The 71574-nt window shown below is 47.1% G+C and overlaps 2 protein-coding genes and 1 pseudogene across 11 annotated transcripts in view; 1 reads left to right on the forward strand and 2 right to left on the reverse strand.

Moving 5' to 3' along the window:
• The first annotated feature begins 717 nt into the window (after positions 1-717).
• On the forward strand, positions 718-24193 carry LOC146197183 (uncharacterized). The gene is made up of 14 exons (XM_084597135.1): positions 718-751; positions 2511-2613; positions 3651-3862; positions 6026-6079; positions 7378-7464; positions 8389-8463; positions 9377-9529; positions 9946-10187; positions 10876-10991; positions 12868-12985; positions 14547-14711; positions 18078-18209; positions 20380-20502; positions 24158-24193. Exons 1-14 carry the CDS (start codon positions 718-720, stop codon positions 24191-24193), a joined length of 1650 nt encoding a protein of 549 aa, XP_084453261.1.
• Positions 24194-36841: 12648 nt separating this feature from the next.
• On the reverse strand, positions 36842-38171 carry LOC146197184 (uncharacterized; annotated as a pseudogene).
• Positions 38172-51009: 12838 nt separating this feature from the next.
• LOC146197185 (homeobox protein cut-like) overlaps positions 51010-71574 on the reverse strand; it is a 725401-nt gene continuing 704836 nt past the window's right edge. For 7 of the 10 annotated variants that reach the window (XM_084598962.1, XM_084598969.1, XM_084598966.1 and 4 more), the window contains 12 exons: positions 62262-62420; positions 61638-61712; positions 61370-61476; positions 60919-61079; positions 59531-60109; positions 58813-59129; positions 57761-58214; positions 56809-57113; positions 55897-56164; positions 54862-55361; positions 53282-53462; positions 51010-52946 (listed from right to left, as the gene is read on the reverse strand). In XM_084598962.1, the coding sequence (XP_084455088.1) occupies positions 51721-52946; positions 53282-53462; positions 54862-55361; positions 55897-56164; positions 56809-57113; positions 57761-58214; positions 58813-59129; positions 59531-60109; positions 60919-61079; positions 61370-61476; positions 61638-61712; positions 62262-62420 (4332 nt within the window). In that variant the 3' untranslated portion in view covers positions 51010-51720. The remainder of the gene's footprint in view (positions 52947-53281; positions 53463-54861; positions 55362-55896; positions 56165-56808; positions 57114-57760; positions 58215-58812; positions 59130-59530; positions 60110-60918; positions 61080-61369; positions 61477-61637; positions 61713-62261; positions 62421-71574) is intronic. The other 3 variants (XM_084598965.1, XM_084598963.1, XM_084598964.1) reach the window with 3 other exon arrangements.

The raw sequence follows: 71574 nt of genomic DNA on the forward strand, positions 1-71574 counted from the left end.
TCCTTTGTATTTGGTGTGTAGTGCACGTGCGCGTGCTAGTCGCCTGTCTTCGTGGTAGATGGGGTGCATATATTCTTACGGAGGGGCTTGATTACAACTTTTACAAGCTCCTTCCTGATAGCTGTGGATGTTTGCCTGGTATTGTCCGCCATGGTTTCGGTATTGATGCCTATAGCTTTAGCAAGGCAAACCTCCCTGCTTCGGTGCGCTCTTCTGCAGTACTGCGATATAAAGTGTGCTACTCGGACAAAAACAGTGCTTTGTGCATTCTAAGCGATAGGAGCCTATCAGTTGAGGTGTTCCTCGATAATCCTAGTGCTGTCTTGTACGGAACCTGTACGGCTTCATTCTTTGCAAAACACGTATTTTCGCCGCAACTCAGATTTCTGGGGCGTTTTGAGACCATTGTTTTGCCTGAAATTCAAGAAAGTTCAGGTTTTACTTTTTAGTAAAGCACAGCCCTATGCACTGTAATGCACTGTGTGCATTAAATACATTAACCAGTGACTCATTTTTTTATGAAATCTTTTTGCGCCTAGCAGACCAGTTCCGCTGGCGCGTGGTGTAACTTCTTTATTTAACGGTGCGCTCATAATCACCACCATCATCGCCATAAGAAAAATGAAGTTGAGACCAGGAGGGCACGTTCCTCGAAACAAAGACACCGTCTTCCGTGACACGTCGTTCGACATTCACGAAGAAATGGCAAATCGGATGATGTCCCCGACTACGACGACCGACGAAAGTGGTGGTGAGTGAGAGCTAAAGCCGCGTGTGCGGGAGGATCGAAACATGCATGCAGTGAAGATCGGAGTGGCGCTTCACCACATGTCAGCTTTCTAAGCACACCAGGCGTTCTGGTCTCGCTCTCTCACCTCTTAGCAAAATTGTCGGAGCGAAGCACTAGGAAATTGGTGACGCCTGCAATTTGCAAAAAGCCGCAACAAACTGGACAATTGCCGAGTTTAGTACCGACTATATGCGGCAGCAGTATATATGTAAAAGTTGTCACGATAAGACTGCTGGCAACTGTATCTGGTTGCCAGCAACGCTGTGCTTATGCTACGGCTTACAGATTAGATGGCGAGACGGCGTCTCGGTGAATAACGATAGCCCATTTCGTAAGCTAAATTCCCTCAGTTGTACCCAGAATTCCCAATTTAAAGCCCCTTTCCCTGCATCTTGAAATCTCAGTTAATCAGAAAAAAAAAGTAAGGATTGCGATTCTTAAATTTTCATAAAGCTCCATAAAAGTCCCTTTTCGCCACATTTTACTGCTCAAATTTCTTGAAAAGGATCAAATTCTTCGAATTGATCATCACTGTCAGTGGTTCACTTGTAGTTTTGGTGACAAGGATCGAGAGAGAGACTGCTTATATCAACAGGTTTACATAAAACCGGCGTCATGAGCTAATTTCTCCTTCCTTTTCTGTGACGTCATCCGGCGTCGTCGTTGTGGCAGGTCGCACTCGGCAGGTGGCATAGGTCGTGCAAAGATTGGTGGTCGGGCTGTGTGACGTCACGAGGCCACGTGACATGTCTGAGACTGAGAGGGTGGGGTGAGATGGGAATCAAACGTACGACCCTTGGATTCCAAGTCACACACAGGCACGTTCCTACGACTCGGTTAAAGCGGGATGTTATGTATATGTTAGGTGGTTTCTCATATAATGCGCTAGCTCATGACTTTATGCTAGCAAGAATGTATAAAATAATAGAGGTATAAATAAATTACGGATGTAGTCATTAAGCGAGTAGCAAAGTATCTGTACGCGCACGAGGATTCTTAAGAAAAGCCACGGACGGGCGACATTAATAGAGAGATTTAGCACACCGTGATCCGCGATCCGCTACCATGATCTGTTACCGCGCGTTCCATTGCGCATGCCCAGATCACTTTGATGCCGATAGATGGCGCCACATGCTTGATGTCGGCACACTGACCTGCCGCATCGGAACCAATCAGCTTGTGCACCCAACCCACGAGCGGTAGAGGGTCACGGTGGCGGATCGCGGATCACGGTATGCTAAATCTCTCTAATGTTGTCGCCTACGTGATACCTTTAAAGGCGGAGCTGAAGTGTTGCTACAATTCTGCCATGGAAGATCGCGCCTGTCATTAGCTTATGTCACATGACAGATTTTTCCAGTGACTCTAGCGGCCACTGCCTTCATATGGAATCTGTCGATGTCACGTGAAAGCATGTACGACCGCAGAGAGAAAGGGATGAAGCTACGGTAAGAAATGGAGAACTTGTTTGCACTCCTGCAGGAACAAAGCGCTGCGCTTTAAAAAAAAAAATTGCATTTTGACTGCAGTGTTCACAGTGACGTACTTCAGTAAAGTTTTATGAGGAATACATGAGCCAAAAATTCCTTTCGTGCTGATGCCAATAAGCGATAATATTTACAGCGGCACGTCCTGATGCCTGAAAAACAGCGGGTTGTATTACTTTGGATAACCCTCCTTAAGCGCATAAGCGGGCACTCTTCACACTATTGCTTCACAGAATTCGGAGACAACACGTCAGCGTTCGGCACGTCGGCGTTCGGCATATTCGATGGAGACAGCAGCATCGCCAGTTTTTGCTTGGACGACACGGCCATCAACATGTGAGTTCGCCATGCAGATGACCGTACTACTAGCCCTGCATCAGCGTGACAGTTCGAAATGCTATAATACGTGTAAGCGGAATATCAGGCTGGTGGCATGGTGTTGTCCAGGGGGTATATCTACCTCTGATTTCCGCTATCTTCTCTTCCGTTTCAGTATATTCGTTGTTTCTATATGCGCATAAATAAAAATTATTTGACGCAAGCTGCATAAATTACATTCGTCGTCAAAAGTTTACGAACTGCGAATTTGTAAAATAAATTTAATGATCTGTGTACTGGATACTTTCTTATAATGTGCCGTGTAATTTGAACACTCATATGAACGCTGCATATATACATATCCGTCTCAAGACGTGTATGAAGACAGGAGATAAATTAAAATGTTAGTTAATTGATATTATATTGCGTACATACGCATGTGCCAGTGTTACTGCTGGGTTCAAGCAAAGCTCTGCTAGCGAAATACTGGGTGAAAATGCCTTCCAAACGTCTAACCCGGTTGTGACGAAAAGTCTCAGTATTGATTCAATGTTCCCATCAGCGATGCCCGAAAACAGATTATGATCGTTTGAGGGGTTTCGATTGTCGTGTATGATGCCCTAGCCTCAGCCTCTGGCCAAGCGCTTGATGAGACCACCGACGCACTCTAGCAAGCGAGGTTTCTCAGCGACATATCCTTGCATATGTCGAAGGAGTCAGAAGATAATTGAAAACATGGATTGGATGGGTGTAATGTCTGGCTTGGGCTATAAAATTGTATTTCTGCGTTTGCAGGCTGTGGGTGTCTTGAAAGAAAATAAACCAAAATGCAGCATGGCACAATTTATGAATAGTGCACGCCGAACCTCGAATATCACGTGTGGTGGCTCAAGGAGTACCAGCTTCTGCTTTAGTTCTCCAATGTACAACCTAATCACGAGGACGGTAGCCATCCTCTCAATTCTGTCCTGATCTTCGCTCATCCGCAGTGACTGATACACATGATCGCATTCTCTGATGAAATGGTCCTGCGAATCTCCCGCCCTCACCCACAGGGAATCGGAGAGCGCTCCAATGACGACGACGACGACGTATGGGGCCGCGAGCAGCTCGGAGGACGAGGACACGCGAGTGAGACGGCGGCGCTCTTCGTTCTCGTGTCCCTGCAGCGGCAACCAGGTGCTGGTGGCCCTGGCCGCCGTATTCCAGGGGTTGCTCATCCTCGTCACGCTCACGGCCATCAACAAGTACGGCATCTTCGCCGCCGGTGAGTGCAAAAATGAGGGCGGTTCTTGAACACCGGTTCTTGCATGACGTCGATGCGCTGTCACTGCTGTGTGCCATTCAAAAGATGTCCGCATATTCCCACCCTTCTGAGGCGCTTTGTCTTGGCTAGAGGGTTGCTTGGAGAAGTAAGCGAGATATGAACCAATAACTCGAATATATTTGCTTACACAGTAGCAGCTGAATTGAGCGATTCCACGCGAAATTAGATTATCACGTAATTGAAGATTATATAGAAGCGAACTTGTATACTTACAGTGGCCAAACGCAAATGGGTGTTGGCTGGAGGACACTGGCCTCACTGGCACCACGCAATCGCTCAGCAGGCGCAATGTCGGACGGTGGATGTGAGACACTAAGCGATTGGTCAGGAGACTATCTACAACGTGCGCTCGGTGCACACGTTCCATAGTCGTCGTTAGATGTATCTGACACACCCGGATAGACGATGAGCAGTGGGCAAGGCGGCACAACAAAGAAAACTATATATAGCTGTCCAAAATGTATGCGGCAGTAGAGCGTCAATTCAAGCAGCTAGAGCCTCACTACAATGTAAAGTGGGCGCTGGTTGTTTAAACTGCGCCGTGCGCAATGTTATCAAGTGACTGCTTTTTCACTGTGGCTGCGTGGTAGCTGAGAAACCACCTTCCTTGCACGGCGTGAAGCGAGTAGTGTAACGTTCCTGCGTCGAAGGAAACGAGTGTGTGCATATATGCGCTAATTTCGACGTCAGTGACGGGTCGAAGCATTTCCTTACATGCTTCCGTGACATCGTTTTTTTTTTTTTTTTTTTTTTTCGCGCTAGTAAAACAGACCAAATTGAATAAAGTGATAAGTTTAGGGTGCAGCTCTGCCCTTTGCGGTGCTATAAACTGGCGAGAAGTGTACCCCTCCTGAAATCATTAAATAACAAAAAAGAACAAACAGGACTATGATAATATAATAAAATATAATGCACGCAGGCCCAGTGTATAGCTGTCGTCAGCGGTTAGAATTGTCGGCGCCAGCATGATAAAGATATACCGAAAGATATACCGCTTTAAAGAGTCACTGGTGATTGGAGGCAGCAATTTCGAGGGTAGAATACCGATGAAAACCGCCTGGTGCAGTATAAAGACGAAGACAAAACTTATGAATGCATGAAGAATAGCCGAAAATAAAAAAAAAGTGAATAAACGCACTGGCGTGCATATAATGAAAGTAACGATTTACTATTTTTACACAAGCCGCTTTTGGTCAGACGATATGCCGCTCGGCTGTTGAGCAAGTCGTCACAGATTTAATTGCGGTCACGGAGGCAACCGCAGTCAAATCAATTTTCCAACGAGTGGATGGTCGCCTGGGCTAAAATCTGTACAAACAACTTGACGAAGGCCCAGGAAACCCGTGCACAACATAGCAGGAGCAAACAGCAAATAACAGAAGTTCATTAACAATATGACCATGGCTTCCAAAAGTGTTATACAGTGCATACGTCACTGCAGCACGATATGAAAACAAAACAAGAAAGTTGATTAGTAATAAAATCAATGGAAAAAGCTCAACAAGGCAGAGAGTTCGTAATGCGAAAGGTAAGGAAGGAAGAATTGTGTCGACAGTTTGTATGCGTTAAAAAACACTAGGCTGCTGAAAAAATTTGATCGTTCAAGTGTAGCGGGCTTGTTAGTTCTAATAGTTAGTTCTAAAAGCCTAATAATGAGTCACCACTAATTACAATTCTTACTTTCCAGGTCCTGGTCCTATTGAAAGTGGTAAGCTATATTTCCCACAACGCGGACACGCTAATATAGCTCGATCCCATTTTTGAAGGCGTCAGTAACAAAACTGGAGACGACCTATACTTGAACTAAGGACCGCTTGATCACAACTGTGGCGAAACTTCTCACATGATTCATGTGTTTCAATATCTTCACTTTGACTTGTACAAAACTCGGAAGTTAAAGGAAAATGGGTTCATGTGTTGTTGGTAATGTGTTCAATGCGTAGTACGGAAGCTTTTGAGTATCCCCTCAAAGTATATATAACTTGTTAAAACAGAATCAATGATTTATCATTAATTTTTTTCGAGCCGTTTTTTTTTTTTTTTTTTTTTTCAATTTACGCACCGATTGTTCAGCATATATTGTGCCGAATCTTTCCTTTCCAGACATCGAACCCGCGAAGTATTACGAGAAGCCCGACATTCTGCAACCGGAGAACTGTGAGTAGAAAGGTTCTGCGTTCTTCAAACAGAGCTGCATTGTGGTTGCCATACCCTGCAACTATGCTTAGGGGTTGGTGCACGTGTACAGTTTAAACCGTAAAAAAAAAGAAAAAAAAAGCGCTATAAACGCACGCATCAGTTATCGCCACAGAGAAAAATTTATCATTGCGCCTTACTTTAGGATCTTTTCACTAACATAACATGAAGCATGCTCTTAACAGGACACGTGGAAATTTTCGAGAGACTTACAACCGGACACTGCGCAGTTTTTAACCGTACTTAAGCCGCGGTCTTTCCATGCAGCGCAATATATGTGATCAAGAGACCCGTACGGGCACTAAAACGTCGTGTTTCTTTTCTTCAAAACATTTTTGGCGAGTGTATGTTTCTGCAATGCTTGCTCCTCACCAGACGGTATTCCGTCAAACCCTATGACTATAAACTTACGCCAAGTGCGTATTTAGAAACTCGGCATTAACCGAAAAAAAGCCAGTATCCTTCACGCGGGCTTGAGGACAATTGAGCACGAGTCACTATTGGTCTCAAGAGAGAAGCTAGGAGCGTGGCGTGACAAGTGACCTTTTAACTGAACACTAAGGAAACACCTCAGCGAGCTCATTATACTACCGCTTAAACTGAGTGCTGTTATAATAATATAGCATATATATAACTCGATCCGCGATCTACTATACCGTGATCCACATTCGAATGGTGGCTGGCACCGCGCATGACCAGGTCGTCTTGAAATGCTTGGTGGCGGCGCGCACGAACACTATAGTGGGGCAATAGCGGAACATGCACGGTAGCGGATCTTCGAGCGCACAGTTCTACAACGCTGTATTTTCCATGGATGCTGCCGTTCCAAGCACCATGAGATCGAAGGCCCGCTGCCTTCTTTTGATTCCTAGCTTCTGGCCGCGTTTACTTTCTTTTAGTCCGAAACTTTGTTCTTATGAAGCGTTAGCTACTCTCTTTTTATTCTGTCACCGAACGGTTGAACATGGTGACGTAAGCAACATATAACGCGAATTTATCACAAAGCTATTCGAACATAAAGCAGCTGGAAATAGAGGCCTGACTCCACTTGACTACGCGAAGCAAAAGTATATGTGCGCCGCTACTCCCTGACCCTTTTTATTGTTCTAGTTCTTGCTTATTTATGTGTTTGCGCCACCCAGTTTTTAGAAATGAACTTGTACTTACGTTTGTCTTACGAACCTATCACTTAATTTCAGGCTGTTACATTAATGCGGTAGTATATACACTTCACGTACATTATACGCTCTTAATTTTAGTGGCCGAAGACTACGGCGGCGCGTTTGAGCACGAAAGGAAAAGTCCGAAGTCGGCCACAACACCTGACTCGACTGCGGGCCCCGCAGGTACGTAAAGCGAGCACGTCACACACACGCAGAGCATTGGTTACGTCACTTTCTAAGGCACATACAAGTATGTAAGCAGCTCAGTCAGGCTTGAATGGGATAATCGATGTTACAAATTTCCTTAAAAAAAAAAGATAGTGTTATCAGTAGTTATACGTAAGGTCATCCAATAAAAATTACGAGACACTTTGGCGACTAAAATGGTGAAAGGCGAAAGCCTGAGTGTCGCATTCTGCTTCGCATTTGTTGCGAATGTGGCGGTGAATGATGCTTCGAGTAAAGAGGGTGACTACTGTTTCACAATCCTCTCTTCTTTTACGGCATGGTACATGTGTACGCTTAGAATTGCGACAGATACTGCGACTTCTCTATCCTGTAAATCAATTTCAAACGCCGCTGATGCCTGCTGTACTAACGCCTTTTATCAGTGTAAGGCCTATCAGTGTAAGGCGCTAACTTATTGTTGACATTTAAGCTCATCCTTTAAAGGTATGACGTGAGAGCGTAAGCTACCAGCCCACATATAAAGTCACGCTTCAATCAAGCCGTATCAACGTGCCTGCGTGCCGTAGGGGTAACGAGAATGCAGATTGTTCTGGCTGGCTGGTTCTGATATCACCCTCTCGTGTGAAAGAAGCGACCCGAGTTGGCAGCTCCTGCTCGTGGCATAGGGGTAACGTGAATTCAAATGTCATGGCAGGCTGATTTGATGGCAAAAGCGGGACACTTCTGCTGAGGACAACGATGAGTCATTAAAGGTTTTCGCCTTAAAATGCAAGACCATCTTGCCGTTAAATTAGCAGACGAGCGCATACGGTCATTGCAAGACTTGTGCAGCGCATATTTCGAGAACCGTGTTGAATGCTGACTCACGCATTTCTCTTACCCAATTGTTTTTTAAACGTTTACTTTTAACACGTGCAGTTCTGGCTGGCCCGGGAGTATCATCTGGCCCTCTGCACGGTGGAGGAGACACCTCGCGCAGTAATCCCTCTCCAGGTAGGCCCAAGCTAGGGGAGTATTCACATGACGTCATGGGCGCCATTTTGGCGTGTGGCGCGCAGCTTCAGTATATAGCTTCAGTAATATGTAGCTTTAGTAGTGTGCGCTGAAGTAGTGGTATGTACACCTATAAAAACGCGCGATGGCCTTTCGCCCTGCTTCGCGGACGTCAAAATTATGGACACTGTGGATTAAATGCACAGGAGAAGATGCTTTCGAAAGAGACTAATTCACTTCAGAAGGTTTGGTTAGGTTTACGGAATTGAAAGTTGAGCTAGTTGGTGCGACATTCTGAACAAGACACAGCGCAACGAACAAAGTGTTGTTTAGAATTGGTTTGTGGGGTTTAGCGTCCCAAAGCGACTCAGGCTATGAGAGACGCCGTAGTGGAGGGCTTTGGAAATTTCGACCATCGCACAGCACACGGGCGCCTTGCCTTTCGCCTCATTCGAAAAGCGACTACCGCGGCCAGGATTCGATCCCGCATCCTTGGGTGCAGTAGTCGAGTGCCCTAATCACCACCACGGCGGGACTTCAGAAGGAGGCAGCAGTCACTTGCCGAGAGTTTAGCTGCCTTGATAAATATGCAGTTGTATAGCTATTGTATAGTTGTATGCAAAAGTATGTGTACAGGGCTGAGATAATCATATACCGGTTTAGAAGACATAGTGTCTCACAGCAGTGATCCAGGAAGTTTAGTAGTAACCTTTTCAGAGCGTTCTCTGGAGGCGGAGGCTGCAGTGATAGCAAAGCGATTTCCGCCTAAATTGTTCCAAATATTTGCCCAATTTCTTATTTATTATAAGTCGGGAAAGATTTATCTTACTAGGAGCGGTGTCGTTCTTGCAGCAAAGACAAAGGGTCCTGCGCTATAGAACAAACAAGCGAACGAATAAATAAATCTGCGCAGACAACAGCAGCCGTGCCCTGCTGTGCCTGTTCTCCGACTCCTACGAGGGAGACTTCCCCGCGCACCTCTGCACGCACCTGGTGTTCATGAACGCCGTCATCGACCTGCAGGCGCAGATCATCCGACCAAACACCGCCGAGCAGGGCCGAGCAGGTACTTTAACATACATGCCTCGCCAATGGGCATGACCCGCGCCTGCACGGGCCTGCGCACTGGTAAAATGCTCAGTTCTAAAACGAGTCCTATTTATGTATAGTACATGCTATGGCACGGACTACAGCCCACGACCTACTGCACCGTAGGTCGTGCTACAGCCCTGTCAGAGCTGCGCAAAAGTTGTTTTTAAGCGTTAATCATGCGAAATTTTTCAAGCCCGGCGCATACTGACTTGGATTAGGCGACGGCTTGAAAATTGGGCACACTAAATTTTGCACCTTTAAATCTTCACGAGAGAACCACTAAGAGGATGTCCACAAGAGTGCGGCAACCATCAGGACGAATCACTGCACTTTCTGCAACATGGCGGAGACTCCTATGCTTCCTAAGTGACCGCGTGTTCACACGCGCAGTGCTGCAGCGGTTCATCAATCAGCGTCGTGAACAGGACGAGGGTCTCAGCCATTTCCTCGTGTCGCTGTGGGAGGCTCGTGTGAGCGACACGTACCGCGACCTTTTCCTGGATTGGTCGCGCGGCACCCGCGCCGCCACTCTAGCCATGGGCTGGCTACAGCGCACGGGGCTGGACGGGCTGGCGATGCTCAACCTGGCCCTCACCTCTGACAGCGCGCCGGACCTGCTCAACATCTTCAAGGTGCGTGCCAGCGTCCTCTGTCGTCCGGAAGCCTGCTTTTCAGTCTTGAGGTGGAAACCGTTTTGGCCTCAGTTTCGTGACACTTACCAGACGAGTTAGAGCAGATATCGCTTTCGTATGCTGCTACCGAAAAACACTTCGTATTGTGGTGGTGGTTTATAGACTCAAGCTACGAGAGACGCTGTGGTGGAGGGCTCCGGAAATTTCGAATATCCGTAGTTCTTTAACCTGCACTGACATCGCACAGCACAAGGGCGTCTTGCTTTTCGCCTCTACCAAAAAGCAGCCACCGCGGCCGGGATTCGGTCTCGTATCCTTGCGCACAGCAGTAGAGCACCCTAACGGTTCATTTTCATATTCAGTTGTTAGTCCAGCCTTGCCTTCTTCTCTTCTTTCCTGTGTCTCGTCTTTTGGCTCTTTAAAATGAACCGTTACCAACTCGCCCAGTCGTCAGCCTTGTTGAGCACCCAAACTACTGCACCACTGCGGCGGTGCTCATCTACGCATGCGCATTGACAGTTGGTGGTGGTAGTTTGTGTTAGCGCTGCGCTAAGCACTTGTTCTAGCATCAGCGTATCGTTGCTATTGCTGCGTATACACTGCCAGCATAGACATGTCCATTTTCTTGCAAGTCAGGTAACGGTCATGCTTGTGCCGTTTGCGCGCATCTCTCGTCGCTTGTATGCAGGTTCTCCGCGCCGTCATGGGCCGGGACATAATCCTGGTGTTCGGTTTCTACCTGCCCGAGAGCTACCAGGGCAAGGAGGAGAAGATGGTCATCCGGACGCTGCACAAGATAGCCATGTAGGGGAGCCGACCACTTAGAGGCTATTCGTTTATAACAGATTATTTGTGGATGGGAGGGAGTAGATCAAACGCCGTGAAGAGAGTGTCGCCCTTAAGACAACGACGGTACGACCGCAGCGGGCATCATCATGCTTTTGGTGCGTCTTTCACCGAGATGGAAGGCGCAGCGTCCATATCTACTACGACAGCACCCGCTGTACGCGCTGCTTGAGAAGTGTGCCGCCCAAGACAGTCGACGTTTCACCGTCCAAGCTACGCGCTAGGCGCATCAGTCTAACATGCGCTTGCCGACAGGCAGATGAGCAACTACGACAACGCGAGTCGGAGGCGATGCTATATACACAAGCGACATCTTCAAAACGTATCTGTTTCTTGACACTGAAGATCTTAACATCTGAGAATGCGCTACTGCAGGACTCTTAATTCGTCTCCTTTCACTGTTGTACACCATGAATCACGCAGACGAACCATGTCGCAGAAAGATATTTAATGGAGGAAACTCGCTCACGCAAAAAAGCAATGCTTTCGTATTCCCACGCGTAAGCAGTCAAGTGGCTCTATCGAATTTTTTTTTGCCTTTTAAAGAGCTATGGTACAGCACGACTGACACGGTTAATCTCTTTCGCAATTAAAAAAAATAAATATGATAAGAAACATCTGAAAGAATCATGCAGTACGACATCATAATTCATGCTATTTCATATAATTCTTGCGAACTTCGGCTCAAGCGATCGTTTTTAGAGCACTCTACTACTCTATGTGCAATGACCTTGAAACCAGTCCAAGGTCAAACGAGCCCACTCCCAAGACTAACAATGCGTGCCTTGTATGGTTGTGTCATGTAACCTTCACGTTTGACCCTTTAGGTGACACAGTGATAGCTGTCGCAATGACGTCACATTGGCGTACGGCGGAAGTTGACCATGTATACACTACTTGTGCGAAACACGGGTATGTGCGGGGGTGCGTTCAGAGTACCCATGCTAAAGAGCGCGCTTGAACGTCGTCGAGACCTCAGTCGTACAGAAGCAAGTGCCGGAAACACTAAACCTGCTTCGATCACCCAGCGGACGTTTTGCGTCGTCCAGCAGCTCTCGCTAAGGATAAGGAACTACTACTGTCTACTGGCCCCGCGGCTATCGGTCCAAATATTCTTTATGTATTTCATTGCATACAAATAAAGATCGCTTTGATTGGTTGATTGATTGAACGTGACAATGCTAGAAATGCTGCTAAAACACCTGAGCAGCACTTTAGCCCGTTATAACCAGGTATAAAAAGGGGTCAAAACTCTGAAATTTTCAATGGCTGCCTTTTTCTGGTATCTTCGGGCTCCTTGGACATTCTATGCACCATACTTATAGCATACTTATATAATACTTAATGCTCTTGCGGCCGGTAACTAATATACAGCTGCAAACCGCCGCGTCAGAAACCATTTTTAAATCTTATATGCATCTAGATATTCGTCACATTTTCGCTGTTTTCTTATGCGCTGTTTTTTTTAAATCCATTCAAGGCTCTAAAACATCTCCCAACATCGCCGTCTCCAGGCATTTTACTAAGCCGTTCTTCGCGCTCGGTTTTTGACGACAGTAACTGCCTTCACTCTCCATCTCCTTCAGCAAAAAAAAAAAAAAAAAAAAAGGAAAAGAAAAAAAAAAGAAAGAAAGAAAGAAAGAAAGAAAGAAAGAAAGAAAGAAAAAAGTGCGTGCGCAACATTTGAGGCATGCAACTGTGAACAACGTTGCCCGAGTTTCACAAACTTTTTTTGTGAGCGCAGGTCGGGTTGCCGCCTCGTCTAGTATCTGTCAGATTCACACTGTCGCTGTTTACTAGTGTGTGTCCTCTTGTCGTATTTCTACGCTTGCAGCCAGGTGAACTTCACGGTGTTCGAGATGCACGACCCACGACCGCTCTCGTGCAAGGTGTTCGTGCCGAACGCCTACAGCAAGCGCAGCGATGACTCCGACACTCCGGACAGCACGATAGTAAGGATTGTGATGAAAGCTGCCGATAAGTGTTCTCGTCCCACAGTTATGCGGTGATAATAGGCACATTAGAGAGCAGTGTGCGGCCATGTCATATGGGGCATGTAGAGCGGGAGGGAGGGAGGTTGCAGAGGGTTGTCGCGTGTAGAGAAAATGCGATAGGTATTTTTCGTAATCACCAGAGTAAAAAAAAAAAAAAAAAAAAAATTAGAGGGGGCACCTTTAGAGGCTGGGAGGCACTGAATACTGTCTTTTTCTTTTTTTTTTAATAGAGTTTAACGTCCTAAAGCGACTGCGTGACTGCAGCGGGGCGAATTCACTAGATACAGCTTTAAAAAAAGAAAGCAGCAATTGGTAACAATTACTGCGATCCATGGCGTCCCGTGGGTGAAGCTTGGGTAAACTACGGCGCTCCTTTGAACTTAAGCTCGCAGCCGTCTTGCCATAAGTGCAAGGACGCCGTTCCCGCACTGAAGAAGCATCGTAGGCTGGCATAACTTCACATTCCTTTCATGTCTGATGTACGGAACAAACTACCTACCGCAAGTCTTTGAAGTTTGTTGTTCATCCATCGCTCGGCAAAGAAGTTCAGCTGAGCATTCTTTCAGAGCCGAAAGCAATTTTCAGTAAAGATGCTCTAGTACTGAAAATCGCCGCGTATTTATTTCGAACTGCAAATGTAGTTTTCTGATATTTGGCCGCTCCTTATTTTCAGATATAGTTGGCTCCTTCAACCCTCCTCTCAATATACAATTTCTTTGGGAGAGGTATCCCCCTTAGAACTTCATTCAATATTGATGCTCCGCAACAGATATGCGAAGGAGTAAATGAGACTCCTGAATGGCACAACAATGAGAAGACTTCCCAGTACAATTTGTGTGCAGGCTAATTGGGAGTGCACTTCACCGGTGTTAAAGTCTTTCTGCGTTCTTTATTGTGCATGTGATGAACTATGCAGCACCAGCTGATGACAGAGAAGACGTCTCTGTTAAGGATAGATGTACGACGTCACAAAGAAGGCGTACCCCGTCCAGCAGGAAGCTCGCTATTTTCGAGCTTATTCACGAACAGATCGAGCCCGGATGTGAATAGCTTTCTTCTCGCTATTCGCAATCAAAGGAATTCTTTCTGTTCACAGTTAACAGGTTCATTCAATGACGCCGAATTTCTTAAAAGATGCTGGTAGAGGAAGGCCCAACTGTTGTCGACTGAAAACAGAACTATATTCTAGCTACTCCTTTTTGCGGCAATGAAGAGCGCATGTTTAATGCTTCCATAAAAACAGAAGGGGACAACGTGAGTATCTCCGCGCAGTAAAAAAAAAAAAAAGAAAAACACACACACCTGCTTAAGAAAGTGCAGCAAGCAGCCTGTTGCCCCGGCCGTGCTCCTTAGCCTTTAGGCTTCAGATGAGCTGAATTCTTTTGTCCGTTTTGCAGCTCATCATGCGACTGCATCAACTTCAGCTCTTTCTCTCAGTGCGCTGCTGTGTCGTTTACCCATGTAACCGCGGATCTCTCTTCGTAACTTCGAATTCCATCTCTTTTTCTTCCCGTCGTAGTTGCAGAGCTTGCAGTGGAGCGCGGGTCCTGCCGAGCTGTACCAGCGCATGCCCGGCCGGCTCTGTGTGTCCTTCACTCTGGCCACGTTCCGCTTCATAGTGCACGTGGCCCCGGGACACTTAGGAGCACGCTGCTACAACTACTACCCGGCGTCGCTCAGACAGGTGTGATGAATATGGGCGCTCTTCCTGTACAGTCGAGCAAAATTTCTCTGAAGTTACAGCGAAGCTTTTAGTGTAGCGCTGTACGTCATAGCCAGTGCGCTCTATTAATCTCGGCCATCGTGACCTTGGCAGGCGTTTCTTTAATCGAATACTGCTTCCCTATAGGTGACGAGTTAAAGGCGAGGATATTGTAAATGTAAGGGCCGTTCCGTCAGTAAAAGAATGTGTAATCGTGAGCAAACGTTCTTCATGAGGATTTATTTATTTATTTATAAGAATTACCTACATCGTGCATAGGGCTTTATCCTAGGGTATTAATTGCAAACTACAAGGTTAAAAAAAAAGCGGAACTAAACAATCAGTTCTACAGCCAAAAAAAAAGAACATTATCCAAACTAATTTTAACAAACAGGACGGAAACACAATCAGTGTCAAGTGTAAAAGACCCACAGAACAAAAAAATTGTTACTCAGTTTCACAATGAAGTACACTGCATGTAAGGCAAAACTGGCTCAGATAATGTTCTCGATGGCATGGTGAGGAACTGGGCGCAGATTCTACCTCATCCGGGAGTAAATTCCAATCTGAAATTGAGTGCGGAAATAATGAAAACTTAAATGCATTTATGCGCTTTGATATGGCCTGATCTATTTTTTTTAATTGTCCCGTCTCTTAGACTGATAACGAAATTGTTTTAAATGTGTGTTCCTATCGATTCAATCTTTAGTTTCCTACAAAACTACTTCACTTTTGTACATAACTGCCGTTCATTTCTAAACTGTTTTCCTCACGTTGCACGCTGTACTAGCCCCTTGAACGCCTCTGCTTAGTAGTTCGCCGCACGGGAACTGAACCCGTTGACAACGGCGGTCCAAGAGTGTTTGTTGTTAAGCAAATCGGCCGTAGCATATAAGCATATTTTAGAAAGACTGTACAGTATACAAACGTGGACGTGAAGGGCACAAGGACAGGTGCAAAAACTCGCGGCTGTGCTTGTCACCCGCAGACGAGTCCACGCCTCTCCTTTTATCCTTGTGCTTGTGCTGAAAAGTCTTTCTGCTTGACAATGGAGGCCTTGAAATCTCGCTGTGTTCAAAAGGCTCTCCTCCAAGCCACGCTGCTGTAAGTGCGCTGTTGTGACGATTATAATAATTTACCCCAACTCCCTCAATGGGATATAGAATGCGTAATAACTTGGTGTAACAAATGTCTAGTGCACTTAAAGACGAAAAAAAAATTATCCTATCTTTTCATCGACGCCACTTTTTACTGTCTTCAAAATACATTCTCTAACTCGGAAATGACTGCTATATCAAGATAGTGATATTTAGACGTTCATCTAACTGACGATTTTAACTGGCCCCATCACGTAACGCAAATTACTAACGAAGTTAATCGTGACCTCGCTTATTTTCGGAGAATCCTGCGCCTAGCATTTCTGTCAGTGAAGTTACTAGTTATTTAACATTTATTCGACCGAACTAAATACGCGAGCGCTAATTGGGACCCTCAATAAAGTAACCTTACTAATACCCTCGATTCAACACAGAACCGCGCGGCAAGATTCACCTACTCGTCCTACTCCTGCCGTATAACTGCCACCGAACTAAAACATTCCCTACCTTACCTCACCTTACAAACTTAGCAGCCCGTCGTATCACCGCAAGACTGTGCCTTTTTCTTTTATTATCATCCCTTGCTTAAGTTTGCTATCAGCCCTACCTATCGCAATTCCAGCCGCATGAATCACGCGAAGAGCGTTTACTATCCCAGTGTCCGGACACCTGTGCATCTCATAATTTTTTGTTCGCACCGCAAAGGAGCTGAATGATTTGGCCAGTACCGTCGTACTTCATGCTGGCCAATCATCCAGGTCATTCATTGAAAGTTTTAAGTGCACCGAAATCCACTTCCTCATGTAATGGACCTTGATTGGGGTCGTTCGAGGTACTAATAAATAAAAAATAAATAATAGCTAGCTGAAAGGTTGATAGCGTAGGGAAGGTGATTAAAAAGTTGCCAACTAAAATCTTCAACATTCTTTTTTTTCGGGCAGCGATGTGAGCTTACGTGCGTTGTCATAGAGGGGGACTATAACAGACGTCCCGACGCGGTTACGCAGTGGTTCAGACGCTCCACTATTGTGGCCAAGAGTGTGCGGGATCGGATCCCGGCCGCGGCGACCGCTTTGAAATGGAGGCGAAAAGCAAGGCACCCGTGTGCTGTGCGATGTCAGTGGACGTTAAAGAACTCCAGGAAGTCGAAATTCCCGGAGCCATCCACATACGGCGTCTCTCATATAGCCTGAGTCAGTTTGGAGAGTTAAACCCCATAATGTTTGATCGCACGTCTCAGTTTGGTGAGAGTTTCACAGTACGCGTCATTCTTGTCCCGCGTTCTGAGAAATCAACCAAAAGAAAGAACGAGTTTACATCCCAGAAAAGAGGAAATTTATCAGCTAGAGCACTAATCGTCAATCGCCGATTAAATCCAAGTTCATGGTCCAGTCTTTGAACGATTTCTGTGGTCTGGATACTGGGCCTGGCACTCCTTTCCTGACTGTGCAGATTTGTGTTTTTTATATCTCAGCACCATTGTCGACCCTTTCATTACTGTAGGTGTGTAAACTAGGTAATGCTGCCGAGTAATCGGGGCAAAATTGGGGAAAATCGAATCCCAGCACGCACTTATTTGTTATTGGTGGCATTGATGATTTTCGCCTACATTGGCATCTTCATTCAAAGACAGACTGACGCCTACAGAGTCTATAAGATAAGCACTGTGGTTACGGAAACAACCGTTAGATGACACTTCATGCGGGCAACCTTGTTCTCAATCGCCAATATTTGAATATAAGCAAACAGTCCTTAATGCTCTGATTCGCCTACATGATTGAAAAATAAATTGGCGTTCCTAAATTCAGGTATGTACGTGACTCGCTCATTCTACTTTTATCGCATCTGAACGTTTGAATGAATCGTATAGGAACAACTAAAATATTCGGTTATCACGTCGAAAATTGGAGCGTGTTTTGCCAAGGCCTTCGGAGGCTCGGTATTAGACTGTCAGACTCAGAGCTACGACAGCCGCACTTTAAAGAAGCTTGCCCGAAATAGATTTACTGGATTTTATTATATTCATTCGGCTTGTTTGTCTCGTCTTTTGGAGGGGGTTTCGAAGAACTACTTTTGTTCGCTGGCCTCCTTCAATTTCGATTGCGTGTCTGCAGATGATTTTGGGTGAGCGCACATTGTGATTTGATCAAGGTGGCAACGAATACAGATCAATTTGATCGCGGCCCCCACAGTGCCACTAGGCTTACTTCCTGTGCTTAGCGAAGCATGGAACTATTTGGTATGTCCGCAGCACTGCCGGGATTCGCGGCCGGTTCACTACGCTGAAGAAGCCATCGGCAACTACGCCGAAGTACCGGCCGGCACGCAGCTCCAGTCAATCCGCCTCGAGGCCTTCGACACGGTCTCCACGCTCAGGAAGAAGGTAAGCAACCCTGTACTCCGAAAAGGCGTTTGCACACTGACTATTCGATCGCGCCTGCGTCCGCGGGTGCTCGACATTGTGCAAGCCTGTAGACAAGGATGCGTCATGACTGTATATTACTAACGAACCAACTTCAAATTGGAACCCTATACCGAACCCCAAAGCGAAATCTGCGCCAAACAACAAAACATTAACTGAATCTCTGAGCATAAGTTTTTCTTGCAACGATAGACAGTAAGACTTAAGCTGAGGTCCGACTGGATGTGAAAAGAAATCGAAAGATTTTTATTTTAAAGTAGATTTGTAAATTCCACAGTGAGGCTATGATGTTGTTGCTATAGGGGCAAATCAACCATAAATATCCTAGAACAGGTTATGAAAGTATGAAACCTCATTATAAAGGAGAAATATTTTTTGCATTGCGACACGTATGAGATAGATAGATGGATTTATTGAAAGGAAAAGGCAGAGAGGTTGGCCCGAATAATTCAAATCTGGCCTGCTACTCTGCACTGGGGAAGGGGAAGGAGAGAAGAAAGAAGGTCATGATGGGTGACGATGTGGGACAAGGCATATGAAATATATATATACAGACACAGCAGCTTGCTTTACAAGCGCGAATCAAGTCCATTGGCGCTCAAATAACGGCAAAGAGCACGCACTGCCTGGACGCCCTTCCCCTTGTCCTGCCAAGCGCCCAGCAGCAGTTCCTCCGACAGAGGCCTCTTGTCCAAATGCTTCAAGGAAGCAGCTAGCACATTTCTTTCGTTCGCATACTCTGGGCACCCCAATAATACATGAGGGTATTATTGACACGTATGAGGGTGCGAGTCGAGAGCGCTACCCTTAGAAATACATGTAAGCAAAACTTACTCTAATATTTTTCTGGTTTCGCAGAGCACAAAGGCCGGTCGTTAAATGTTGGCGAGTGATTTGAATAAATGCGTATCAAAGTATATGCTACGTCATTCCAATGGCAATCTATTTTTAAAACACCGCTATGTGTTATCAATCCAGATATAGCGCCGAAAGGCTGACTATATATCCCCAGAGTTTTTTGGAATCGTGCAAGCTTCTCGTGTAGTAAGACATGCTGCCGTGCAGGCTACGCTTTCTAGTAATTATTGCTGTTAAAACGATGCAAAACTTTTGCACTGAAGACAGCCTTCACACACTATGTGTGCGTGTCTGCCAGGAAGTCGACCGAGGCGCTCTCAATCGAATCGCAAGAGACTCGTTCGACATGTGTGCATCTTTGATATGCCCGCTTAATGCATTTACTCAATCTGCAAGTCGTGCAGCTTCAACCGGGGCCGTGCATAAGGATCCTTTTCCACTGCTTGAAGGAGATCCACTCCGGCACATTGATGTTAAACATGGCCGTTCTTTGCAGGGCCCCTTTACCTTGACATTGTTGTGATGCAGCATTCTGATGAGTAATCAGTCACAAATGAACCCACATTACATAAGACACGCACCAGAGAAATGACATGCACCAATGAATTTACCCACTCATGTACACGGCAACGCCAGCTGCACGAGCGATATCGTCTGCTAAGAGAAAGTATCTGCTAAACGAAATCGCCTGCCTTGGGCTGACGCTGATACTATGGCCATTCCTTTTTATAGCGAGAAATCATAAAGTTCTAAATTTAAGCAATGGAAAAAAAATAGAAAAATGAAATTTAAAGCCTTTTATATCAAATATGTTTTGATTTACAATGATGATAATGACGCCTCAGCGCACGCAGTTCCCTAATTGAGGACTGGTGGCATTGCAAACGGCGCCACCCCTTTCTATGGGGAGCTGCCGCCGCACGGCACTCTAGTCAGTATATATATATATATATATATATATATATATATATATATATATATATATATATATATATATATATATATATATATATATTCTAGGCACTACCCCGGATCTGCTGCGGTGACCGCAAGCGCCCCCTTTCTTTGTAAACACGGCGTTGTTCTATTTAGGGCCAATGTGCAGCGCACACTTATTACTTGCATCATCATCAGTAGCAAAAGCCTTCTACTACAAGACATGCGTTACACCCGAAGTGGAATGGAGGGAGGAACAATGTGTTTTCATCACTTTGTAGTTTTGACTTGGAATACCAAGAATTAAAGCGTGTCCTCGCGATGCGCACCTGTCCAGCTGTCGCTGATCCTGGACGAGTACCCGGCCGTGTGCGTGGCGCTGTACCACGCGGACCTCGAGGACTACCGCGGCGTCTGTGACAATGGAGAACCCTTCGCTCGCATCACTGCCGTAAAGCAGGTGAGCGAACCGGCCTTGTGAAAGTTCCGAGCTATCGGAACGAGGATCGAATCGTTTCGGAACGAGGTTCGTTTACAGACCTTGTCAGTATGCGTATTAACCAAGGATCCACTAAACGATCACCTCGGGTTATCGTGGCATATCCATTCAATCTCATCTGTAAACAGTTTTGGGGCGAATTTCGTCGGGCACAAGGACATTCTGTCTCTTCCATGTAACATTTTCGTGTACTCAATTTATACCCCTTGTAGCGTCCGCGCAGCAAAGCTGTGGTGTTCAGATATGAATTCTGTCCATGCCTTTAAAGTAAACCTCAGCTTCTCGAGCTTTCAAAAATTTATTCCCTCTCTCTTTTATGTTATGCGTATGCGTAGAAGAATAGGTAATGCCTGTTATCCAGGCGATCTTAAAAGAACCGGAAGATGAAGACAACTATATATAGCCTTGATGTACTTCTATGAGCAATCTTGACAAGGCGCCGATTGCACCTTGTGTTTCGCAGGTGTATATGCATTTGTATGGCACGATAGCATTACTATTAGAGTTCTCGTGAGCAGAAGTTTCCTCGTTCGATTAGAGTCACGAAGTTCCCTTACTGGCCGAGAGGTTGATGAAGACCAAAGTTATTTGGCTGCGGTGGGGTGTGTAACGCCATTAGACAACGTGACGTGATTGATTGGTCGGCGGGGTCTAACGTCACAAGACCTGGTGACATGGCCAAACGATGATTGGTCGCCAAGGTGTGTGACGTCGTGAGACTATGTAATCACGTGACATGACCGAGCACTGATTGACCGGCGGGTGTATGACATCAGGCTAATGATGATGATGTATGACGTCATGGGACATGGTCAAGCGATGATTGATCGACGGAATGCGCGACGCCATGAGACCAGTGACATGGTCAAGTTTGCCAGGTGCGCTGTTCACTTAACATTGGCGAGAGCGGTGTTGGTAGATTGCATCCGACGCCTACTATAAGTGCTAAATAGTTATAGATCAATAAAAAAGCGAGAACGGGCCCGATGGTCTACAGTGACATCTGTAGCAGCATGTTGTCGAATTTCACTTTAAAGGAGAGTATAGCTTCTCCCTGATTTTTTATTTTTTTTTATTTAAGCCATGTATGCCAAGTTCGCAATTTTCGAACGCTCGGTTGCAATGCTGACGCGCATAGTTGGCGATCTCGTAACCGTTCATAGATGTCACAGTCAAGGTACCAGCAGAAACGTACGAAACAACCTGCCTCACCTGGCTAAACTTTTACGTGTACTGTGTCAAATACTTCATTTTTATTGTATTTTGTCTCTCATTGCGACAAAACATGCTTTTTTTTTTTCGACATAAAAGCGCCTGCTGGTGACAGTAGGCGTTGTTTTGTATTCTAAAATCGTCTTCTATTGCAGGCTTCTCTCATAGCCTGAGTGAGTCGCTTTGGGACGTTAAGACCCATAAACCAACCAAACCATCTTCTATTACCCCTTTTAAGCTTGGGTCCCGAAATGCTACTAAATTTTGTGTTGTAAGGAGAATAAATTTTTTGTTCAGACACCTATTCCCTGTAAAGCACCGAACAATTTCTGTTTAGCGAATATACACGGTAGATATAGTTATCGGATAATACTTGTCAGAGAAGGGTGAGTGAAATCGAGTTAAGTGTACTGCTACTCCGTTCATCTTCCGAGTGGAGTCTTTTTCTGTTCGTTTATTGCCTCATAAAGGGGGATATACACATGACGGAACGAGCTGCGGTTTTAAGATATACAAAAAAGGCACTTGTTTAATACCATTTTTTCCTATGTCATTGCTGGACTCTGCGTACTGATTTATTTTCCGAGACGGAGCGATGCTTCTGTTCATCTAAATATGTCTTTTTGTATATAAAAAATGAAAAGGCTTCAACGCTGCTGAATCGAATGTGGAGCGAAAGCATTAGTTATCTTCTTCTTATTTGTTTTCTTCGTCTCCTTCTTGTAAAGCCATTATGGCTATGCGCAAAAAGGACAACACAAAAAGCAGAGGCAACGACAAGACGAGCGCAAACTAACAACTTGTTTATTCAGAAGTTTAACCCCTAAATATAAAACATATAGGCGCATGCGCACTGGAAAGACCCACAACATGCCTGATAAACGCGAACCACCGCCATACCCTACAAAACAGAATTCAACAAGGCAGTCTCGCTTCCGTATAAGGCGATAGACGTATACGCTGACACAATTGAGCGCTTTGTTTATCAAAAAAGACTCAAATATTTCGTGCACTACTGCGTTGCTGCCCCGGCCAAGAATCTTAATCTCATTCAGTCGCGGCCGGCACTTGCAATCTCGGCAATGTTCGGTCAAGTTTGCACTACATTCCTTATCCCCTAACGTGCGCACATGCTCCACGCGTTTATCAGGCATGTTGTGGGTCTTGACACTGCGCATGCGCCAATATGTTTTATATTTAGAGGTTGAACTTCTGAATAAACTAGTTGTTAGTTTGCGCTCGTCTTGTCGTTGCCTTTGTTTTTTGTGTTGTCCTGTTTGCGCATAGCCATGGTGGATTTAGATGATCCTAGCCAACTAACCCGACAACTCTTGTTGAGGTTCTTCTTCTTCGTCGTAGTCTGCTTCTCCTTTTTCGTCGTAGTCGTCTCCTTCTTCCTCTTTTTCGTCTTCTTCTTCTTCGTCGTCGTCTTCTTATTCTTCTCGTAGCTACGCCTCTTCACGACGTAGCTGCGGCCACCCGAGATCTCGAAAACATACCGAAGTGTAGCTTTCGCTACAAAATAAACTGTTGAGCAATGACAAAATACGGTATTTTACACTGCACACCACAATGTCCGCCAATTTCGTAGGTGCTATATTGCCTTTATGGATACTTTGCATCTTGAGGACTCATTTTCAGTGGATCGGCATTACTGGTGTCTCGTAATTACTATTGTTGCTTTCGTACCCACAAAAAGCGCGCTCAAACGTGGCTTTCCTTGCGTCACTCAGTATCGTCATCACTGCCAAGTAGGATATTCATCATTCCGTATTTAAAAACGCATTTGCTTCCTTCTACAACTGTATGGTTATGTTTTAATGATACAACCAATTAAGACAAACAGCATCAAAAGAAACATTTCAAGAAAATCGCAAGCACTGCTGCTAGCTATCATAAGAACTAGCCAACAACCGTCCAACAGTTAGTCATAAATTAACATACCAGGATGGCTATAAAAAATGTTAAAAGCCGTAAGCCATTCTTTTGAACGCTTTGGAAGCCTCTGGACAATGGGCCACTTTGAAGGAACAGGACATGAATATTAAGCGGTTATCACAGCCGATGAGCCAGTCCTCTCACCGGGACCTCTCTCACTCTCTCACCGGGACAGACCTCTCACTGGGAAGTTCTTGAACAACTGTTCCTCGTTGACGAGTGTTTCAACACAATTCGGACAATTCGAGGAACTAAGATGACGCTTAGTACATACCTTCGATGAAACTGCGCGCGCCATGCGCAGACGTCGCGCAGTGCTTAATGACCGCTTGATCGGTTGCGTTGAAGAAGGGACGCACACGGAGCGGATACTGTATACCGTGGAAGGCCGCTTTGGTTAAATTGCGCTTTGCACTTCATGTTTCTCGCTCTTTTTGACACTGATCTTATGTTTTGTCTAACGCAGGTTCTTGACTCTAAGCCTCCTGCAGGAGCCAGATGATGGGACAAGCCGCAAGGGCAGACCCTCGAACCATGCATCCGACATAGCACTTAATCGCAATGCAACGTTTATAAGTCATTTTTAACATTATCGAAATGCAGTTCGCTTGTATATGAACGACAAAGGACGCGTATACGTCGCATAATTCAGTTTTTATTCATTGGTACGCGATTTTGTGTTTTATGTCCTTTGTATTCCTCGACACTGAAGAAACGAGAACACACAGCCAACCGTGTCGAGAAGAACGCTTGATTTGGCATCACGTTGGATTATGATGTGATGTATGTACTGTGCACGCCAGCACTCTTTTAATATACCTGGTGTGTGCAGACACTTGGAATTGTCAGGCTGCGCAAACTAGAGCTAACCTAGGAAGTAATACGACTGCAAAGTAGTTCGGCTTGGTATTCAAAGAACCGAATACACGGGGACCGAACATGCAGTTTTTATAGCGCTATAGCTGCTGTATCTGCTAGTCTGTAGACTGTCCAACAGATGGCATAATTTGATATTAAGAAAGGTGCTGAGATTTGACAACTTTATCCGATACATGCATTTGTGCTAGAGTGCAAGACTGGCTCTCCCATGCTTCTTTTGCATTTCGTTTTTCGTGGTAATGAGGAGCTTGCCCTAATTCCAGCGCGGAAATGGCCGTGTAGTTTTTCCATGGGCCATTTAGGCCTATAATAACTATAATAATATAATAAAGCAAGATGCACTTTTACTATCGTTTACAAAAAAAAGGTGGGGGGGGGGGGGGGGGGGGGGGGGGGAGCGAGGTACAGTTGGCATGTAGCGAAAAATTTTAGTACACTGCAAGATGGGAAATAAAACATTGCCGCAAAAATCCTGGGGCACATGGAATCTCGGTTTCAACACGGAAAAACGTAATTCCGTTCTCTCAACGGTAAGGTCCCGCAACTTCTTTCTCCTCACTGGTTGTCTCTCAGTTAAACGGCGATAGTTGCTGAGCGGTGTTTCTGAACGCAACCTAAAGGTAACATATACTCATTGAAGAGAGGAAATGATTACGGTGAAGGTAATTGCATAGTGTAACCGTTGCCATATCGTCACCTTCTGACTTTATTCAAAGCTGGTTTGGCGGCTATTAAGAATCAGAAACATCACGTAATGCAATCTGAAGGAAAACACCGAAGGAAAGATGTTACTATTTATGGGAATGTTGTGAATTGCAGAAAAAAAAAATTCCATTCAGAGGATTCGAACAGTTCATTCAGTGCTGATAGCAGTGTTAATTAGCGTTAATGTATATTGCACCACAGAAGCTTTTTTTTTTATTGTATGGGAAAACTTACGCACAAAAAGAACTTCATTTACCTAAACATGCATGTCTGAAGTTACCGGTATCCCTAGCCCGATACTGTACCACCATCAAAATATAAAAATTCTGGGAGGCACACACATATCTAGGTACGGCAGCCGGTTTGGAGGTTCTTCGTATGCAGCATATACACTCCTCAGTGCTCACCAAAGCACACTGCTCATGAAACACGGATTTGAACGATCTTGGTGGCTCGGCATGCCTGTCCATCATACGGCTTTTCCAAAGACTGAACAGTCTCATGAACACAAATAGATCATAAGGCACAACAGAGTTTTTGTCAAGAGGCAAAAATCTAGTAGTATATGGTGTAATTTTAATGTCCTCCTTAAGAGTTCGTTGTAATACGTCCCAAAAGAACATAGCATCACGGCACAGAATAAAGCAATGATCAATTGCCACAGGCACGTTATAGAGACGGCAATTCACAGTCCAGGGCACGAACATCTTATGAAGAAATAAGATAGGTAACGTCGCTGTTAGTTTGAGAAACAACGTTTTTGTGGCTGCCTGAATGCACATTCGCCTAACACGCTTTGGAGCAGTGATGTCCAAAAACCCTATAGATAAGGCTGCCGATACAACGGTGTAGGGAACAGACTCGGTGAGAACCTGGTTCATCAGCTTTCTCAAGAGGCTATATAGGTAATCTATACAGAAACGCACAGTGAGAAAATTGAAAGTGTCAGCAACCTCCTTAAGGAATCCCCATAAAGCTCCCTCACGAGCCTGCCCAGTCGGTGCGAATAAGTAAAACAAATGACGCCTAATGAGCACAGCTATAAGAAACGTGGGGTTTGCCGATTAAAAAAAAAAAAAAAAGAAATCGGGAAACAAGTTGATGCGCGAACAAGTTAACAAGGCCTACTCCAACAGACTTTAAGGGAAGGAACAAGTCACGCCGCATGGGTTCCTATTGAGAGCGCCACACAAATGTTGCAGATATATTCTGTGTATTACTTGTGCCTTCCTCCTCGCACAATACATGACTTGAGGGACATACGGAAACTTTGCAAACAAAAATATGTTACAGACCTGTGCCCTAGCAAACATTGAGAGTTCCCTACCCATCTAAGTCTGTGTTTGTCGCTACATATATGTACGATTTGTGAATCCCAGTAGGCTGCACTATTGCGAACTTGGTGCAGCGGAACCCCAGGGTACTGAAGAGGGCTACAGTCCCAGCATATTACCCAAATTGGCTTGGCCTAGTGCCCCAACGGTCCAACCAAAAGCCTTTGGATTTATTGAAATTAAGAGCTGCTCCTTATACATGGCATAACTGTTTAGTCAAGAGTAAGGCCTCAAGTGCATTATTTTTGTCAGAACAAAAGAGGACGATATCATCAGCGTAGACTAAAATCTTAACTGCACATTGAGCCAGAGAGAAACCACGGATAGCTGCGCTGTTAATTATACTGATACAGAGGGGTTCCAGATATAGGGCGAACAACAATGTAGACAATGAACATCCTTGACGAACAGATTATTCCAGTGGTATTGGTTGCGTTAGCTCCTTAATTATTAACAATTAGTCTTGTATACGAGTTCATGTAGCACAGCTTTATGCCTTTGTGCAAAACGTCGCCAATGTTTGCATGCTCCAAGACTGCGAACAAAAAATCGTGCCGAACCTTCGCCGGGTCAATTTGAATTAGAGCTACTTGGCCCGTCTCATCTAATACTGTTTCCATTACTGAACGTGCAATATTGATGTGCTTTTGAATACGGTGCTCTTTGATACCGCATACCTGATGCGAACCTATTAAGTTCATAATGACTAGCTGCAGACGACAACAAAGAACTTGGCAAAATTTTGTAATTAACATTACAGGGGGAAATTGGACGATATCCTTAAAGAGTTTTCAACCGATTAGTATCTTTGCTTTTATTGCGAAAGCAATACTACTCTAGGGTTCGAGCCTTCAGCGTAGCGCGGCCGTAGCCACGACTTACCCACGTGACGCTGTGACGTCACACCCCACGTGACACTAGGGTGAGATCTTGGCTACCAACTCAAGCGGCTGGCAGGAGCTGAACTTGGGTCTCTCGTTTCACAATGAACGGTTATATCAGAATCAGCCTGCTAGGACCCTGGCATTCACGTTATCCCTGTAGGCCACTAAGGCACGTTCATACGGCTTGGTTAAAGCGGGGCTTTATATGTGATCTGAGGAAGAAGAAAAAGAGAAGAAGAACGCTCGGTCATCCGCAGCTAATGCTTTCGCTCAATATTTGGTTCAGCAGCGTTATTTTGGGGAATTAATATTGTGTGCCCGAAATAGAAAGTGGCAGGCAGGAAACCCACATCATAAGATGCATCCAAAACTTCCACCAAGACAGGCGCTAGGCAAGTAGAAAATGTTTTATACAATTCGCTAGTAATACCATCTGGGCCAAGAGATTTCTGACTCTGTAGCCCAGAAATGGCTGATTTAATTTCGTCCAAAGTGATGGGTTCCTCAACTACAGCATACTTCTCATCGTCTAGTCGAAGAAAGTTTTCGAGTATGAAATTTTAATCTGAACCCTGATTTGGATCTTCGCAACTGCCAAAGAGCTTTCGATAATTGTCAAAGAAAGCAGCAAGAATACCAGGAGCATTGCTGTATGTGCAATATCACCATACTGAAGTTCCAATATTTCCTTCGCAAGAGCATTCTCTCTCTCATCACTCGGGGCCTGACGTGAAGGCTGCTCGTCAAGAAACCTTCGGGACCTAGATCTTATCAAGGCCTCCTTGCATCTTTCTGTCGCAAATTGTTGAAGCTCTGCTTACGTTATTAATTTCTTCGGCATAGGCAGCCGGATGTCTACAGAAACGTAAATTCTGTCAAGGCGGGCATTAGAGAAAAACTATCGACCTTTTTCCTGTTCTACACCCGCAATTAGATTTTATTCACAAGCCAAATCGTTGAGTAATGCAACACTAAGGTCATATCACTTACATAACACAGATCGGTACTCATCCCTACAACGCAATTAAAATCACCCAAGAACATAATTTTGCGATCTGTGCGATTACGCCACAGAAGCGACGGGAATGGCGGGCTTTAAATGCACTCTTGTTCGTTTTGGCAACATTTCCGCTATTTGTAGCCAGGTGACGCTGCTCAGAGGACCCTACTAGAGTTACTATATAGGCTTTGTCAGAGTTCCGCGTTGCTTTTCTTTCGCCGCCAAGCAGCTGTGTAGCACCATTTTACCATTTTATTCGCCCCCTCGAACTGAGAAAAAAAAAAACATAAAAAAATTGAGGGGGAGCCTGGACCAGCAAAAGCTTTGCCAGGCTTAAACCAATTAAAAATAAATAAAAACGAGCAGCAGCTCGAGATAAAAAAAAAAAAAAACTTTTTAAAAGCGATAGAAGGTATTAAAAAAAAAAAAAAAAAAAAAAAAAAAAAAAAAAAAAAAAAAAAAGACGAAGTCCATGTCGAAAGGTGGTCCACGCTGGTTTAAGAAGAATAAAAGGAAAACCCCAGAAGGTAGCATCCAGACCTGCAAGTGAAACAAAACACGAACCAGAACCAGAAAGAACAGCAGCAAAACCACCATCACGCAAAATGACAAAACAATACGGGGAGAGAGGCAGACGTACGAAACTCAAAGCATAAAAAAAAAGAGAGACTGGGGTAGAAAAGTAAACAGGACAGTCCCCAACAAAGAAATAAAATCGGGTGAACAATAGAGAATTGCTGTCTCCTACGGCATTGTAATCGTTGGTCCACGAATTAAAGAGAGAAAATACTGATGTTAGGAATAGAAGAATCAAGCAAAAGAAAAAAAAAATTAACTTCCGACACCACAGACAAGAGGTAGGGGATGAGAAAGAATGGCAAAACCTAGATAAAACATTAAGAGAGAGAAAAAAATTATTAAATCTAGTCTGATGCGAAAAGACGTCCGTCACTATGCCAGATTATATCAACCGCAAAATGCACGGGTAAGAGAAACGATGGAGGAAGGTTCATATATAAAAAAAAAATAATAATAAAAAATAATAATAATAATAAAAAAAAAAATTACAGCACCACTATACCGGACTCGTGTGACAACCGCAGCAGAAAAGGCAAAATAAGTAAAATTTCAGATATCACAGAGGAACAAGAGAACAAAAAATAACTCTACTCATTTCATAGCAGTATGCATGCTGCCCATACGGACCTGGCTCTGTAGGCAAGAGTGCCTGCAGTCACGAGCACATCCAGGAAAACTGAAAGGCATGCCTTAAGCACTCTGCTCAACACAGGAGCACGGAGCCCTCCCCTGTGCAGAGCGTGGCAGGGGGTCTTCAGGACCCTCCGACGAGACCCTCGCCCCCACCACCATCAGGCTCAAGCACAGGATCAGCAGGTCATCCGCTGGTGCTTGTAAAAACCAAGATGGAGAGTTGGCGGCATCGAAGGGCACGCCACGACGAAATACCAATGGACACGTAGAAACGTGATCCAGTAGGCATAAGTGACCTGCGCACTACAGCCATAGGCGCCTCCATGCAGGCACGTGGGCGTGTCCGTATCAGACAGGCTGAAAGGAAGAGCAATCTTCCTCCTCTGTACTGAGCGTGGTTGGGGGTCGGCAGGAAACTCCGAGGAGTCCCTCATCCCCAGTCTCAAGTACAGTACGGATCTAACGGAAATCCACTGGTGCTTGTAGAGCCAGAGATGGGCTGTTGGCAGCAGCAGCGTGCACGCCACAACAGGAAACAGGTCAAAATTGCACCCAAGGAATAAGGCAGCCAGTAAAAAAAAAAAAAAAAAAAAAAAAAAAAAAGAAAGAAAGAAATAAAGGGTACCTGAGAAGAAAAACAAAGAATTCAAGGAAAATATTTGAGAGAAGGAAATCAACTCTAAATGATTACGTACATAATTGGAACGCATGTTTTGAAAAGAATATATATATACATATATATATAAATTATTAGGACAGAAATAAAAAGAAAAAGAAAACGCATAGGTAACCTTTCAGAGGAGATACGTAGAAAAATAAACCCTGCGGCATAATAATTTAAAGAATGCGAAATAACAAGCAAATAGTTTACTTAACAGAATGATGTCAGCGACAATAGTCAGGTATAGTGCTGCTTATGTGTTTAACCATTTGAATTAAAATTGCACAAGCGACAGGATTTCGAAGCAACGTCGGGTATTGAGACGTTGTTATATCTGATGAGCAAAAAGACTTCAGGCGAGAAACAAAAGGAGCAGTAAGGGAGCAGTCTTGGAAGTAGTGACGGACGTCATTACACATCTTGCCACAGGAACAAAGTGAAGAGGAGGATAGACGTACTTTTTTAAAATAAAAAGGAAATCTGCCATGCCCTGTAATTAGAGTTGTAATCGCATTACGGGGCGGACAAATGCGTGGTATATTGAGGGTATCGGGTATCCAATTAAATAATTCTGTGCCGCCATTATTTTCGCGCCAATATGTGCTCCACAAAACAAGGGAAGAACGATGTAAGCGTGAACGGACATAACGTTTTGAAAGAGTAGAAGGATGTAAACAGCCGTACTGTCCTGCGGTACCAGCTGCTTGGTCGGCTAACTCATTGCCATAAATGCCGGAGTGGCCCCGGATATGGAATAACATGAATTGAGCGAGAGACGATAAGCGCGACAGGTTCTTTTTAATGGTAAGAATTGTGGGGTTAAACGAATTTACTGAAGAGATGGCAGAGAGCAGAGACAGAGAATCTGTATAGAAATGAATAGGCATAGTGGGAGGGTTGTTAAGAGCATATTCAACCGCAGAATTAAAGGCTACAAGTTCCGCTTCATACGCACTGGAAGGTGGCTGCAAAGAAAGGCGATGAACAAATAGTATGTTTTGGGTTGAGTTAAGTACTACAAAAGCTGCGCCCGCGGAGTGAAGTGTGAAGGACCCATCAGTATAGATATGCAGTGCGCGTTGGGAAGAACAAAACATGGCTTCCTGGTAGGTGAGTTTAATAAAATGAAATTTAAACTTGATTGAGGGATGATCAGCCCAGGGATTGAACAATGGTTGTATTTCAGCAGGGTTGTATGTAACGTTGCCATAAACTATAGGTTGCCGGAGTGTAAAAAGCTTGAACTCGGCACATAACTGGTCTAGATGAATAGGCAACGGAACAACATTTGCTAGCACGCAAAGTGCGGCTGTTCGCGTGGTAGCGTAGGCGCCAGTAAGAGCGAGGAGTGGTATTCGCTGTAGTGATAGGACGCGATCTCTTAGTCTAGAAAGAGGACAGTGATACCACCATGCAGGGGCAGCATACGTAATCGAGGGGAGAATGACTTGGTGATAAAGTTGACGCAAATGAGAAGGTGAAACGCGAAAGTGTAAATTAAACCAATTAAGGAGCTTAGTGGTAGAGGCCAAAGTTTTAATTTGCAAGTGATTTACATGGGGAATAAAGGTAAGGTACGAATCAAAAACGACTCCTAATAATTTGATAGTTGGCTCGCACTTAAGGCTGTGAGTTCCAAGACGGATGGTGGGTTTACGCTTATGTAATGCTGGTACTCCATTATGAAACAAAACATAAGAGCATTTTTGTGCGTTTAACTGAACACGATTTTCGGTGCACCATTGCTGGACTAAAGTCAGAACGCTGGTTGCCCTTGTAGATAACTCGCGACTTGTCTTACCAGGTACAAGGATAATGGTGTCGTCGGCATATGCCTGAATGTGAATTGGGGAAGGGAGAGATATATTTAGGAGGTCATAAAGGACAATGTTCCAAAGTAATGGGGAAAGAGGTGAACCTTGCGGACTACCAAGAGTAGAAGGAGCCGAAATAGAACAAGAAGGAGATTGATATGTTAAATGCCGGTCATCTAAGAAGGAAGCTATAAGGGAATATATATTTTTTGGACATCGATGCTGCCTTAGAAAACGCAAGATTAAAGGGTGCCAAACACTATCAAATGCACCTTTAAAGTCCAGAGAAATTAAAACCACAGGGTGCTTCTGTTGTTTGTAGTCCTGTAATAATTCACGTAATTTATAAATGGCCTGGACAGAATTTCGGCCGTGAGTGAAACCATACTGATTCCTGTGAAGCAAGTTATTATTTGATAAAAAGTAGTACAGTCGACCATAAAGTAAGCGCTCGAGTACTTTACCAAACGAAGAATTAATACAAATCGGGCGGTATGAGCTCGGAAGGTCCGGTGGTCTGTTGGGTTTGGGAATAAAAATAACTCTGCCTATTTTCCATGGTTGTGGGAAGTGACCCAAAAACAGAGAAGAATTGAAAATTGAGGAAAAGAAGAAGGGATGAGCATTAAACAAGGAAACGACAAAACGAGGAGAGATAAGATCGGGGCCAGCAGAAGACGTTAAATCCATTGAAGTTATAACAGCCTCAATTTCTTCGAGAGTGAACGGTGGATCCTGGATCGAGTTATTATAAGGCTGCTTAATATCATCCCTAACGTGAGTATGTAAAGGTAGATCTAAAGAAGAATCGTCCGCAGCGATATGCGTATTCATCAGAAGCTTTATAGTGTCTTGAAACGTCTCTGTATAGGTACCGTCAGGGTATCTCAGCATAGGAATTATTGATGGAGTCCTGAGCTTTCCAAAAGCATACTTGTATGGTTTGCCAAAAAGGAATTTCCTTGTAGCATTTGAGCAAAGTTCCTTTACATAATTGTCGTGTGTACGCCTGATGTTAGCTCTATAGACAGCAAGAGCTTTATAATAAATTGAGCGGTGGTAAATTCTCTGTGTAGGATCGGAAATACGTTGAAAACGACGTCGAAGAGCCCGAACACGTGAGCGCTCCATGCGCAAATCAACCGACCACCAAACAGATCCCTCAGGAAATGTAGATTTAACAGAACGTAGGTTTTCGTTGTAGAGTTTGATAAATATCTGATTAAATTTTGAAAGGACGCTATCTAGGGCAGGCGCTGAATAGATCTGATGATTGTAAAAATGCTGAAACCAATTCAGAGACGCTAACTGGGAAATTAAGCGACATGAGCTGGCTCTAGTAAGCCTCTTAAACTGTGATGAAGGTTGAGAAATGAAAGAAAAAGAAATAAATCTGTGCTCTGAAAGGGATGAATCTGGCAAAACGTCCCAAAAATAAGCCTCGCTTAGTAAGTTTGGGGAAGCCAATGTGATGTCAATCCAACTTGAAGCGTACGGAGTTTCATATGTTGGCAAGGAATTTGGATTATTAATAACAACCAAGTTATTGGATGCAGCAAATGCTTGAACGTGAGTTCCTCTCAGGTCCGTAACACTTCCGCCCCAAAGGATGTTTTTTGCGTTAAAGTCACCACAAATGATAATATTATCTGTAGGTGAAGTCTGTACACAAGTTGCCAGTAAAGCAAGAAAGCTTTCGATATCTGCGCGAGGTGGTATATATACTGCTATGAAAAGAAATTGATAAGTCGATGTCGAACACAAAATGGCAACAAGCTCAGGTGAAATGAAAGTAGGAAAAACATCAAAATTAGGATTGTGGAGCAATACAACGCAGCGGGGATTTTCAGTACAGTAAATTTTATGAAATGAAGGAGGAATTCCTGCAAATTCTTTTTTAGGGGTAATGTATGGATCGCAGACAGCAGTTACTGTGATGTCATTATCTTGAATGCATTTAACCATGGGGGCAGTCGCGCAGCGTGTGTGATCCAAATTTACTTGTAAGAAATTAACATTAAGGTTGGGACGAGGGGTAGCCGTGGTCCTAAAAGCCATAGTTGGTTCTAGCCCGTATTCGAGCCTCTCGATCCTGCAAGATAGTGCAGGTGACGTCACCAGCAGGATGCGCACAAGGGCGACCTGCCGTTGCGCATGGGGCGCATTTTACGTTTGGGTCCTTAATCGATCTGGGACACTGTGCAAGGGGGTGCGAACCGGAGCATCGAGTACAACACGCCTTATCCGGGGAAGTTTTTTGTGTACAAGCTCGAAGGGCATGACCGTACTGTGCACAAAAGGTACACAAAGGCACATGTAGATCCTCTTGGACTTCTACTGAAGTCCAACCGATCGTGACCCTACGTGCGGCGCGAAGTCGGGAGAAGGCGGGAGGGTCGACCTCAATGATGTGCACTCGCTGCCCAGATCGCTGAGTAAAAGAAAGTCTGACCTTGCATGTTTCTGGATCGAGGCATAATCCGGGGTTCCTGCGGTTGACGACCGCCACCAAGTCATCCGGGAGGGGAGGACGTCCGGGTCAACACCTGATAGCCGAACGTGCGGGTTCCTCCTCGCAGGAACCCGGACTTTAATTGAGGCATTGGTGGCCTCAATGCGGGTGATGGCTGCCCTCAAACGCTCAAGATCTCCTGGGTCCTTGGAAGTTACTACCAAGGCACGACGCGTGGGCCGGAGGGTGAGAGCGCCAATCCCCTCGGATTCTGGGTCTATTGATGCCTTGAGCAGAGTTGCAACTTCCTGCCCCACATGATTTGTAGCGGCCGCAGACGTTAAGACCATCTGGTGAGGTTCGACAGTATGATGCTCGTGAGGCCTTATAAAGTCCTGGATACCATTCGTGGATCTGCGAATTGCTTCGCGAGGTGCCACGGAATCTGGAGCGGCCCGCAAAGTTGCTGCGAAGGTCCGAGAAGCATTATGTCCAGTCCTCAGCGGATTAACTTCGCAAGCAGATGTTCTACAAGAAAGCTCCGCGTTGTGGGCCTTAAGAGCTTCTATTTCCCGGTCTCGAGAACAGATTTGGTCATGTAAAGAACGGATACGCTCCCTGTCCCGTACAGCACAACCAAAAAAGTGCATTGCCTGTGCATTAAGAGACGAAGCCAGGGAGACGAGAACAGCGCGAACTCCAGGGCCAATCTTACTTTTGCTGGCGTTGATCGTAGAAATCAGCTGCTCGTGTGCCCTCAAAATGGCAGCGTCGGAACCCAGCGGAAATTCATCAAGATCTGTGGACGGCTCAATGGCCGCAGGATGCTGGGAGAAGCCAGGTAAGGTAGTCAGATGAGTCAAACTCGTCTCCGAAGGCGAATGCGAATGGCAATCAGCATTCACTTCCGGGGCAGAATCTTGCAAGAAAGCAGTAACGTCCGGAAGGTCAGCCTTACTGTCGGAAAAGTCCGCTGTGGCTGGAGGGTTCGCGGTAGAATCAGCAAAGATGCCAGCGTTGCCAGCAACAGCACCCGTGTCAGCCATGGTTGTTCGAGCTACTGTCAGGCCTACCCAGGCTGCCAGCTGAGCCCTGAAGGTTGCAAAGTATCGCTGCAGCGTGGACGGACGCCAGTAGAGGTCCCCGGAGGGTCCCTGGAAGACGACAGGGGCCCTCCGAGCAAACGCACTTGCAAACGAGACCCTGAGGACTCGATAAAACCAAATATTCCGGAGCACCAAAAGCTGCTTCCTTCTTCTTTCGTCTTCGTCTTCCACCACCAGTCTGTGTAGCACCATGAAGCCAACCCGACGAGCACTCTGCGTTGCATCATCCGTCGCGGGGACGGCGTGCCGAGCTGTGTGCGAGCTGTAGCGACAGCGACATTCCAGTGACAGTGAAAGCCTATATAGCAACTCTAGACCCTACCGTTGAAAGAACGAAATTACACCACTAAGAAATGTGCACGGTTCAGAGAGCTTGTTATCTGCGATTAATATTTTTTTCAGAAGAAGTATAATGCTGTCTAAAAAGCACATGACGCATCGTTGCTATGATATACTATTGACCTGAACTGAAATACAGTTACGACCCCCGTTAATATGGACGACTCGAATTATGGACAGTTTTTCTGGGGACCAAACTTTTTTCATGCATTTAAGTCTCGTTAATATGGAAATTCGCTATCCGGACAATTGACAAGGAGAAAATGCACAGATACCATTAGGGTTCGTGCATTTTTATCCCGTTAATATGGGCAGTCATGAAAACCAAATCGTTACATTGCTTTAAAGGTAATATCACTTCTAGATTTTGTTGACCGGCACCACATGAACATAGTGCCAATGAGTGACTGAATTTAAAGATGAAGCTTTCTTGCGCCCATCACATGCCGAACTATCCAGTTTAAACGCGTGATAAAGCGAAAAATCTTCACTCTATCATGCTTTTTGCGTGTACTTTAAAAACAGCAGATGTCCACGGGTACCAATGCAGTTAGTGAAAAATGTACACTGCTGTGCAGGGCGCCCCCTGGCTACGCTTATTTGCCAAAGTCTTGGTGCCAGAAGCTGCTTGGGTCGTTGTGTGAGCATGTGTAGTGAAAACTGTTGCTGACGCAGAGGATGCCGTTCTCTGTGGCGACATTGATCCCCACGAGCTGTTTATTGGCTGTCCGGGCAACAGAACAGGCTTAGCTGTGCTGCAGTCGTTAAGTCCTTGCTGCCAGGTGCGGACGGGCCGCAAAGAACTCGTCCGCAAAGGGATCTTGTTGTCTGCAGCGGCTAAAGATGTTGCTGCTGGACGAGAAAGTGGCCGAAGACGTACCTGTAATGGCGGCATCCATGGGCGGCACAGATGAGGGCACTTGTGACGCGTTGCTTCCGCGGCAGAAGCATGCTTCTAGCGCGGTCAGTGGTGGTGGCGGCGGCGGAAAGTCGGGTGGTTGGGGACAGTCATCCTCTTCCTTCTCCTTGTCCTCAAGTCTCTGCCAGCCTCTGGTCAGCTTGAACAGCTCGGCATGTGGCTTTGGGGAGCTCTTGAATTTTCCAAAACCAGTGCCCCTCTTGCCGCTGTTACCCTCACTCATTGTATCACGGTCGGCAGAAAGATCGGGCAAGGGCTTGGAGGGCAGCAAGGCCTTCATTTGAGACAAGGTGATACACGGCAGGTTCCGTGGCGGCGGCACTGTATCTAGATGTTGCTGATCTGTCCCTCTGAAGGCGAATGATTGTAAAGAAAAACAGGCAACACGAGGCGGCGGTGGCAGCAGAGGACCCACTGCTGTTGCAGGCTGAGACATATAGGCACGGGACCCAGGATGATACTGCTGCCTGGGGTTAAACAACACAAGTGACGTGTCGCACGGGTCGTGTGATGACAGCGGGACCACGGCGGCCATCGCAGTCACCATCTGCTGGATACCTGCCTGCAAGCAGCCCAGCTCCGACAGCAAGTCGAAGTGATCCACCGCGAGGATTGCTTCCGCCGCAGGGGGATCGCCACTTATCGTACCCTGTGGGCTGCAGATCGCCTGCTGTGCGTCTCCGTGCTTGGAGAAGTCGTTTGTAGGCGTCCCGGCCTGCAGCTGCTGCCACTGCCACTGCTTCTGCTGGGCCATGTGCAGCTCGTGCTGCTTCATCTTCTGCACCACCTGTCACGCAGGGTCATCATCGGCTGGAAGGTCGCTTTCTCCGTCTTGATGGCGATGAGGCGATAAAACGCGTCCTGGGTCATGCAGTCGTAGCCGAAGGACCGGACGTCGTCCGCACCTCGGGAAACGAATGAAATGCGATGCACAGGATATGGTGGCACACCAGCACCCCGGTCTTGTGATCGCGTACCTTTACTTCTTGGAGGGAGACGGTAACCTTTACGCGTTTCTTATGCGCCCCGAACGCTCTGACAACCATCTTGAGCCGGGTCATATCCTGGAACATGCGGGTACAACCTCAGGTACCGCTTGGCTGCCGATGAGCTTTTTCCCGGAACATGAGCGCCTCCCCCTCAAACCGACATGGGTCGCCATCCTTGAAGCTGCTGCTGCTGCCACAGCACCCAAGGCTGTGTACGTACTCCTCCTCTTTTTCCTATGGGCGCGTTCTGGTTGGTTGGGTGAACCGGGGCTACACCTGGACGGTGACCGTGATAGGTATAGGTAAGACAAGGTGCCAGTAGATCGATTACGTGCTTTACAGGCTTCATTTGAATATTGCAGGCGCCTACGGCTTTACTATTATTCAGAGCTAAAAATGTCGCTACAACCTCACTATTTGAAACTGGTTCTAAAAATATGGTTGAGTTCATTTCATTTCAGTTCAGTCGTGTCCGACTCTTCGTGACCCTATGGACCATACCACGCCACGCTTTCCGGTCTCTCACTATCTTCATAACATCACATAACTTCATCTGCAGCGCCTCGAGGATGCCATCTAACCATCGCGTTCGCTGCCTACCCCTTCTCCCGTGACCCTCAACCTTTTTAAACATCAAATCTTTCTCCAGCGACTCCTCTCTTCTCATCAGATGACCAAAGTAGCTGAGCTTTAACTTTATAATTTGACCCTCCAATGAGTAGTCAGAGTTTATGGTCGACAATATCGACTGATTTGATCTTCTGGCAGTCCAAGGAACTTTCAAGAGTCTCCGCCAGCACCGCAATTCAAACGCGTCAATTCCTCGGCGGTCAGCCTTCTTCACCGTCCAACTCTCGCATCCATACATCACAACTGGAAATACCATAGCACGAGTTATACGGATCTTGGTTGGCAGACTAATATCTCTGCTCTACTAGGCGGTCAAGGCTAGCCATGGTTCTCTTTCCCAGAAGTAGGCGTCTCCTAATTTCATGGCTGCAGTCTCCTTCCGAGGTAATCTTGGAGCCCAAGAAGAGAAAATCTGTCACAGCTTCCACTTCTTGTCCATTGATGCTCCGGGACTTTATAGGGCAAGACGCCATGATCTTTGTCTTTTTAATGTTCAGTTTAAGCCCAAACTTCTCACTCTCTTCTTGTACGCGCATCAGAAGTCTCTTGAGTTCCACTTCACTTTCTACCATTAAAGTGGTATCGTCCGCATATCTCAGGTTGTTGATACGTTTTCCAGCAATCTTCACTCCAGCTGAAGACTCGTCCAGACCGGCCTTCCTCATGATGCGCTCTGCATATAGGTTAAATAGGCAGGGCGACAGTATGCAGCCTTGCCTCACTCCTTTCTCAATCGGAAACCAATCAGTAAGACCATGCCCAGTTCTGACTGTGGCCTCTAGCCCTCCTACAGGTTCCTGAAGAGACAGATGAGGTGAATTAGAACTCCCATCTCTTTGAGAGCTTGCCACAATCTGCTGTGATCTACACAGCCAAACGCTTTCGCATAATCAATAAAGCAGAAGTAGATGGGTTTCTGGAACTCTCTTGCTTTTTCCATGACCCAGCGAAGGTTGGCAATCTGGTCTTTAGTTCCTCTGCCCTTGCGAAAGACAGTTTGCACGTCCTGAAGCTCCGTATACAAATACTGCTGCAGTCTACCTTGGAGGATTTTCAACATCACCTTGCTAGCATGCGAAATAAGCGCGATCGTGCGGTCATTCATATAATTTAGGTCAGAGCTGTAGGTGGTAGTGTCACCGATTGAAAGAAAGAATTCATTGAATGCGTTGACTAACTTAGCGCCTTGAATTTCTACACTATCTTTAACAATTTTAATTACTGATTCGGATGTACTATTAAATACACTGTTAAGTGCCTTCCAAGCATTGTCAGTGCGTCCCTCTGTAGATTTAAACAGGTTAGATTAATATTGCTTTTTTGTATTACGAAGGTGCTTGGTTACAAAATTTCTGTGTTTTTTTTTTTTTTTTTTTTTTTTTGTACTCTTAACGCTTCGGGGGATTTGCCGACTATAAATGCTTTGAACAGTTGTCCCTCTTTTTTATAAGTTTGAGTCTTTCTTTATTTATCCATTGTTTCCGACTTTTTTTTTTTTTGCATGTTTTAAATGTCTTCAACGGAAAACAAGCAACGTATACTTCAGAGAACTTTTCCATAAATTAGATCATATGCCAAATTGGGGTCGCTCACTGCAAACACAACGGCCCAATTTGCACGGCTTAAGCAGTCTCTAAAAGCAGCGTTTCAGGAGTAATAAGTCTGTATGAATATTACGAACGCAGCTGTTTAGGTGTGTTAATAACTTGATTGAAAAACATAAATATGGGCAGGTGGTCACTAATATTGTTATTTAAGGTTCCAGCACTAACAAGGGAAGAATCTAAGTTGGTTATAAACAGATCTAGAAGTGTTGTTGATTGCGGGGTGATCCGCGTAGGGGACAATATGTAGTTTTGACAGGTTGTTGTTTTGGCTGTAGGAAGAAGAAAAAGAAAATGCACGAGCCTGCTACTGGCTCTGTAGCTGAGCCACCTCCGCTGTCTCGTGCGTACAGAAGAGACAATATAGAAGAAAACGAAGAGGGAGAGAAAGACGCGCGCCGCAACAACAACGGTCGTCCACCACCGAAACGGTGGCGGGTGCAATGACGGCCTACAACAGATAAAAATTCTGTGGCAGGTTAGCCCCCGCCGCAAGCGGTGGTGAACTACCTGTTCCAGCCCCATCAGGGGAGCACCTTAGTTTTGACAGGAATGAGAGTTTAATAGTGCTAGTTCTATCTTAGCCTTGCTACCTGCTAATATGTTAATGCTGAAGTCGCCACCCATAAATAATGCATATTTTCTTTCACTGACGAATTCTAAAAGAGAATCTAAAAAAGAAAAGAACAAACTGACATTAATTGAGGGAGGTCGATAACAAGAACAAAAAATGTATGTACCACATCGTACAGCGAGCGTCTCATATAAAAGGGTGTGATGAATCAGAATTCAGACAATAATTCAGAACCTATTGAGTTTGAGATTGACATTGCTACGCCACCACCTCTCTTTCCTGTGCGATTCATGTAGCAAGACATGTACTACGTTAGAAATGCAAACACATCTTCAGAGGCAAACCACGTTTCTGAAAACATGACATCAAAGCGTACTTGCGCTTCACTAAAAAAATGAGAGTTCATTCTGCTTATTTCTACCTGATCTAAGTTTAAAATGAACACAACTGAGGCATTTTTAGCAATCGGTGTCATACAAGTTTTTAAGGTTCGTGACGTCTACTAGCTCAGTTGAAAAAGGAGACATGATGAAAGGAAACTAAAAGAAAGATCATAAGGCACTGTCAAGTGAAACAGTGTCAGAGCTTATCGAGGTCAGCAGCACAACGAATGTGAACAGCACTATCACCCTCTCTTTTCCTTACAAGAATCTTGCCATTGCAATGCCAGGTAAAACGGTAGTCATTGTTCTCTGCCCATTCTTTACCGCAACGAAGCAGCTCTCTGTTTTGCTGCGTCATGTTCTCAGGAATTGAAACACTCGATGAATTATTTCTGAGAGCTTTCCGCATTTCCAGCCACTTATCCCGAGTTGACTGCTGGGAAAATCGAACAATAATTCCTGGCACTTTGTTTGGCTTTGATAGGAGCCTGTGCATAGCGCTAATGTCATTCCCTGTCAGGTCCGTCAGGTTTACCGCCTTATCCACATCATCAACTTAGCTAGCAAGTCCTCGTTTAGCGAAGCCTGGACGCCATGTACTTCTATGTTTAGCTTCCGGCTATGAAACTCAAGATCGTTAACAGTCGCTTTCAGTTGCTGAATGTCGGAGGAAGCCCATGCCGCCTCTAATTTGCCTACACGGCTGTTCAAACCACTGATGTCTTTTTCCCGTTTAATCTGCCAATTCAAGATGTCATCGTACTTCTGGGAGAATAACTCAATTGAGTCCTTAATCTCGCTAACCTGAGTAGGCAGCCCAGCAAGAGCATCGAGCCTTCGATTCAAAGCTGCCAGAACAACAGCTCAGAATCAGGGTTCGTTTTGTCCCCACATTTGGCTTTTGAACGGCAAGCTGCACATCGCCATGCCCTGCGGCCACTCTTGCCTCTAGTCTTAAATGATGACTCTGACCAGCCAGAACAACTACCGATATGGCAAGAAGACTCACATTCGATGCACTTCAGGAAGCGTCCGTCATCTGGCAGGGGCTCGTCGCAGGACTGGCATGTGTTTGCCATGACAGTTGCTCCAGATACGCCCCGTAGCATTCAGTTAAACAAAACGTACTACATGTAGCAAACAGCACAGAGCAAAATCACGAAACACGGTGGCGACGGCGATAGTAGCGAAGCAGCATTTTATCAGGACAGTAAGTGAGTTTACCAACCTGGATTGGCAAAAACAGAGCAGATAAGGCAAGAGCCCTTCCACCACCGCCGCCGCCGCCCGTGTGCCCAATCGCAATTCCGGCACCAGAAACACGACAATACCTCCACGATTTCCGTGACGTCAAACAGGGAGCAGTTCCGCAGTCACCGCAGCAGATGAAGTCTGGATAGGCAAAAAGAGAGCAGATAAGGCAAGAGCCCTTCCGCCGCCGCCACCCGTAATTCGTGATGACATTGCCTTGTCCTTAAGCGCATACATCTGATTTTTGTTTGTGCCTAATTTTCTCTTCACCTTTTAAAAGCTACCGCTGTTCTTCGGAGCATGCTTGATTTTCACCATGTTATACTTCCTTATGTTAGACACTTTGCAATTATTATCTTTGATAGCTCTGCCAGTTCTATCCTATTTGTTGGGTTGGAAGCTGTCATACTTTGGCGTCTCTTAATCAAATCTTTCGTCTGCTTAGACAATTTACCAGTATCCTAACTATCCTACCACCTACTTCAACCGCGCAACCATCGCTTCTACAATAAGGTCGTCTTCTTCGGTTAAAATCGTAAGCTTCGCTGAATATCTATTCTGTTGCGAGATCCTGAATCCTTCTACATTTCCTCTCGGCATGTTTTTATCGATGAACTTCTTCCTTACTAATCTGTTTCGTTCCCTCTTCAAATTTAGGCTAATTTCAGATCTTCCCATCCCGTGGTCCCTGCATCGCACCTTTCCGATCACCTCTACATCCTACACAATGCCAGGGCTAGAACACAGTATGAAGTATTTTATTTTTAGTCTCCTTGTTAGGGTTTTCCACGTCCTCTTCCGGTTCTTTCGTTTGCTAAAGAAGGTATTCATGATTCGTAAGTTACTCCACTCTGCGAACTCAACTAATAATTCCTCCTGCTATTCCTAGAGCCAATACCATAGTCACCCACTGCCAGGTCTCCAGCCTGCTTTTTGTCTGCCTTCGCATTGAAGCCACCCATCAGTGCAGTATACTGCGTTTTTACTTCCCCCTTTCCCGATTCTACGTTTCATAGAAGCTTTCGACTGCCTGGTCATCATGACTACATGTAGGCGCACAGGCCACTATAGCCTCCAGTTTATGCAGCCCATTAACTTCATTGCGATGCATGCCACCCTCTCATTAATGCTATAGAGTTCATCCATGTTGGCAGCTATATGCTTATTGACACATGGAACCCTACTCCTAATTCTCATCGGTCCGGTAAACCTTGATAACACGATACATCTATGTACGTACAGTATACAATATATGCCTTGTTAAGCCTCCGAAACCTCATTGTGCTTTAGATATACCATTTCATGCCCGCTAGTTCCTCAAAGAGGACTGCTAAACTAGCCCCACTAGATGCGGTTCTAGTGTTAAACGTTGCAAGGCTCTGTTTCCAATGCCTGCCTGTCCGGAGCAAGGCATTCTTAGCATCCTCCGCTGCGTCACAGGTCTGACCGCCGTCGTGGTCAGTTTCTTCGCAGCTGCTGGGGACTGAGGATCGGGGGTTTATAGGAGGATGCGACCAATTACACACCACGGTGGCCAAATACTGTTCTCGTGATGGAATGCGTTTCCGGAAGTGTTCACCGGCATCAAACCCTCAAACCTGTTTATCCAATTCAATCAACACATCTTTTTTTAATCCGGTGAAGACTTGCGCGGCACCAGGATTCGAACCCCGGTCCTCTTGCCCATGAGGCGGATTTTTTTTTACCTCTACGTCACCGCTGCATATTTTTAACTACCGTATTTTAAATTTTGATTTAGCCCCCTTGCTTCCCCGCCCTGCTATTTAGCCACCAATCCTCCGAATGCATCTTGCTAACATCTACTGCAGATGCATTTACGTACCCTTTGTTATATCCAAACCTCAGAGCCTCGGCTAGCGGGTCTGAGTCCGCATCGACATCTGGATGGATCTGGATCTGGCCACACTCCAGCATAAAATGTCCAATTGTTTCTACGCGTCTACCACACATAGCACAAGTTTCATCTTCTTGATTAAACTTCCCTTTGCAGCTTCTCATTCTCAGACATCCTGATCTAGCTTCAAGGAAAAGGCCGCTTCCTCTCTTGTTGTCATATAACGTTTCCTTCTTAATCTGCGCTTTCCATTTTCTACATAGGTCTAGGGTCGGCTTCTTTTCCATTGAGTTATTCCAGTTTGGCCTCTGTGTTCTTTACCTGTCTTTTAATGTTCTTTATTTCCCCATCTTGTCTTCCTAAATACTTACTGACCGGTTTTCTGGTCCTTTTCCGCCACCGTGAGTCAATGCAATTTCCTTATAAGTATTTCAAAACTTTAGCTCCCCACCTATCAACGCGTCATTTTCCTGAGGCGTTCTTCGTACTATTTTGTGCCCTTAGCCTGTGATCGCATCCATCTGAGTAGGGCCACGTTGCTGCGACGAACTGTCATCAGTTGCTACACGATTTCTTTCATTCCCTCTCAGCGGTCTTCCCACGCCATGAACATCCTTTTATGATCAACCGCGCCACACGAGTCACTGCGCAGAGAAGCACTGCTTCACATGCAGCACTGAAATTTTTAAATTTTGATAACCAAAATCATCATTGAGTGGAACCGGTTGCCATCTGATATCGCAACCCAAACGTTTGCAACGATATTCGAAGAAATCTTTCAAAAAATGAAAGCAACCCGTACTTTATCTGCCAGCTGTTTTGCTCATCATATAGTTTATCATTTTTATTTTTCTTAGTTTTCAATATATTGCTTTTTAACGTGTTTATTTCAAGTCTAAGCGGGGCAACATTTTGGTACATACATTTCTTACGACTTTCTAGCTTTGTTTATTTTGTTGGTCATGATGGATGCTCCGTGCTGTACTTCCATGTTGACGTTGCAGTACTACTTCCGTTTTGCCATTCCTCTAATATATATATAGTGTATATCGTAATACACTCGCAGTGAGGGCAAACGGATGAGTGACGGATCTGCACAGTTTGATCCGGATCCTCTAGAACCGAATTGGAAGTGCCCGTTTGGCAGTGTTATAAAAGGCACATCCTCCGCGAGACTATTCGTGTAGAGGCGATTAAGGGACAGAGGCAACTGCACACAGAGACACCGGGGTGCTGAGAGACACAGGCAAAGATCAACTTTATTATTATTTGAAAGTAGAATAAAAATAGTAATATGAATTCTTAATATCAAACTTACACAGCTTTCGCATCATCCTTAGCTGCTTTTCGAGACACACACAAAAAAAAAAACATGGGGTGGTGCGTGCACGCGGGCTGGGGGAGGGGAAGAGCTGCAGGAGGAATGGAGCAATGATCAGCCACCCGACACTGGCACGCGCAAAGAAAAAAAAAATAATAAGGGGGGGGGGGGGGGGAAGGTGAATGACCGCCAAGCTGCCGCTGTCCACACGACGCGTCAGCCAGCGAATGCAAGAATGAAACCTCGCGGCGACAAATGGCCCGCTCTTCGCGACAATGCAGGAAAACTACATACACGCAGGTCGCACGGAGACGCCGCCAAAACGGCATACAAGGAGTCCTTTGGTTCTTGGAACAACGCGGGTGAGCGAGCGATGAATGAACGTACACACACACACAAAAAAAAAGAACGCGGAAAAATGATGTCTCATAAATTACATTGCACGAAATTGTAGTGGGAGAGTGGAAGATGGGGGGCGGGAAGCGGTGGCAAGATAATCGGTGTGCTGTCTTGTGTGGAGTGTGGAGAAAGAGAAAGCACACCACGATGAACGTGGGTGGCATCACAGGGAAAGGCATAAACTGCGCATCGCCGCCATCTTGGTTTAGACGCAGCCCATCGGCGGCGACTTTTAAAAATACATACACTCACGCGCACACACGCACAACAGGAAAACAAAATACGACGGAAAACACGGGGACATGAAAAAACAAAAAACAAAAAGAAGACGGCACAAAAACGAATCAACGCGAACAGGGTGATTTGGTTTCCGCTGCACCTTATATACACGTCGCGGCAATGCGGCCTCGAACGCCGCAATTCCGAAACCTTGTGGGTCAGGACTGGCGGCGATTAGCGGCCGCTTTTCCGTCGGCACTCGACTCATTCATTCACACGGTCGATGGAATCTCATGACTGTGTACGCACTCATGGAAGGCAACAAGCAATGAGATATTATGTATGCATGTAGATTTATGTATATATATATATATATTTATATTTTATATATATATTTATATGTATAATGTACACGCAAAGTGGCAGTTGATGTATCACATATTCCACACGAATGAAATGGGGACTAATAAAAAAAAGCGCGCACGAAAAGAATTAACAGTGACATTTTCTTCAGCATTTGAGGGGTATCACCAGGCTTAAGAGTCCAGACTATGATTCTCCGACTACTGCGCTCTGGCTTTACGTAACAGAACAAGGCGGCATTGTTCAGCACACAATTAATTTCTTTGCACAACTGTACCTAGCAGCTAAGTGAGCAAACAAATGCGAAAAAAAATATAAAGAAAAGGTTTCTGCTCAAGATAAAAGCTTCCTTAATTAGACGAAAGCAGGGAGTGCTAATACCCAAACTCCTACGCAAACTTAGGGGCGAAGGCAGCTCCAGTAATAAAAAAGTCCTAGGCAAACTTAGGGGCTAATAAAAAAAGTATCGATTGTTGCGCGCCGCAGCGGGGAACTTGAGAACTACAGGCGGGGTCCGATTAATGTACGTCGAGGGTATTCGCTCCGCGATAATTCGCAACCCACCCCGTACGTCCCAGCTTAGAAAAGAGATCGCAACAGAGAGAGAGAAAAAAAAATGTGAAAACGAAGCTGCAGGGAGATCGCGATTGCATCTACTCGGCCTGTCTTGAAGTACGAGCTCGCACATAAGCTCTTCCTGTCTGAATAGAAAAGAGGCAATAACGCCACATGCGTGGATGTGAATGCTATGGCAATAAGAGAAACGGGTCTACCTGCTACATGCATGCGGCTGCAAGTGTTCACACCAGTTAATTCGCGTAATCTCTTCTGATATTTAGGCTTGTTCAAAAACTTGAGTGATGCGCGCAGGAGGCGTAGCAAAAACGGGGAGTCGGAGGAGGCAGAGGAGGAGGAGAAGGTTTGAAGATTCGGCAGGTTTCGAAGAAAGAATCCTCACATCTACGCTACATGTATGTGCTACAGTATGTGTATGTATGTATTTATAGTATATTTACTAATGTCAGGGACTGGGGACCTCTATATACAAATAGCCATCTCTGGCGCGTGCGGGGTAAAAATTAAAATTCGTTAAGATGACAAACAGGTGTCGGGAAACAACATTGCTTTCTTTCCTCTAACCCCTTTCTAAAAAGTGCGCGCGGACCCTCAACACCGCTTTTGTTTTCAGCACCAGAATAAGCGGATCCACAATCCGAAGATATTACAAAACACTAAAATAAAAAAAATTAAAGAATTCGGGGGTACCGGGAATTCTACATTGCAACTATGGCGTTTGGCGATGCACATCTGCGCTTCGCCGTTAAATCACCATTCAAACGGTTCGACGTCGGTAATGTGATACGCGCACCGACACACGAGTGCAGATGCACCCATTGCTGCTTGAAGCTTTCAGATTGGGTATGATACACTGCTTGCTCGTAGCGTAGGCATACTTATGTATAATATGTACACACGCCTCTCTTCGGTCATATATATTTATATATAATTATGTATATATTTATATAATATATATGTAACATTTGTCGATCCTTGCACGTGCAAAAAGAACAAGAGAAAACAAAAACAAAAGCAAAGTCGCACTGTCTGAGACCAAACATTCAAAAGAGAGCACAACAGCCACATCATCACACGTACACACGCGCAAGCACACGACTGGGCATTTCAACACGTATATGTACAGACACATGGAGTCAGACTCCCAAAGCTTCGAAGAGGGGGTGGGGAAAAGTCGGTGTGCTCAAAAATGAAGCCCGTCGCAACAAGCGCCGGACCAGGTCGACAGCCAACAGTGACCCGTCCGCGCATGCGCACTCGAGCTTGTGTGCATCTCAACGGTGCATTGAATGCACGCTTTGAGAGTGAGAGACAGAGAGAGAACAATGTCAGCCCCGAATGTATGCGCTTCTTTCGCACTGTGACGCCAAAGAAGGCAGTATAGACTGGAGTAGCCGACAGGTCTGCCAGACTGAAATGAAGGTGGAAACAATGCCGCGACTACTGAGTACTGTGCGTCCGAAGATTCCTCCACGATATTTTTTCACCATTGGCTGTACAGCATAGGTTCAGGGTTGGAACGTGTGTCCTTTTCTACACCCCCTTGGCACTTATCGAGCACAAAATGAGGCTGAGCAAATGAGCGCTCCCCTTTTAAGGGGCTGACAACCTGCTACAGTGAGCGAGCAATCAGAGCTTGATTCATAGAAGGGAATAAAGACAGACAAGGAAGGTAGCTAGACACCCGCAAAGAAACGCCGTTTTTCCCATAATGCAAAGACATAGCAGTTTTTCATGTTTTTCAAGATTTCTATGCCCCTTTTCTTAAACCTGCTTCCTGTCCAGAAAGAATTCAGTGCACTGTGCTGTGATGATTTTCTTGATATATTCTCCTTTTCGGTGATTCCAGAAGGGAAAGAAAGGAAACCGAACTCAGACACATGTGAGTACATACATTGTTCGTTATGTTATCAGGAAAAAAAATTAAGGAAAGTGAGGAAAACCACTTGAGCATCCCCAGGGGACTAAAAGATGCCGACAGTCCTATCTCAATGAGTCATACATTATGTGAGACACAAGAACAAATCAACCTGTCAATGTTTGCATTTGCGAGTGCTTGAAGAAGCCAGCAAAGCAGGCGGATGTGAGCGGCAGGTCTTGAAATCCCTGAAGACACACACCACGCCTGCTGTATCTACAGTGTCACCGGGGTCTATTCGCTAGATCACCAGGGCATATTTGCCGAGGCATTGCCGTCATCAACCGCTTTGTATTATGCTACACGTACAAAGCTTTTATCACATGTTGAAAGAAAAAGACTGTCATCACAAATAGGCTCGAAACCAACGCTAACTGTACAATTACATTGCTGCCGGTACTGGTGCCTACGTCCATAACAGATGTCAACAAAAACTGACACTCACCAAGTGTACAGCTTATTATATTTCAACTAAGTATCTGCAATAATCAGTAAGCCAAAGGTTAATCTCAGCTGTGTGCCAAATAACATACGCTGCTCTTTTAGCACATTTAGATTAATTGTACAATGTAGGCCACAATCAGAGACTGTGAACGGAAATCAGAGAAGCAAATAGCGGATATATGGCCGGGAGCCTATTTTGCTCTAGGTCAGCTATTCCATGACAATGCCGAATTTTCGTGCCAGAAGGATATTTACTAGAATTTCTACTCCATGTGCGATTTAGATGACTGAGCGTAGAACAAAGAAATAAGTCAATGCTGTCTGTTGCATATACGGCTGCAGTGAAAGATGTGTATTCCATGAAGATCCACTTTTTTTAGAAAGTCACGCAAGGAAGAGGCTTAATTCTTTACCAAGAGGCATTCATGGTTGCTTGTTGGGCAAAGGTCGGGACTAGCACGTGTTGACAGCAAACAGAGTACAAATCATAGGGGGACTAGGTGGTAACAAAGGCGTGACTGAGTCCAAAAAAAAAAAAGAAATATATCTGTATATGTGTGTATATAAATACCACTAGCTACGAAACAAATCACGCCAGTTCTGTGTTACATGAAATGAATGCTCTCTGTAAAGAAGGGTCGTCTCCAGATCTTGTGATCGGGAAACACATGCGACAACAGTGCCTGCTACTAAAGCTCTTGTTCACATCTTTGGCTTAATGTACGTCTTCTCTCGCTGACTCTTAGCGGCTGATTGGGCATTGTTCACAAACTTGTGTATGTTTTCCCACCGTAAAAAGCAACAGTTGGTGTTCTATGTGTTAAGTTTCGTCAGTGCAGGTTCTTCAGTTGCAAACGCCCAGTAACGTCCAATGAGTAGCACTAGGAGCAAATACTGGGGCTTAGCTAATTGCAGAGCATCATGGTTTTGAACTGCTGTTAGGCAAATAACTTCATAAAACTAGCCAGTTAATTTTTCTGGCATAATTTCTGCTTAAATAGTTCTCACATTAGACAGAACCTACCATCAGTCAACTCGCAGGCACCAACTTCTAACAATCAAAATTCTTGGCTAGCAAATGCCACCTCTATCTATGTAAAAAGCACCAAATAATATAGGTTTTTCAGTGTACAAAGAGTCATGGCATGTAGCATGAATGTTCTGTGTGAGGCTACAGAGGAAAGATTGTAATTGTTACAATTGGTGGGTTGCATGAGACCTTTGGTCAGCCAAGTTATTCAACAAGTGCTCTCAAAAGACAAAACTTGATGACATTCATTGACGGTAGAGACAATAAAATAAAACTGGCGATTTAGCAGCGGGTACTTTCCACTTGTGTGCCATAATATGTACGAAATGCCTCTCAGCTCACAGAGAACCCTGGGCTCACGCCACGAAGATTAACTCGTTACAGCTTGAAACCCTCGCCAACGCACTTTGTAAGGCTGACGCGGTAACAATAAAGGTCACCGTAAACCGTAAGAGGGAAAAAAAAAGAAACATCACAACGTCTTAAAAACGTACAAACGTAAAAACAAAGAACGTCTCCAGAGCACAGTTCTGCACGCGGACACACAGAGACAGCCTCGCTTCAGCGTTCTGGTCGTTCGAAGTTCTGCTTGCATTCGCGGTAAAAGTTTCGTCGTCGAATACGTCAATGCTTGAAAGGGAAACAACACGACGAACACCAGAAGCGGAGTGTGTGAGAGCTAAGGCCACATTGCACCGGGCTCGAAGAAGGTCTGGTGGCTCCGGGTGGGCAGCGTGCGCGAAAAGTTCCACAGAGTCATCCCGCGGGTCGCGCTCTTTTTCACTGATCGCGGTTAGCGTCTTCGCAGAGGTCGCTGCGAGCAGTCCGCACCACTCACGGACTCCAGCCAGAGTTCAGCTGTCACAGCTGCGAAACTTGTTCTAGGCGATGTGTTCTTGAGAAGCAATGAAATGAAGTGGACCCTGATCGATTGGCCACACAAATCCGGAAACAGCCGGGTGGGGCGCCAATTTCTCGGCGACCCCACACTCAGGCGATGAACCCTTATATCAACACTTGTGGCAGGGACGGGCTCTGTATAAGTCGCCAGTTCCCGAAGCCGACCAAGATTCACGGAGTTGGCATGTTCCCCAAGCGGCGCAGTAGCGGAGGCTCCGAACGGGCCAGGACTGGATTGGGACATCTGAACGCAGTCGAGCGTTCCTTTCTAGAACTCCCAATCCTCGCCGCGTTCCTCACTTCGGTTGTCGAGCCTCTGCTCCAGCTTTCGAATGCCATCGCCACTGCTTCCACTCGACTTCTTTGTGGTAGTGCAGAGTTCCAACGCCGTTTCCTCCTCTTCCTCGTCGTCCTCCAGCTCGTCCCTCTCGGCACTCTTGCGGGCCTCGTCAGATGCCGCCACGGGGTCCACCCGAACCGTCTCGCGGAGCCGCAGGCTGAAGTCTCTGGCGGTGGCGGTCTGGCGCACGCAGACCCCGTTGATGATGGCGCTCTCTGAATCACCTCCCGGCGTGCCGCAATCGTCATCCGCGTTCCCGCCCGCCTCTTCGTCCTCGGCGTCGTCCGAGTCCGGTGACAGGCCAGGGTCCACCCACTTGGGGGCCGCCGGTTTCCGCCGCCGACTGCTGTAGCTGTTGTGCTGACCCAACGCGCCGCCACCGAGGGCGCCGCCTCGCGGCGCAGAAAAGGTGGTTGCCAGGCTCTCTTCCTTGAGCGAGTCGCGGTCGCTTCCGGTCGGCGGTTCTTCTTGTGACAGGTTCGAGTCGTCTAAGTCTTCTGTCGGCGTGCCGCCTCGACCCCACGTCTTGCGACCCGACGACGCCTGGCTCGACATGCTCAGGTCGAGCGTACCTTCGTCATTGCCCTGCTGCGAGGACGGGGAGTAGCTGTTGTAGGCGTTGAGGTTGATGGCGCTGTTGCCGGCTCCGCTGCTGGCGCTGCCGAAAGCGGCCGGTCCGCTTTTGTCGCTTCCCTGCATCTCGGACAGCCTCTGGACGAGGAGTCCACGGAAGAGCGCAGGGTCGAAGGAGCCCGTGCCTTCCCGTGAGCTTTGCGGAGGACCTAGGAGCGACGGTGGCGGCTCGCTGCGCGGCTGGTTGTCGTCTGGTCCGGGGGAGACGACGTGCTGCTTGAGCCGCATGCGGTGGTTGTGGAACCAGTTGGTGATGGTGCGCACGGAGAGGCCCAGCTCAGCAGCCAGGAACTCGATAGTTGCCGTGCTCGGGTATGGGTCCATCGAGAAGGCGAGCCGCAGCGCCTCCTTCTGCTCGTCAGAGAAGAGCACGCGCGGCTTCTTGGCCGCCGGGAACGGTGACGACGGAGCCGCGAACGGGAAGCTCCCGGGACCACCCATAGCCGGCAGCGACGGCGGCTGTGCCTCCATAGGCCTGGGCGCCGCCTCCAGGTCCACGTGCGTCCGGCGCCGCTTATTCGCTGAGGGCGAGACGGAGTGGTTAGTGACGCCTATAACGCGGCTGAACCTCTATAAACTTGGTCTACGCCTATAAGAAAAAGCAGGGCTAAAAAATAGCTTAAAGTCTAGGTGCAAACTAGGCAGCATGCATCATTGATCGACTATCGCATCATTGACCGACTATCGCTGCGCTATTGAGGATTACAGTAACAGTAAGCGAGCATAAATTCGGCCTTGCGCAATCAGTAAACATAATTATATTGCACGCCTATTTAGACTCCTTGATTTCTTAGGGCCGGGAATACTGACAAGCGGCATCTGCACAGGAAAGGTCAAGAATGGTAGATGTGCTCACCTTCCCGGCGCTCATTCTTGATAACCTGCAGCTTCTCCACGTTGTGGGGGTCGTTGAGCCAGAGCTGCATGCGGATGAAAGGCTCCCTGCCCTTGATGCTCAGCATGTGCCATGGCTTGGGCTTGGACAGCAGTTCACTCACAGAGCCCTGAGACAGCCCCAGCACGGCCTCGCCAAAGATCTGTGAACGTCACCAAAAAACAGGCAGAGATTTCTTAGAGAGGGAAGACTAAATTACAAAGAAATTGTAGGCGAAAAAAATCTCCTAACTTCGCACTTTCACTGTGCAAGAAGCTGTTTCGGGCAGTTTTGGATTCTTCGTGGGAAGCTTTGGGAGCTTGTCTCGCGCTTTTCTCAAAGACCTACTACAGTGACAGCAGTGAATCAAGCGGCCATATTTTTTTTCTAGGCCATTCTCTAGTACACAATAGGTCTCCACTTTCTCTCTCTCTCTTTTCTATTGTTTCAGCACTAGTCCCGCAAAGTGGCAGCGCTCATTTTTTCATTCCTGCCGTACTACGCTTATATTTTTCTCTCACTGGCTTCCTTCCCAATGTCCGCACCTAACCCGCTCCTTTTTCTTTTTTTTTCTTTTCTGTTACATGACTTATTTCGCCACCGAGCTAATGCCAGCAACTTTTTTCAACGACTTTGCTCATCCCTGTTTATCTACTGTATCTCGCCCAAGTTCCAGCTCAGTTTCCCCTCCGCCTTTTGCTATCATCATCAGCACCTCTCTCTCTCTCATCTCGAACCCAGACGCATACACTTTCAGTTCGAAATAAACAGTCTGCCCCGAGTTGTCACCTGCACCTGTTCGTTCCTTGCTACGAACACCGAACCCTAAATACCGAACGTCAAACTTTAGGGTAGGCTTCTCCGCAATAAGAAGCTGCTTGCAGTGAAGCACGCTTTAACGAATAACGCTTCGTCTGCTTCGTTTCATCTGCCAAGTGTACAGCGTGTTGCAAGCACAATCTACAACCAACAAGGCCCCGTTCTCGTTCTCTTAAAAGCGCTGATGTTTTCCGGTTGAAGCTCATGCCGAATAAGTTAAAACAGGAAGACATCAACACCTCACGACATGAAAGCTGCATGAACAGATAAGGATCCTCAATATACGCTGACTAGAGCTACTTTAAGGACACTGGCAAACTTTTTTTTTTTTTTTTTTTCAAACTTTCATCATGCTTCAGCAGCATCTGTAGAGGGATAGCCTTGGAAAATCTGAATACGCAGGAACACACACTCTATCATACGATAGTGGCTACTAAGCAATAATCGCCTCAATTATGAAGTGTTTGCAGTGCACCTGTTCCTGGAAATGATGTACATACAGTACATGTGTGTCATATTAATAAGACCTCTGCTCTTTTACTCTCTTTGGCTTTCATATGCCCTGCATGTGTTAGCTACAGCATTCCCCCATTACTTTCTCAGTGAATCCCGAGACCAAAAGTCTATTTCCATTCCGCAGCATAGTAGGCGCTCACGTAAGGTAAAAGACATAAATGACAGGGTGTGAAATAGCCTAATGGAGGTAAAGGCACGGCATGCACGAGGTTCAATTGGCGTCCTACCTTCTGCCCAATGTTGTGTGCCATGAGCGTTTCCTTGATCTTGGCCGTGATGGTCTGCGTGTCCAGGTCGGTAGTGAGCGCCGCCATCTCATACACCGACGGCTGCACGTACGCCAGCGAGCGACCGCCGCTGCTCGGGTGGTGGGCGTGACTCTTCCGCGCGGCAGCCGTAGGGCTCGAAGGCGGCGCGTACAAGGCCACGCGTGAGTCCTGCTGCTGTTGCTGTTGCTGCTGCTGCTGTTGTTGTTGTTGTTGTTGCTGCTGCTGCTGCTGCTGCTGTTGCTGATGGTGATGCTGCTGCTGCTGCATCAGGGCCACCTGCAGCTCGGGCGAGGCGCTGAAGGGCCCCTTGGCTAGCAACGGTGACGAGGCGGAGCTATCGCAGTGGCTGTTGCGGTGCGATTGGAGGTCGCGCGCCGCTGCCCTTGCTGCCGCCGCGCTCGATGCCGGAAGCTTGCTCGATCCGGCTGCGCGGACGCCGTACAGAATAGGAGGTGAGACTATAAGAGACACATTTGATTGTTTGTTAAGCTGTCTATAGTGTGACCAGAAAAGATTGAAAAAGAAAACATGCACGGCTTTAATGCTGTTTTTCTTCTTCGTTATCACCTTAATTTTAACTGCCGCATGCAATGCCGGTAAAGGTGTGTGTAGCAAAGCTGAGTGAAACTTGCCATACTCAAGTGTGTGCAGGGAACCAGAACAGTCTGTCGGCAACGTTCAGGTACAGAGTTCAGCAAATACGTTTCGCGAAAATTCGAGATCACTGGCAACATTTAGAGCTTCTCATATTTCACAGAATTAGCGCTGGTATGCGCTCCAAGCAATCAAACAAGCGTTCATAAACGCACAAGAAAAGAACAAAAAAAAAATCAAATAATTAGAGCTTTTAGAAATGCATCTTTGACGACACCACTTTAAGCACTGGAACGCGATTACCGCGACCCCGTCTTTAAGCCTCGCATGTCTAAGGAGCACACGACGAAAGGCTGTGCTCTTAGGCATACAACTGTAATGACAGAAAGGAGCGCTCACCGAGCGGGCTGGACGCGGCGGTGAATCCCGAGGTGCGCATCAGCTTCTCGGGGGCGATCTTGTACTGCGAAGCGACCAGTTTGTGCACGGCATTCTCGTCCTCGAGGAAGATCTTCATGCGAATGAAGGGCTCGCGGCCTTTCTGCGTCAGCATGTGCCACGGCTTGGGCCGCGCCAGAAGGTCGGACACCGAGCCCTGGGACAGGCCCAGCACGTTCTCACCGAACAGCCGCTGGCTGATTGAGTACTGGCTCAGCTGCTCCTTCACCTGCGCGGCCCATGAACGCCGGTCAGGACGAGAGACAGTAGCCCCTCGCTCGCGAGTGAGACGGAAACAATTTTACCCGGTACGACGAAACGTCGTACAGGATGGCGACTGTCTGATCGCAACTGAGGAACGTAATTTTTGGTTCGAGAAGAATGGAGTGAGCTTAGAGTATTATTTTCAGTGCTGCTAGGCAACCTGAAGCCATATAAACCATGTATTGTTTTCAAGAGGTGCGGCCACTCCTACACGTTACGCGATCAATTTCGGAAGGCAGTTCGACTTGTCCTCAGTGCAAGCACTCATTTCCGATGTCAGTAGCAACGAAAGATGAGTGCATTAAGAGGCTTCCATATATTTTCGGACACTGTAACGAAGACTTCAGTTCGGCTGAGAACATGACGGCGTGGAATGTTTCGCACGACCCGCTTCTCTAGGATCTGAGACCGCCGATCGGGCCCAACGGCCGACAGTCAAAGCCCTTCTTTCAGCACATCATGTTTTCTCTTTATTGTGACCAGAATGCCGTTAATATTGTTTTCTGCAGATATTGTGAGAAGTGCAACTTTATCTTCGCTATACCCTTCTCTTCGCAATAGCGAACATAGGAGTATGGCACCTGTGGGGGGCAGTGTATCCCCACTGACCTTCTTGACGATCTCCTCGGTGTTGAGGTTGTTGTACTGGTCAAACTGCTGCTGCGTAATGGGAGGAAGGACAGCCTTGTTCTGGCGCTGGTTGGTCGACGGCATGGAGGGAGCCGCGCTCTGCGTGAGCAGCGAGTTGGTGATGGACTGCATGCGTTGCAACGGCGAAGATCCGAGGTCCTCAGCTGAGGCGCCGCCCGGCGGCGTCTCCGAAAGGCCCAGCACGCCCGCGCCACCCGGAGGGCTCGGAGTGGAACCCGGGCCCGGGAACTTGACGCCAGGCCGCACCAGCGAGAACGCGCTGCCTGTGATTGAAAGCGAGGAGGAGGAAGAAACCAACACGCTAGTTAGCAGGGGTACACCAAAACCTGAAAGTCTTTGACAGTGCGGAAAATAAGCGCGACAGAACGTTTCCGACTGCTGCCTTATGAGGTGTGAATTCTCCAGGAAGTAATGAATACAGACTCGTGAAATGGAGTCAGTAGTGCCACTTACGTACAACGTGTCTACCGTGACTACGACTTGGAACGATGTACAGACATTCGAAAGCGTTTCTACCGGAGACGTTTAAAAAGATACTAGGTATGTGCCGCTCGTACACATTCCTGGAACCGTTCATGGCCTATAAACTTTCTTTCTGGCGGAATATTGTTGTTTAGTCTTAATGTTCACCTAAGTATGAAACAAGTTTCCTAAACATTGCGTGTTGATTACATGTAGATCATTCCAAATGGCGCTTCCCTGACGTCGCCATATTGTTCTTGGACTGCTGTGTGCGAGCATCCGGCTGTCCGCGCCCTTTAGTAACTCAGTAGATGTTACGCTATTTACTTGCACCCAATTACTAGGTTCATGTAACATAGCGCTGCGTGTTCGACAACGGAGGCGAAAGTGTGTGCGTGAAGGCGCGCACCATGCGCGTGCACGCCGTCGAGGCCAAAGTAGTGCTCACTGTATTTGTTGCCGCCGCGCTGCTTGTGCCAATCCCTGGGCGCCAACTGCGCTGCGAGCGAAGATCCTCGCCTCTGGTGCTGGGACACCGGCGGCTGTGGCTGCTCGTGCGCCGCGCGCATCGCCTCGACCGAGTCTGCGGCGGCAGCCCTCGCAGCGGCGGCAGCGGCCGCTGCCGCCGCAGCCCCGGGTCCCCTGAGCTCGGGCCCCAGCGAGAGGCCCGGGAAGGCCCCGTTGAGCAGGGCTCCCGGCAGCGCGGCCGCTCCGAAGCGCGCGAACTCGTGGCCCGGTGTAAGCGCCAGCTGCGAGAGCCGAGACAGCTCGTGGTGGTAGATGGAGAGCGCCTGGCGGATCTCCTCGTGCGTGCGGTCGTACTGCTGCTGGCGGAAGCTCTCCTCCACGCGCTGGCCCATCAGCTTGGCCAGTTCCTCCTGGTAGATGCGAGCCACCATCTCCTGCACATCCGCCCCGAGAGAGCAGGTCAGCCACGGCATGTGATGCACGGGTTTCCAATCAGATGGAGCCCAAATGCGCTAAAGCGGTAATTTCGCTACACCGATACAATAGAAGCATCCACGAAGCTTGCGAAGAGTTTTAATAATTGCATTCTGCCTATTTGTGGTCATATTATACGTTTACGTAAATAATATTGACATTTTTTTCCTCACCTAGTAGCACCTGAAATGTCCACTGTCAAACACACGTAATGAAAGATACAAAGTGTGGCTATGAAGTTAAAGCGAGGAGGATTAATAATTGCACCCTTCCATTGAGTTTTTGCTCAGCTTTATTTGGATGCCTTTCTCGCTTTGGCTCCCTGTATTTATGTTACAAGGCGTGCGACTACATTTCTTACCATAGTTTTTTGTTCCTTTGTGTTTTGAGTAGGCACTAACTACTCTAGTCCCAGGTAGTCCCGAGGCGTCTGCTCTATGCTAGGCCTTTCGTGCTCGATTCTGAGTACATCCCACCAACCGACGCAACAAGACCTTCTTGGGAGTATGACATCTCTAAGAGGGCGCCTATAGCGATGGCCCATTTTACGTGACGCACCTGTGGAATGTCGTCGTTCTCGTACTTCCGGCTGGACCGCTTGGCGTCCTTCTGCGACGCCGATGACGACTGGTTGTTGTTGTTGCCACTGTTGTTGCTGTTGTTGTTGCCTACGCCGTCGGTGTCTTGGTCGCTGTCGGCGTGCGAGTCATCGGCCGAGCCGTTCTGCGCGCCCGCCGCGGTCGGCGCCGGGCTTCGCTCCTTGCTCAGCGGAAGCGCCATGGCCTGCTGGGCCTCGTTGAGAATCTGCGCGATGCGCTCCTCGGCCGCCGCGTCTTCCTGGCGGCTGGAGGCGCTCGATCCGCCGGACTCCTTACCTGTTCCCACAGGGAGACGCGATGTTAATGATACCCTCTCTTAAAGCGGCTAAGAGCGAGCACAGGCTACCCTATGGCCGAGATGAATCAACCGACTCGTGTATACACTAACGAGGAGTCAGTATACGCCTCTGTTTGTAGCAAAACGTTCGGCACGCGTACCGTTACTTCAGTCATCGGAAGAAATGTCTGACACGGTCCAGCAGGCTAAAAAATGAAAACAATGTCGCAGATATAACTTAGAAATAGTCAGTTGAGCCGCGCTGTCCTTCCTCCGTCACTTGGTGTTCGTCACGTGACGTTCATTTCCTTACACTAGAAAGCTACTCAAACACAAGAGCCTATAAAACCATGTATACTCCCGGTTTACACTAATCGAGGTTAATAGGAAGTGTACGTACGACACGCACCCTTCTTGGGCACCAGCGACTTGAGCATGAAGACGCAGAAGTCGTCCGAGGCCCACGCGTGCATCTTGCGGTACGAATCGCGGCCCTTCTCGGTGAGCTTGTCCCAGGGCTTGGGCTTGGAGAGCAGCTCGCTCACCGTGCCCTGCGACAGGCCGAGCACGAAGCGCGCGAACAGCCGCTGGCCCACGTTGTGCGCGCTCAGGAGCTCGCGAACCGCACGCGCCACATTCTGCGTGTTGAGCGCCTCGCACGCGTGGCGCTCCATGTTGTGGCGCAGGCAGTCCTGCAGTCGCTCCAGTGAGGCGCCGGTGACCGGGTCCGGCGTCGGTGGGGTGGCCGCGGCACCGTCGTCCGCCGTGCCGCGGCCGCCGCTGCCCGTCGAGGTGTCGGTGCCCGTGGACATGGCGTCGGCGTCCACCGACTTGGGCGTCGCCGGCGGACTCGTCACGATTGGCATCGACGGCACGGGCGGAGGCTCGCTCTTCAGCATCCGCGAGAAGGACGAGACGATCTCTTCGCCCAGCAGCGAGCCGAACGCCTCGACGTTCTGCAGCCGACTGCGCGGGGAGCCTGCGAAAGAAGCGTGGGACGCCCCCGTTCAAACGCTACCAAATCGATGGCCCGGCAAACGACGAATTGATTGGTTCGACTGTTTGAATACGAGTGAAGGCAGGTGGGAGTCGGAAGGGAGGGAAGGAATCGACCGGTCAATCAATCAATCGATCGCTCGATGTGAAGGCGATCAATCCTCCGGGAAGACAGGAGTGATCGATCTAGTGATCGACGTCTCGACTGATTGAATGATTCATCGATCGGTCCACTGCACTGCTGTTTGTAAATCGATCATCCGGAGGTCATCGAAACGATCTATCACCACACGCACGCACACATACGTAGAAACACAAATTTATTTATTTTGCTTAACAACCTTAATTCACGCGCCATTACTATAGGGTCACCGGTAATTAGAATATAATTATGAGAGACCAGAGAGGAAATCGAGAACTGCGTCTACTCCCAGCGCATAGAGTAGTAGTAGTATAAAACATCTTTGAGGGTTACATGAGTTATGGGTCCACAGTCCGGGACTCCGTTGGCTGATATGCTGTGCCCGAGCTCTCGCCAGCGCATAGAGAAGCGGTTGAACTGTTGTTTTTGTGATTGTGTCAAGATAAGACAATAGCGAAAAACCTGACGGAGCCGCTCGACACTTTCTCAATTTTGTACAAGGGCACTACACTCTTTGCTCTCGACCGGTCCGCGTGAATTGGCTGCGCAATACATTTAAGTCGAAGAAGATTTCTCACGCCATCGATCTCTAAGCTATACTCGTATACAGCCGGGCAGCAGGTAAACCATGCAGTTGGGCAGAAACTCACCGGCATCGTCCGAGGGGAGCTTCGCCAGAGGCGGCGAAAGTCGCGTCCGGTTCTTGCCGTACAACACGAGGTCGACACAGTTGTTGTTCGGCGGCACCAGCGTGGGTTTCTCGTCCTGGTCGTCACTGGGGTTGTCGCTGTCTTCCAGCATCTTCAGGTTCCTGCGTCCGGGGAAGATGAGGAAGAGATATACAGGGTCAGAGTGCCGGCACTTAAATCAAAAATACCATGTTACCATTTTTATCCAACCCCATACACTTCGTTCGTGCACAATAGCGCAACTCCGGTATCTCCGCAACAGTACATTAATACCCTGCATATCAACAAACTAACGAAATAGTTAACTGACACAACGAAATATGTTATATACCATATCGGGCATATAGTGCTAGTTATTAAACTCTACCGTATGTGTTATTAATTAATCGGTCCACGAAAACCAGGGACTCACCGAAGTTCATTCTTGATGTCCTCGTAATCTTTCTGCCTGTCCAACCGGTCTTCGAGTTCTTGGATGATCCTCGACTTTTCCGCGAGCATTTCTTCGAGTTGAGCAATCTGTGTAAAATAGAAAAAAAAAAAAAAAATAGAGCCCGAAAATTAACGCCAAGTTCCAAACTCGGCGAAAATTCGCAGTAGTAGAGGAGCCAAGAATGCTACGATTGCGGTAGCTTAGTTGGGCTGCTTCGACGAGACAGGACCACGATAAGTTGACTCACCTGTGAGGCACTTGTCTCTTTTAGAGAATCGACTGCCGACTGCAGCTTCCTAATATCTTCGACTAGTTGAGATATCTGCATCGAATAAGAAAAAAAGAATAATGCAGTGATCAGAATCAGAAAACGGTTGAAGGAGAGTACAGATAATAGTGAGAGGGGGACACGTGGGAGAGGGAATAAAAGGTACGCGAAGATGCCGGGGGCGACTTAAGCAAGTCGCACAGCACAGAAGAAAGAAAGCAGCCTTATGTGCTCGACAAAATCTGCGACCGATACGAATTTAACGGCCTGACGCGCACACCTTACAATATTGAATGACCTATATTGCAGTGTTCTTGACTTTATTCTTTTCAGTTAATTTAAACTAGATCATTCAGCTGGGCTGTATTCAACATAAATGATCGACTGCTTCATTCGACTGGCTGACTGAATTCTGCTGAATGTAATTGATTGGATAGAACATGAATGATGAAATATTATCTTGATTGGTCACTACGACTGCACAAGAGCAGGTGCACAGTATTATGCGGTTGAAAGAAAAACTGTAGATGCAGCAGCCGTAGGGGCATTGACTCTTCAAAAAGAGGGATCTGGGGAAGAGGGAAGGGAAGAAGGCGCGCATACCTCTTTGTCCTTGGAGGCGAGCTGCAGCTCGAGGGTCGCCCGGGAGGGAACGGGCGACGCGGCGTCCAGCGCCGACGACGGAGGAGGCGGCGACGAGGAGTCCATGTCAGACAGCTGGTCTCGCAACAGCACCGAATCCTGCTCGGCCGCCACGGCACGCTACGAGCAAGAAAAAGAAGAAGAAAAAAATTCAGCTATTGTAAAAGGCGAGAACAGAAAGCGCCAACAGATGGCAACGGCACAGTGCGCCCGCCCCCCCCCCCCCCCCCCCCCCCCCCAGTTGATTTTTAAAATGTATACAGGACATAAGCAACATAAGGACTACCCCTACCCATGTAGACATTGTCCGTTCGTTGCGCGGGCACAGGTCCCTTTGCACACTCTACGCATCAACAGACTCAACAACGTGACGAAGTTTATTCAGTCAGCACGCTAAGTGTTCGCATGGTCCTTGGCGTCACGCCCGTTTGATGTCCTGGAAGTGAAGCGCTTTGCATTGGTAGTCGCTGGAAAATTTATCCACTCCACTTTGCATACAGGCTAAACGTCCAGTTTCTACAGCTTCAAATTCACAAAGTAGCGGTACCGTCACCCTGTGCGCCCACAGTTACCGCACAGAGCTTCAGATAGGCAAAGGCATCACGCGTATGCGCACACCTTTACATGATTGGAGTGGCAACAGTAATGCGGTAGCGGTTAAGCGAAAACGTCGGAACACCGGGCACGACAGTACCGTTAAAGGTGGCGGTGTACAGTGTTAACGGTATGTTAAATGCTCCAATAAAAAAACCGAGCGCTAAAACTTTCCTACGCACACACTCCGTGTGAGTGGTTGCTTATTACTAAACGCGTAGGAAAGGAGACGGTATCCACTCAAGGAAAAACGACCTACTTCTGGGTTCGCGTTTGGATTATAAGCTCCCATTTAAGCTTAGTTGTACAGCTCTAAGAAAAGCATTTTCGCCGCCGTTGTCTAGTAATCAGGCAATTAGCCGGAACTCGTGACACGAATGACCGGTTTGTGGAACCAGCGGCGTCCCCGCGGCAGCGCGACATGTTATATGCAAGGCTCCTTTAATGCGCACAAATTAGGGCACTTCTAATGGCGCCACTTTCGCCAGTTCGGGCATACACTGCATCTCGACTTCGCATTGTCATTCCAGCCCTTATAAAGCTGCCATCTTCCCCACCTTGTTTTCACTAACTAGCGTCAGTGAAAGCGAAAAACGGTACTTAGGTGTAACCCTAAAAACTCTGCAAAGTTTTCGCAACCAGCTCTTATTAGGCAACCTCGTTCGCACGCAGCGAAGACGAAACTTTTAACAGCTGCGCAGCGAAAATTTTCGCGCCATATTGCGAACGTCGAGCAGGAAGAGAGAGGCGACGGAAGAAAGGCTCTAAGGCAGATAGTGGGCGGAAAGGTGAGCTGCAACATCCCCGATAAGCCGCGAGAACGCGCGCTTTTTGGTTCCCGCGCTATATTCCCAGCTTCGCGGTCTTCTAGCGAGTGCAGCGATGCCGCATTCGAGAGCTTTCTCGTTTCTATACAAACAGCATTTTCTCGAGGCTTTTCCCCGTAGCGCGAACGCAATCAAAAGGTTCGGCGCTGCAGATGCAACAGGCGTCGCTGCTGGACGCGTGCGCCCAAGTTTTAACCCTGCAGTGTGCGCGTACACTTCTTCCCCGTCCGTCTTAATTCTCGCCGGCGCCGCCACCTCATCTGCTGTTACGCGCGCCTTTCCAAGTGCCCCGCGGTCCACGCGCGTGGGGGCCATTTGACAACTCGCGCGTAATTCGAGCGGACGCGAGGGCCGAATGAAAAATTCAACAACCGCTTTGCGCGCCCTCGCATCGCCAAAATTCACTGCTCGCGCCGCCGACCGCGACAACCGCGCGAGTTAGAACACGCCTCCTCCTCCAACCCCACCCTCGACCGCTCGTTGTTTGTCGAGCCAAAGTCATTTGGTCTCCAAAACTCGGCGGCGCAGTGTGGTTTCGGAAGGCGCGCGCTCCCAGTTCCGGTGGGGCTTCGCAGCTTGTTTTCTTTGTTTTATGTATTCGGGATTACGTCTGCTGAGTACACATGCCCTCGACGGAGCCGCCGTGGACGAGCGCGGGCTTGCGAGTTCGAAACGCTGCTGGCAAGTAGCGCGCCCGGGTGGTGTGCATTATTACTAGGCCGTCTATAACGGTACACACAACAAGCGGCCCTCCGCACTCGCACAAATACCCGATGAGCAACGGAGGCGCGCCTCGCGCTGGTCGGAAGCGGAGGACCTGTCAAAATGGGTCGCCGCTGAATTCGTTACGCAGCCTACTAGTTTCCAAAGATCCCCTTCTCTGAAGAACAGAATACACTTGCGCGCGCGTCCGTGTGTGGGAAATGACAGGGGGAGGGTGGTGAGGGGAGGTAAAACAACGCGCATTATTGAGCAAACGCGCGTCCTTACACCCTTTGTGCCTCGCATTAATACTACATAAGCGAAGGTGCAGTTGTCGAAATCGTCGCAGCGGTACACGGTAAACGGGGGCGCTGACGACGGCACTTCGTCTCTGACTGAATTGTTGATAGCGAGAAGGACAAGCCGCGCTAGATCAGAGCGTCACTTGAACGAATGGAAAAAAAAAAAAAAAAATGGCGCGGATTGTAGTGGTCTTCGTGAGCGAGCACTTGTGAGCAACCTACAGAAAGGCAACGGTGCAGAAACAAATCACAAGCATGTGACTTAGTTCCACCAACCTTGTCTCACGCGGGCTGCAAGAAAATCACTCAAAAATATTCAGCCCGAAAGAGATGTTCAATACTCATTCGATACCCTGTCGAAGAAAGTTTGGTTTGGTTTTGTGGGGTTTAACGTCCCAAAGCGACTCAAGCTATGAGAGACGCCATAGTGGAGGACTCTAGAAATTTCGACTACCTGGGGTTCTTTATTGTGCACCGACATCGCACAGCGCACAGGCGGATTGCTTTTCGCCTCCGAAGAAGAAAAAGCTTTGAAAGTATCGATCAAATAACCGTAGTATCGAAGAAACTTCGATAGTGCATTCAAAACTCCGGTTATTTGTCGATACTTCTCTACCCTGGTCGAGAGTATTGAAAATATCAGAGGACTATGCATTAACATTTTCTCGATGCAAATGACGCCTGCTAGAACCCAGACATCCAAAAGTAGTTAACGCTGCATATAATTTTGAGGAGGCAGAAGATAAAAAAAAAATGAACTCGAACACGGGAGGTGGCCACAAAACACGTGTCCCCAGGGTGAAAGCACCAATAGACAGCAACGCTGGGAGAGAAAGCATCGGGGACATTGCCAATAGACAACAACGACTTCCAAATTAAATCCCATTTCGAAGATGAGAGCTGCAGGGAAAAACCAAACGACGCGGAAGAGACGGCGTTCGCAGCCTCGAGCAAAACTCGGCCCGATGCACACGCCGGACGAGACGGAGCGGCTTTCTCGTAGATTAATCGCGTCCATCTAGGCGCGGACGACCACCGCCGCTGTCCGAATCGACAATTACGACTAAAGCACGACACAAGCTTACTTTAGCTTTTCGCAAACGCCTTTACCCGGCTCTGCAAAGCATTCTCTCTTTTTTCTTTCGCTCGAATAAGTATTTGCCCCAAACGTTTAGTGCCGTGGCTTCCCTTGCAGTAAAAAAAAAGGAGACTAATCTTTGCTTTTTCCGTATCCCTTTCTCGGGCGTGTGCCCGATTCTCGTTTGTCGTTCACGCTATTATTACCACGCAGAAAACTTCGGGACCCGGAGGCAGGATCGACGACATCTTTCCGGCGTCACTCGCGTTGATTGAAGCCTGCGGACATGGTGCAGTGCCACGGAGGGGGAGCAGGACTTGCTCCACTCCTCCTGCGGTCGCCGTCTCCGCGGAGCAAACTTTCCAATCTAGCCTTATTGCGATGGAATTGAAACCGTCGCGAAATCTCGGAGAATAGTCAAGATTTGTGGGTGAAAAGAGAAGACGTCCAAAGTGGACCAAGATGGGAAACCCGAAACGGGAGGAGAAGGATAACAACGAAACTTTGAAAACAGTGCGAGGCACAGTTCGAAACGTTAACTGATAAGATACACGGCACAGGAAGTTATACAGAACAACGCGAAAGCCAACTAATGAGAGATTAAACACCGCCAGCGACCCGCGTGTCTATATATAGGAGGAGGTTTTGGGTTTTGATGCCTGCAGCTGTACGTGGTTGTTTTTCTTTTGCATTATACTGACCAATAATCTTTCAGCCATAAACTGACTGCGTCGATAAATTCTCATCAATGTCGCTAATTTAAAAAAAAAGATAACATGAAAACATTCCTCTCTTTTTTCTTTTTGTTTTTTTTTCGCTGACATATGGCTTCCTTAATTGGTTCCATTACATATATAACAAAATCACAAGGTCACATTCTGAATAAATGAATAATGTTAGCTGGAGTCCAAATAGTCCGTGGGTCCTATAGTAAGTCAAGAAAATGAAATTCGCAAGCTATCAAAACAAACATTCCGGCTCTTGCGGTTAACGTTCAAGAAACCAGCAGAAACTAAATATACTTGATGAATAAAGCAGCGGTAACTTTTTCGTATACAGCGTGGTGTAGTGAATACCTTAGTAGGTACTAATTAAAACTCGCGCTCCCCAGCGGAGCTTTGAGACAAAAAGGCTGATACTCATCGTACAGTTATGGTTACAAGCAATCCCAAAAGACTGCTCACAATCAAAGCTGCAAAAATAACTGAGAGACATTTTCTCTATGCTTGCTTATAAAGTGCATCTGTTCTTATTTTCCGTGTCGAAGCAGGAAGTGGGACTAGTTAAAAAATTGATTTAAATAAAGGAAACGGAAACTAAGGCGGTAGCATGCGGGTCACTGGGTCGTGACAAAGACTCTGTGGCAGGTTATCCGACAGGTGTCGTCGACCCAAGCGCCGACGTATCATCATTAAAGCGTGCCCAGGAACACCACGAGCTGTGCGAGCTGCAGGGATAACGGCTTGAGAGGGCGTGGTGGATGTATAGAGAGGCAGAAAATAGTGTCCTGTCTCAGCTATCTTAATAAAGATATATATAAACGTGAAATAAGTTGAGCATTTAGCTTTTGTTTCCCTCTTCGAGAACTGGCAGGCAAACGCGAACGACAGGAAACAAACAGCGAACACGACAAGATGCGCGGTGGGCGAAAGCGCAGAACAAGCTCCATGTATGAATGAAGACGCCGGCGTGATCGGAAAGGTGTGAACACCGAGGGTCGGAGTCGATAAGGAGCGCGCGCACAGCAAGGAACGCGAAGACGCGCGCACAAGGCTTCATTGGAAAGTGAACAAATCGAAGCGTAGAAAAAAGGCAACAATAAACAATTAAGAGCAACTAAAGCGACCGATTGGCGAACGAAGCCCGTTTTCGGGGACACCGAGCGATAACAGAACTTCGAGCCGTCTTCGACGAGCGAGTGAGAAAGAAAAAAGCGAGAAAACTGGCTTCGTGAGCTCCGAACAACGGAAGATAGCAGGATCGAAGAGCAAAAGCGCTGGGTGCATGGCTTCAGTGCGCCCGTCTTGACGCAGCATTTGCCTTCATTATGTTGGTTTTCAAACAGGGTGTACGAGAGAGTGGGGGGTGCGTGTATTTTTGCAGCCTTCGACCTCTTGGCCGTTTACGGAGCGGCTGGTTGGGCTTCGTTTCTTATTAGCTTGGTTCTTTTTCCCGCACCTTTGTTTCTCCTCCCGTATATTCAATCCCCAAGAGAGAGACAGGGCTGCGGAGGAACTTGGGTAGGGAGTGGGGTGGGGCGGTGTGTTTTGTGTTGATTGCTGATGCCGTTCTTTTATAACAGCAGGACGACGATTAACAGGATGTGTTGATGCTGACGTTACGAAAGAAAACAAAGAGAGAAACAGAACACTGCGCGTCGCACGCGCCTTCAGCTTTGCCTGGCGAGCACAATAGCACGCATCGAATCCCGAAAACAAAAAGAAGGTGAAGTAGAATGGAGCGCCGCATCTGATACACGCCCCGTCATCTCTGAGTCGCGTCGCAACGAACAAAAAGGATTAGCAACAATACTTAATAAGAATGGAAGAAACGGTGCGGTGGCAGCTAGGAAAGACGACGAAGCAAGCCCCGCTAGCGTTCCACTAAAAGTCGGGGCGTGTGTGTACGTGTGTGTGTGTATATATATAGCATATATCGGGATGCAGCTTACTAAGCAGCAAAGGCAGCCATGGGTGACGAAGCCTGAACGATATTATAGGGCGCCGCCGGCCGAACCCGACCGCCCCTCAAGCTGTTCCCCTAAAAGCTAACGGAGTAATTTGTGAAACAATACTCGAGAGAAAACAAAGCACGCTAAACAGCGTTTGACGGGAGACGCAGCAGCAGTACAGAGTCAAGAAATAATACACAAGACACAGTGAGACTGTTCTCTTGCACTGTTTCTGAAGCTTCACTTTCGCATCCTGTCCCCGCCGACCGCTTGTCGTGAAAGGGGAAGGCGCTAAAAACAGCGCGTGAGAGCGAAGCTCGATGAGAACGAAACTTGGAATGAGCGCCGAATGGCGCGTTTTGTTGCACGCGCGGAAGAGCGGCTTATCTTGGCGTCCACACGTCGTGAAATTTTTCTTATTTTTTTTTTTTAGGGCACGAATCGTGCGAGGGCGAACCCGCTCAGCTTTTATCGTGCAAAAGGCAGAGCTGCCGGTTGTGAGTGCGCGGAGTAGCCTCCAGCCCAAGGAGAAAACGCTAAAAGTCGTCCATTATGAACAACTAAACAGAAATACTGGCCCCACGCTTTGCGGAATCAACAGTTGGGATGGCTCCGAATCTGATAGTACGGCCGGTTATGATGACTTCCCTAGAGGAATGACTGGACCCCCCCCCCCCCCCCCCACCCAACACACGCACACACACGCGTACACAGAAATGTGAGACGTCTTGAACGAATTCGGATGTGGGTGAGTATACACTAGCTCCTTCCTAAGATGGCGCGCAAGGCAAATAACTTGATATATCAGCAATGTTTCAGCCCTGTCGTCGAAAGTAATGAAACATATTATTCTTCAGGGCCTTTCAGCGAAGGGGAAAAGTGCAAGCGCGAAATATTACGTGTATGACGTGAAATGTCAACAGAGTAGAAGTAATACCGGCAGCTATAACCTGTTCGTCGCACGACGGCATAAAAAGAGGCGTGCCGAAAGCTCAGAATGTCCCCCCCCCCCCCCCCCCCTCCCCATTCGCGAGAGCGCTACGGAAGTTCTGCATTAAAGGGTGCTTCACGGTGGGATCCCAGACTTGGCAGGCAAGCTGAACCAGCAGGGTTTGTTGATTCGCATTTATCTCCTTTCTTCAGCTAGATTTCCTCAAGACGCGGAAAAAACAGCTCGTTGCTTGTGACAGCCGGTAGACCGCAAGAGTGTACGTAAATACCACGTGCGCGCCCATAAGCTGCTCCTATTTTCACTTCGAGTGCATTGACGCCCAGTGGAAAAAAATATGGAAATCTTTAATGAAAATGGGGACGCCGCCGGGAGACAACGCGTGCGCCAGTTTTGAAAAACAAGAGATACAAGCGGAGCTGCGAGAACGCGGCGGCGTTCTTCGCCTCGGAGATTTGCGAGCGGTAATACCAAATTCGATTCCGCCAAGGCTTTCCGGAGAAGCCTCCACGCACGGCTTCGTGCGAACAGGATGTTTGTGGTTCGCGAGAGGTAGAAGCCTGAGACCAGCAGGGAAGCTTTGACAACCCGTGGATGCAAGCAGAGAACACAATAAGCCTAGTGTCAAACCTGTCTGTCGTTTCTTAGCGCCAAAACTGCGAATTCCAACTCACTCGAATTCTCTGTCATTGCGTGTAACGACCATAAGCCGTACAAAAACAATAGGGGCATACAAAAATAGTACCCCAAAAAAAGTATTAAAAAAAGAAAACACCAAGGCAAAAACACGACAGGCGCAGAGCTCGAAAAAGAACTGAGGAGGTCGTGCTATAAGTTATATGCACTATCGGCGGTGGATGTAGATCAGCACCTGTTGACACGAATTGCACTAACCAGACGAAAATGGGTCAAATCTTCCCAGATTATTTTTCTTTCTTCAGTTTATCTTCGTATTTTACAGCCTATTAAAAGAGTCGCGCGCATTCATTTTTCCCTTAAATATTCTCGGCGAGGTGATGGGGAGGGAAAGGGTAATAGTTATGGGGCGATTGACAGTCACGGGCTTATGTATGCCTCGAACACCCCTGCTAGGTAACACCGCGATATCAGCGATATCAGAAGCTAGTCGCTCCGAAGTGAGGGTCGCATTCGCTGCGCTCGTCGGCTGTTGTGACCGCACAACCACTCGTGTACTATATTATGGTGATATAAGTTTTTAAACTGAGAGCAACGGGGTATATATAGTACGTGTGAGCGTAAAAATAGATAGGACATGTACACCAGAGCTAATTCCTTCTTTCAACTTGTTCGAGTGCAACTGTGTAAATATTCTGTAAATACTGGGCATTTTCTCGCTGTATTTTCACCAGTTATTTCCAGCCTTTCTTTTTGTCCTCTCATCTATCAACTTCTCCTAGTCCTTTGTTTGAGTAAAAACCACCGCGGATTTCGGTGAGACACTACTCGGTCGTACGAGCCGTACGGGAAAAGTTTCAGAATCTGACGCGCCATGCGTAAAATACCGGGCGAAGAGTCACGAAAGGAAAAACAAAAGGAATATGAAAAAAAAAAAAAGAAATAAAAGAGGAAAGGTGCCCGACTGTGAAGATAGTTTAAGACCTCGGCGCAAGAGCGACAGCTCTGCATGTATGGCGACCGAACTCGCCACGGTGGGCCGGAGAAGTCTGCCACTCTCGCTTCACAGCGTCCACCGTTATATCAGACACGCTAGAGGTACAGTCAACGCCGCGGCACACGGTTGACGCTATCAATTTCGGAGCCGAGATGGAAAACAAAACGCTCGCGCACACACGCACGAGCACATTCATTAAACGGCCTATGCAGTGAGAGAGAAAAAGTCACGCGCCTTCGCAGCGCGACACACGAGCCACTTCACTTCCTAATTCACGAACGACAAAACAGGCGGTCGCTGCCGCCGCTGCGCGGTCGACTAGACGATGATAGTGGTTAAAAGCGCCGGGCAAGGAGGTGAGGGGAGGGAGGTCGTATATCAGGCCAAAGGCACACGCCGCGCGACTCTAGTCGCGCTTAATAATCTTTGGCGGGACCCAAATACGAGCGCGCCTCTCGCTCGTTGGAGGAGTAGGCGCGTGCGTCTCGTACGTCACGGTCGTGCTTCGCCGCTGACTT

Source organism: Amblyomma maculatum, chromosome 3 (genome assembly GCF_055883805.1).
Source record: "Amblyomma maculatum isolate TAMU_Amacu chromosome 3, ASM5588380v1, whole genome shotgun sequence".
Classification (NCBI taxonomy): domain Eukaryota; kingdom Metazoa; phylum Arthropoda; class Arachnida; order Ixodida; family Ixodidae; genus Amblyomma; species Amblyomma maculatum.

What these genes read in the sequence shown, in the direction of transcription:
- LOC146197183 (XM_084597135.1), top strand. Translation starts at nt 718, where the DNA reads ATGTCCCCGACTACGACGACCGACGAAAGTGGTG. An exon ending in ACACTCCGGACAGCACGATA is followed by an intron (nt 12,986 to 14,546) that starts GTAAGGATTGTG and finishes TTCCCGTCGTAG; the next exon opens with TTGCAGAGCTTGCAGTGGAG. An exon ending in TCTCCACGCTCAGGAAGAAG is followed by an intron (nt 18,210 to 20,379) that starts GTAAGCAACCCT and finishes GCACCTGTCCAG; the next exon opens with CTGTCGCTGATCCTGGACGA.